This window comes from Symphalangus syndactylus, chromosome 9 (assembly GCF_028878055.3).
Source record: "Symphalangus syndactylus isolate Jambi chromosome 9, NHGRI_mSymSyn1-v2.1_pri, whole genome shotgun sequence".
Taxonomy (NCBI): domain Eukaryota; kingdom Metazoa; phylum Chordata; class Mammalia; order Primates; family Hylobatidae; genus Symphalangus; species Symphalangus syndactylus.
In genome coordinates, this window is record NC_072431.2 from 85,568,932 (window position 1) to 85,639,129 (window position 70,198).

The 70,198-nt window shown below is 50.7% G+C and overlaps 1 protein-coding gene, 1 long non-coding RNA gene and 1 other non-coding gene across 5 annotated transcripts; all 3 read left to right on the top strand.

The window, feature by feature from the left end:
* The first annotated feature begins 3,867 nt into the window (after positions 1-3,867).
* Positions 3,868-10,818, top strand: LOC129489957 (uncharacterized). Of its 2 annotated transcripts, none has more exons than XR_008660132.2 (5): positions 3,868-6,985; positions 7,404-7,480; positions 9,397-9,466; positions 9,781-10,005; positions 10,522-10,818. It is a non-coding gene; the product is annotated as an uncharacterized lncRNA (long non-coding RNA). The 2 variants fall into 2 exon arrangements; XR_008660131.2 differs by having other exon boundaries at positions 6,798-6,985; positions 7,404-7,619.
* On the top strand, positions 7,991-8,123 carry LOC129490900 (small nucleolar RNA SNORA9). Its single transcript, XR_008660371.1, has one exon. It is a non-coding gene; the product is annotated as a small nucleolar RNA SNORA9 (small nucleolar RNA).
* Positions 10,819-13,828: 3,010 nt separating the features above from the next.
* Positions 13,829-31,482, top strand: MYO1G (myosin IG). 2 transcript variants are annotated; one of them, XM_055293213.2, is made up of 22 exons: positions 13,829-15,333; positions 17,132-17,340; positions 17,546-17,639; positions 18,554-18,719; positions 18,976-19,029; positions 21,966-22,076; positions 22,403-22,519; positions 23,125-23,349; positions 23,447-23,592; positions 24,030-24,144; positions 24,310-24,480; positions 24,702-24,772; positions 26,241-26,315; positions 26,462-26,594; positions 27,362-27,528; positions 27,918-28,125; positions 28,338-28,561; positions 29,101-29,245; positions 29,671-29,775; positions 29,971-30,084; positions 31,014-31,168; positions 31,243-31,482. In XM_055293213.2, the coding sequence occupies exons 1-22, from the start codon at positions 15,239-15,241 to the stop codon at positions 31,397-31,399; spliced, it is 3,057 nt and encodes a 1,018-aa protein (XP_055149188.1). In that variant the 5' UTR covers positions 13,829-15,238; the 3' UTR covers positions 31,400-31,482. The 2 variants fall into 2 exon arrangements, with proteins under 2 accessions (XP_055149188.1, XP_063465014.1); XM_063608944.1 differs by lacking the exon at positions 18,976-19,029.
* The last annotated feature ends 38,716 nt before the right edge of the window (positions 31,483-70,198 follow it).

The window sequence follows — 70,198 nt, forward strand, 5'->3', positions numbered from 1 at the left end:
AGTGGCGCGATCTCGGCTCACCGCAACCCCCACCCCCTGGGTTCACGCCATTCTCCTGCCTCAGCCTCCTGAGTAGCTGGGACTACAGGCGCCCGCTAACACGCCCGGCTAATTTTTTGTATTTTTAGTAGAGACGGGGTTTCACCGTGTTAGCCAGGATGGTCTCGATCTCCTGACCTCGTGATCCGCCCGCCTCGGCCTCCCAAAGTGCTGGGATTACAGGCTTGAGCCACCGCGCCCGGCTGCAGCCAATTTTTTTAAGTGAATCTTTTCACTGTTCTCGAAGCTGACTGCAGTTGTTTTCTTATTATGCCTCTCAGCCATCTGTCCCTGAGTCCATCAATTGTCTCCCTCATATGGGAACTGGCTTGCAAATAACTAACTAGATGTCTCTGATTTTTTTGTTTGTTCGTTTGTTTTGAGACAGAGTATCGCTCTGTGGCCCAGGCTGGAGTGCAGTAGCACAATCTCGGCTCACTGCAACCTCTGCCTCCCGGGTTCAAGCGATTCTTCTGCCTCAGCCTCCTGAGTAGCTGGAACTACACACGTGTGCCACCACGCCCCACTAATTTTTGTATTTTTAGTAGAGACAGGGTTTCATCATATTGGCCTGGCTGGTCTCGAACTCCTGACCTCATTCGTGATCCACCCGCCTTGGCATCCCAAAATGTTGGGATTACAGGCATGAACCACGGTGCCTGGCCTTCTCTGAGTTATTCTTTGACGTATGACATGCAACACTTCGACTGTTGTGCACGTGATAAAACCATATAGACTTCATTAGTGAAGGAAAGACACTTTAGAGTTGATTAGAGTAAATTATCAATGAATTTTAATATCCAGTTTCCAGGAGTATAAATCATGAAGGACCAAAGCAACTCTGGATCAGAATGACCCCTCAGAAATACAGCCACACTGTGTGGCCCCCAACGGAAGCAACCTTGCAAGTTCCATTTTGACATCTTATTAGCTAACACTGTTTATTCTTCTAGAGCCAAACTGCTAATTTTCTTTTCAGGCATACATCTGTAGGAGACCAGGATATGCCACCCCAAAATATGCCTCCTTGGCATAAGGATTATTTTGAGCTGATAATTTTGAGAAACAGGAGCTATGAAAACAGCATAAGCTACCCCTTTGAAAGAGAAATTTACAGTCTTAAAAGAAATCGCTCTTTGTAAGGGTGTCTCCCTCTCTGTACCAGAAAGAGAAAGATGACTCTAAATCACCAGAGACCCTTATTAATGGAGAAGGCAGCAACTTGTTTTCTGTGCTTCTCCGGGTCTTTTTCCCAAAACTGGCCTTCCTCACTCCCTTCTTTGTTTTTAACTGAAGATGATACTTAAACCTGAATTCTAAGCCACTCCTTTGAGAATTACTCATTTTCTTGGGCATCTCACATGTATATGCAAAGTATACATGTTAATATAGCTCCATTTGTTTTTCTCTTCTTAATCTTTTAGGCTGGGCATGGTGGCTCCCGCCTATTATCCCAACATTTTGGGAGGCCAAGGCAAGAGGATTGCTTGAACTCAGGAGCTGGAGATCAGCCTGGGCAACATGACCGGACGCCGTCTCTACAAAATAAAAGATTAAAAAATTAGGGCCAGGCACAGTGGCTCAAACTTGTAATCCCAGCACTTTGGGAAGCCGAGACAGGTGGATCACAAGGTCAGGAGTTCAAGACCAGCCTGACCAAGATGGTGAAACCCCACCTCTACTAAAAATACAAAAATTAGCTAGGCATGGTGGCAGGCGCCTGTAATCCCAGCTACTTGGGTGGCTGAGGCAGGAGAATTGCTTGAACCCGGGAGGCAGAGGTTGCAGTGAGCCGAGATCATGCCACTACACTCCAGCCTGGGCAACAGAGCAAGACTCTGTCTCAAAAATAAATAAATAAATAAACAAATAAATAAATAAATAAATAATTAGCCAGGTGTGGTGGCAAGCTCCTATAGTGCCAGCTACTTGGGAGGCTGAGGTGGGAGGATCACTTGAGCCTGGGGGTGTGGAGGTTGCAGTGAGCCATGATAGCACCACTGTGCTCTAGCCTGGGAGACACAGTGAGACCCTGTCTCAAAAAAAAAAATCTATCTTTTGTTACAAGGACTCTAGCTGAGAATTTAGAAGGGTAGCAAGAAAATTCATCTTTCCTCCCCTAAATATGCTACTGATAGAGGCAGGAGACAGCCAAATGCCATCCAGGTCATTATGCACAGGGGGCTTGCCTAAACATGCCTACAGTGAAAAATTCCATCCCTTAACACATGTGCAGTAAGGGAAATAAATCAGTGTGGAGTGGCTCAGATTAGGGGCCCACATGTGCACTGGGGGAATGGGGTGGAGCCACCAGGAATTCATGCTTTATGCAGGGGAGGAGCCGGGCCTCTTCAGCTCCAGTGTGGTGGCCTGGTACTCAGTCTGTGGAGTGGGAGCCTGTTGGCAGGACCGCCTCTTTGCTAAGGGCTTTGTTTACACTTAATACATTCTGACCCTTCAATGTGTCCATGTACCTAATTTTTCCTGATTGGGAGACAAGAGCCCAGATTTTAGCTGAACTAAGAAGAAAAATATCGTGCGTCACTACTTGGCCTGGAAGAACAATGGAATTACTCATTTGAGATGTGGGTTTGAAGAAAGTTATTTTTAGTATTCTGATAAGCAGTTAAAATACTGCTGTCATGTTTCTTTCTTTGTGCCAGTCTCATGTAGTTTCCCAGCATAATCACAATTAAACTGATAATGTGATTTTTATGTTTTGGCATCCTTTCTGATTAATTTTGTTTGTTTTTTTGTTTTGTTTTTGTTTTTGAGACGGGGTCTTGGTGTGTCACCCAAGCTGGAATGCATTGGCACGATCAGAGCTCATTGCAGCCTCAACCTCTGGGGCTCAAGTGATCTTACCACCACCTCAGCCTCCTGAGTAGCTGGGACTATCAGCAGACGCCACCATGACTGGCTAATTTTTTAAACTTTTTGTAGAGACGGGTTTTGTGATGTTGCTCAAGCTGGTCTTGAACCCCAGGGCTAAAGCAATCCTCCTGTCTGAGCCTCCTGAAGTGCTAGGATTACAGGCCACGATGTCTGGCCTCTAATTACTTTGATAATAAGTAAGCATCTCCCCTTTTTTTTTTTTTCTGAGACAGAGTCTCACTCTATTGCCCAGGCTGGAGTGCAATGGCACAAACTCGGCTCACTGCAACCTCTGCCTCCGGGTTCAAGCAATTCTCCTGCCTCAGCCTCCCAAGTAGCTGAGATCACAGGCATGTGCTACCACGCCCGGCTAATTTTTTGTATTTTTAGTAGAGATGGCATTTCACCATGTTGGCCAGCCTGCTCTTGAACTCCTGACCTGCCTTCCAAAGTATTGGGATTACAGGTGTGAGCCACCACACCTGGCTCTTTGTTGTTTGTTTTTGAGCCAGAGTCTCACTCTGTCACCCAGGCTGGAGTACTGTGGCGCCATCTCGGCTCACTGCAACCTCCACCTCCTGAGTTCAAGTGATTCCCCTGCCTCAGCCTCCTGAGTAGCTGGGACCACAGGCATGCACTACCACACCCGGCTAATTTTTGTATTTTTAGTAGAGACGGGGTTTCACCATGTTGGCCACGCTGGTCTTGAACTCCTGACCTCAGGTGATCCGCTCACCTCAGCCTCCCAAAGTGCTGGGAATACAGGTGTGAGCCACCGCGCCTGGCCGCATCCCCCCCTTCTCTAGTGAATTTTTTGGGGTTATCACTGTGTTAAAAAGCTCTTCTCTTTCAGTCCCTTGGGAAAGCCCACTTTCTTCGGTAACACACATTCTCTGGCCCTTCCTATTTACTTTCCCAGTACTCTTTTTTTTTTTTTTTTTTTTTTTTTGAGACAGAGTCTCCCTCTGTCGCCCAGACTGGAGTGCAGTGGCGCAATCTCGGCTCACTGCAAGCTCCGCCTCCCGGGTTCACGCCATTCTCCTGCCTCAACCTCTCCGAGTAGCTGGGACTACAGGCGCCCGCCACCACGCCCAGCTATTTTTTTTGTATTTTTATTAGAGACGGGGTTTCACCGTGGCCTCAATCTCCTGACCTCATGATCCGCCCGCCTCGGCCTCCCAAAGTGCTGGGATTACAAGCGTGAGCCACCGCGCCTGGCCCCAGTACTCTTTCATCCTCTTGAAACCACCATTGCAAAATTATAACTGAGACAGTGACAGAGATCTGACCCAACCAACTCCATCTTGCTTCTAACCTCCAAGCTATCCTTGTTCATTCCTGAGTGTAGGCTGAACTAACTTTGGGAGGAACTTGGTTTATAGTTTAAAAGAAAGACAATAATAGCCCTTTCCCAAAACAAACCTCCATCTTGCCTGGGGACCAGACTGCCTTTGTAGGAGTAACAAATTAGCCAAAAGATTAGAAATTATGGCTTAGGAGTCATGCAGCTGGAGGCTACAGGATTCTGACCCTCCCCAAATTGCTCCTGGGAATAATATCACTAAAGTCTAAGATCAGTGCTTGAGATATTTTGCAGACCTCGCACTGGATGGATCAGCTGGCACCACCCAGATCGATAAACTGGCTCATCAGATCCTATGGCCCCCACCCAGGAACTGACTCAAGCACAAGACAGCTTCAATTCCCTATGATTTCATCTCTGACCGGATCAATCAGCACTCCTGACTCACTGGCTGCCACCCACCCTCCAAATTATCCTTAAAAACTGTGACCTCCAAATGCTTGGGGAGACTGATTTGAGTAATAAAAAAAAGTCCCAGTTTCCCACACAGCTGGCTCTGCATGAATTATTCTTTCTCTATTGCAATTCCCCTGTCTTGATAAATTGGTTCTGCCTATGCAGCAGACAAGGTGAACCTGTTGGGCCATTACAATCTCATAGCAGTGGCAGAATGGACAGACCAGTGAACCCTGTGCTAGGACAACCTGCACCAGGCCCTGGCTGTTGTAGGAGGTCTTTTTTTTTTTTTTTTTTTGAGTTGGAGTTTCACTCTTGTTGCCCAGGCTGGAGTGCAATGGCGCGATCTCGGCTCACTGCAACCTCCGCCCCCTGGGTTCAAGCGATTCTCCTGCCTCAGCCTCCCAAGTAGCTGGGATTACAGGCATGCACCATCACACCCAGCTCATTTTGTAATTTTAGTAGAGACTGGGTTTCTCCATGTCGGTCAGGCTAGTCCCAAACTCCCAACCTCAGGGGATCCACCCGCCTCGGCCTCCCAAAGTGCTGGGATTACAGGCATGAGCCACCGCGCCCGGCCTGTCGTAGGAGGTCTTGAACAAACCACTTAACTTGTTTGGGTGGGCCTTAGTTCCCATGTTAGTAATCTGGAAGTAACAGTTCTGCCTTATCTGTCTGTTCGGGTTTTGACATTTAGTGAAGTATGGGATTTGTATACTGTAAAGTGATTGAATGTATTTACTAGGTGCAATACCTAAAATACGAGTTTCAAGCACTGCTCTGCTTTTACTTATAGAACCACGTTCTCACTTTTCTAGCCTGATCATTCAAGACCCTTGAACACATAGTCCTTATCTCCCGCTCCTCATTGAGACCCTTCCAGAACACTACAAACTTGTAATACTTAGCTGTATCACCAGCAAACCATGTCCTTCCCAATTTCAGGACCTTTCAATGTGCTTTCCTCTGCCTGGGGGTGGGTGAGGGGTGGAGGGTAGTTTCCTCCCAACCTCTCCACAAAGGTAGAAGAGACAGAAAACCATTATTGAATAAGTATTAAACCAGATTGTGATGCCGTACATCACATGCAACCCGCTAAAGGCAACACAAAGACAGAAACTCACTTTTTCTATACAGCTAAGTAGAGATAGCCCATCGCATTATGTAGGTTTTGCAATTTGGAGTCAGGTGCCAAGTTAAGCCTTTGTCCTCCTAAGAAGCTGGACTCTTGGCCCTTTCGTCCCTTAACAATTGCATCTTTCTTTCTTTGTTTTTGAGACGGAGTCTCGCTCTGTCTCCAGGCTGGAGTGCAGTGGCGCTATGTCGGCTCACTGCAACTTCTGCCCCCGGGTTCAAGCGATTCTCCTGTTTCAGCCTCCCGAGTAGCTGGGACTACAGGCACGCTTCACCATGCCCAGCTAATTTTTGTATTTTTAGTAGGGACAGAGTTTCACCATGTTGGCCAGGATGGTCTCGATCTCTTGATCTTGTGATCCGCCCGCCTCAGCCTCCCAAAGTGCTGGGATTGCAGGCGTGAGCCACCGTACTCAGCCAACAATTACACTTCAAGGAGATGGCTCCCAAGAAACATTCCTGAGCCTGGCCATAGAAGAAAAAGACCTGAGTACATTTGGAAAGGAGAGAGGCTGACATTTTGAAAGAAAAAGGGAGGGGGGTGGTTTCTCGTCCCTTATTTTCCGCAGGGAAAATGAAACCCTATGTATAATTTGTATTTGCCCTTCCACCTGCATCACCTTTCCCACATGCTCCCACAGGCAGGCTCCTGTTCATTCCCAAGGCTCCGTGTCCACATCGTGCTTGGATTCCGCCCGGCCCCGCCTGTGTGGCCGCACCAGAAAGGCACTACCCATTAGAGGCTCAGCGCGCCCCTCCAGGCCACACAGTCAGGCCTCCGTCCTTTCAGCTGTAGGGGCAGATTACGTAACTCCAGCCTTCTGGTCACTAAAGGAGGGCAACAAGGGGCGGTCGAGAGACTCCACTGAGATGACACGCGGAGGCAGCCTCAGGACCCTAAACTCTACGCCCCAGCACACCCTACCAAGTGAGCGCCCGCGGCCGCGTGACGTCATCTACCCCAAACGCTGTGGCCCCGGCCACGCACGGTTTCGGGGCGGGACTACGCGGTGGCGTCGAGCTGCGCGGCGTAGCGCGCGGCGTCAGTCTTAGCTGGCAGACTCTGTACTCCGTACTCCGCACTCCGTACTCCGTACTCGCAGCGGCGCCGTCTTCGGCAGCCCAGTCATCCACCGCCATCCTGGGCCCCACGTGTTGCCTGACCATTCCTGAGCCCAGGTAGGGGTCCTGGGGGATTGGGTTCGGTGGCGGGCGGCGTGGGAGGCTGGGCCGCAGTGAGTGGGGGCACCAGTGGTTCTTGGAGCCCAAGCCTTCACTACACGTGCTACTTCCTCGCAAGAGGCGGTTGAGCGCGTTCGGAACATTTTACCCGGAGGAGACTCGGGGGTTAGGTGATGAGTAACCTCGTGCTTCTCTTTCAGCAGAGAAGTGCATGACCTGGGTGGACCCCAGTAGGTGGGATGGGACGTGTGGTCAGGAGGGACCTCACCGGAAGGCATGGGGTGGCGTGTAGACCTGCCGCAAGAGAGGCTGTAGAGTGGGCCAGGCGTTGCAAGGAGCTAGAGCTGGATAATGGTTCAGAGGCACAAGCTGGAGCTAACTGCGTTTGGAACTAACTGCATTTGTTCCCTTCTAGGTGGGAGCCGTGGCTGAGGTGACGGTCTCAAAGTGGAAGAGCTTACTGTCACAGCAACTCTTTTGCAAGATGCCCCGGTAAATCACGTTGCAGAGACCCCAACTCTGCCTTCCTGGAACTAGGCCTGCGTTTTCACTGAACCATTATTTCATGGGGAAAATGAAATCTACTTCATGTGCCTGGCCTACTTACTCCTTCAGAAGTGATTTCTGAGCCGTAAGATACATGAGAAAAAAATGAAGGGGAAAAGGCAGTATTTATATTAACTACATGATGATAAGGATGTTTCTGGTCACAGTGAAAAGGCATGCTAGAATTGTAGTGTCATAGAATAATGTGGAAGTTTAGTTCGTGTTGTCTGATCTATTTAATAATTTAATAAGGTTATCTCTTCCAAGACACCTTCCCTTCTTCCTCAGCCAGAAAGGATCTTTCCCTGAGAGTCATCAGTAGCTCTGGGCTCCTGGAACCAAGCTCAGGTGCCTAATTGAACTCTGGTCTCTTCCTACAGCCTCCAGCAGGGACTGGTGCTTAGTGAGAGTGGACTGCCAGATTTCTTGAGTGTGGGGGATTTGGGTGAATGAGGGTAGCAAGCCTCCAGCGTGCTTGGGTCTGCGGTGACCCTATGCATTCCTTCAGTGCTTGCTAGAATAGTTTTGAAACGGTTTGAGGCCTTGCCCTGCTCCATCCAGAGCAAGGTTATAGAAATTTCAGACAATGACTTCCTCCCTTCTGGATCTAGTGTGCTGGGCCTTGTATAGTTATGTGCCATCTAATGTGGCAGCCACATGGCACGCATGATTAAATTAAATTTGGAGTTCTATTTCATTTTCACACTAGCCACATTTCAGGTGGTCAGTAGCCACAGGTGGCCAGTGGCTACCATATTGGACCGCACAGATTAGAGGGCATTTCTGTCGCTTTGGAAGTTGTTTTGGACAATGCTGGTGTGAAAGGTGAAGGGAATCCTGAGTGTTTGCTATGCTCCAGGCTCAGTACAAATTTTATTTTATTATTTATTATACACTTAAAGCAAAAGCCTTATAAAAGTTGAGGTTGAAGCCAAGAGAGGTGGTAAGGGTAGGAGTTGAAACAGTGAAGAGGAATAACAGGGAAGAGTCCTGCCCTGAGAGACTCATGGAACAGGATATTTACAAGGCAAAGCAAAGAGAACCAAAGTCTCAGTTCTGCAGAGGAGCTAAGTGCCCCAGGAGCTAGTGGAGGGTGAGGTCAATGTGTGCTCATCTTTTTTTTTTTTTTTTTTTGGAGACGGAGTCTCACTCTGTCACCCAGGCTGGAGTGCAGTGGGGCAATCTCGGCTTACTGCAAGCTCCGCCTCCTGGGTTCACGCCATTCTCCTGCCTCAGGCTCTCCAAGTAGCTGGGACTACAGGTGCCCGCCACCACACCCGGCTAATTTTTTTTTTTGTATTTTTTAGTAGAGACGGGGTTTCACCGTGGTCTCGATCTCCTGACCTCGTGATCCGCCCGCCTCGGCCTCCCAAAGTGCTGGGATTACAAGCGTGAGCCACCGCGCCCGGCCAATGTGTGCTCATCTTAAAGGAAAGAACTCATGGAAGAGGAAGGTGCTAATGTTGTTGAACACCTATTTTGCACCAAACCTCTTAATTCTTGTTTTAAATCTTTGAGGTATCACCATGAGGTTGTTTTTAAGTTCAGTACAGATGAGGGGCCCAAAGTTAGAATTATGTGTCCAGGGTTGCCCAGCCACAAACCAGCAGATCACGGTTTGATGCCAGGCCTCGCTAACCCTGCAGCCTGAGTGGAATATAGAAGCCGGTGGGAAGTTTGGATGGGAAGGAGATGGGTGCCTTCAAGTTCTTGTCTTGGTGTTAGGTGTGTTAAAGGATTGGCTAGGATGGGAAGAGTGTTGCTGGCTTTAGCATAGCATGAGCAGCACAGCTCCTGTGTTCCTCTGGGTGGTGGAGTCACCTCTTAAAGGTAGAGGCTTCCAGCTGATTCTGTCTTTTCAGGCCAGGAACAGTTGCTGAACACCCCAGGCCTGCTGCGGTCCCTCCTTGAGTCTCATGTTCAAGCAGTCTTGTGAGTAAAGCACTGGCTACCCCTTTTCAGTTATTATCTTTTCAAGGATGTTCTACCACCTTGGAAGGTAAGGGGTAGTACCTTCTTCCAGAGCAGAGAGCAGGCATTCTTGCTGTGCATTGTGAAAGAGTAGAGTCCTGCGCTCCTTTCCGGTAGTAGTCCAATGGCCTATGCAGGTGCCTCTGACTCCCCAAGGGAACTGGGGCTTGGGAGGGTGGTGGAAAATGTTGATGCTCTGGCTATTGCTATTGCTATTGCTTTGAAAAATCAGTGGTCCCTTGTCCCTAATCGAGGAATTTTGTATTTTCTACCAGTGTCCATGAAACTGGGAGGCGACCTTGTTAGCTGCCAGTTCCTGACAGCCACATCTCACCAGTGGCTTCACTCTGTGTCCCTGACCCAGCACATGGCACAAGAGTGCCTGCCATCCCTCAGTGTTTCTACAGCAGCAATCCTGAGATGCCGGAGCTAGAGGGGACCTGACCTGAGAGAAGATACCTTCAATGGCTGCCAGGCTGTTCCTTGGAACCTGTGCAGGGGTAAGTGTGCAGGAAGGTCTGACCTGGCAAGTCACTTCACTCCTGTTTTATTTAGAGTCACCTGTCTAAGGAAAAGTTCAAAAACCATCGCCTTATTTTGACCTTCCCGTATTGTAAGTCAGGTGACTGAATCCCAGAAAGGTTCATTGTCTTCAAGCTCACAATACTATTTTGGGACAAACAGTTGTCTAGTGTTTGGACTCATGAACCCTGATTCCTGGGGGTGGTATTTTACTGCTTTTGTGATTTGGTTTCAACATATATAGTCTTTTCTCGGGAGTTACCTTAGGTCAGTGGCCAGTGTTTCAGCCCCTGGAAAGGGCATGGGCTGCCACTGAGGTTGGTCACAGGCCTTTCAGCTCATGGTGGGGGTGGGTTCAGGAGTTGGTAAGTAGGGTTCAGTTCTATTGTTGCCACTGATGACAATAGGGGTTTGTAATAATCCCTAGTTGTATCAATTATGTCACTTAATTTTCACAACAGGTCTCTGAAGTGTTTCTCATCTCATTTTTACAGATGAGGCTTGCCTGTGTTAATACACCTGGTGAGGAGTGGAGCTGAATTTGAATGCAAGCCTTGGCACCTTCATTGAGCAAGTTTGAAACCTCACTTGTTGCCCTTCTGGAAGGAGTCAGGAATTTCCAGTTCTGGGCCTGGGCTGTGGGTCTGACAGACAGACCTCTGGCCCTAGGTTTGGGTGCCAGGTTCTCTGCTTCCAGAATGAGAAGCTTTGCTGTGCACCGGGACCTGGGCCCTTCTGGTATCTCCTGAATGAAAAACAAGGGATATTTAATAAATATGGATTTAAATATGTGATTTGGTCTTGCCTCTTCTTTACATATGCCAGATGCAAAGATAGGAAGACCCTGCGTCTTCTTGAAGGAGTTGTCAGCTAAGTCCAAGGGATCCCCAAGTATTTCACCATTCTCAACGCTCATGCTTGTAGATAGCCACTTGGAACTCTGATCATCTTATGTGCATGTGCCACCAGTTTCAACCGACAGTGGCAAGCTGTGGTGAGAGTTCACAAGCCAAGGCCAACTGGCTGAGTTCTGCAGTGAGGTGATGGTGCACAAAGGCACTGTCATCAGGAGCTTTACCTTGAGGTCCTTAGTGGTTTCCAGGAACATTTGATGGTTGGCTCAATAAGACATTCTGTCTCTTCAGATAGTCTTAGGTATTCACCTAAGCATTCAAACAAGTTACAGAAGTAATACCCTTAATATGTGTGATGTGCCCCAGGTTGGTGTTGGGGATGTTGTCAAGGGATGTTGCAGCAGGCCAAGCCAAGGCCTGACAAATAGAGCCATTAAAGTACTAGTGACTTTTTCTTTGAGACGGAGTCTCTGTCGTCCAGGCTGGAGCACAGTGGCATGATCTCAGCTCACTGCAACGTCTGCCTCCCGGGTGAAGTGATTTTCCTGCCTCAGCCTCCCAAGTAGCTAGGATTACAGGCACCCACCACCATGCCCAGCTAATTTTGTATTTTTAATAGAGACGGGGTTTCACCATCTTGGCCAGGCTGGTCTTGGAACTCCTGACCTCGTGATACCCCCACCTCAGCCTCCCAAAGTGCTAGGATTACAGGCGTGAGCCACCAGGCCCAGCATTTTTTTTTTTTTTTTTTTTTTTTTTAGACGAAGTCTTGCTCTGTCGCCCAGGCTAGAGTGCAGTGGCATGATCTCAGCTCACTATAACCTCCACCTCCCGAGTTCAAGCGATTCTCCTGTCCCAGCCTCTCAAGTAGCTCGGATTACAGGCGTATGCCACCATGCCTTAATTTTTGTATTTTTAGTAGAGATGGGGTTTTACCATGTTGGTCAGGCTGGTCTCGAACTCCTGACCTCAGGTGATCCACCTGTCTCAGTCTCCCAAAGTGCTGGGATTACAGGCGTGAGCCACCGTGCCCGGCCTCCAGTGACTTACATTTGATTTACTACTGACAGTGAATGGAAAAGCACCCAAAGGGGCCTGCAGCAGGAGGCACAGCATCTCCCCTCGTTGAGGAGCCAATTCTAGACTGCAGCTGAGCAGATTGTCTAGTCTGCGGCTATACCATGGGGGGAGTGGAGTACGAACCGGAAATCTCACATCCCTGCTTAGAAAAAAATCCCAGGAGACAGCAACTCCTGATAGCCTCCCAGAGGGATGGAGTGGGGAATGGAGCTGGCCTTATGGCAGCACCTCCTAGGCCTCCACTCTCAGTTCCAGGAGGCTCAGTGAGCTGTGTGGCCTGTGGCCTATGAGAGTACACCCGTTGGTAGAGCCATTCCCCTACAATTAGCCCAATGGTACCTCAGATGAGGTAAAAAAAAAAATTTTTTTTTTTTTTTTTTTGAGATGGAGTCTTGCTCTATCACCCAGGCTGGAGTGCAGTGGCACAATCTCGGCTCACTGCAAGCTCCGCCTCCCGGGTTCACCCCATTCTCCTGCCTCAGCCTCCCGAGTTGCTGGGACTACAGGCACCCGCCACCACGCCCGGCTAATTTTTTGTATTTTTAGTAGAGGCGGGGTTTCACCATGTTAGCCAGGATGGTCTCGATCTCCTGACCTCGTGATCCGCCCGCCTCGGCCTCCCAAAATGCTGGGATTACAGGCGTGAGCCACCGCGCCCGGCCAAAATTTTTTAATAGAAATACTAAGTTATGGTACAGTTGTGTAGAGCTGAAAAAGCAACTCCCCTGAAAGGGGTCATTTTTCTGGGGCTGGGGATTTGCTGCAAGGTCAGCACCAACAGAGATTTGGTCAGCAAGGTCAGCACCAACAGAGATTCAGCACCAAGCCTGAGATTTGAAGGTTGCATCGAGGAGGGTGAGGGCAAGGGATCTGCAGGTGCAGCAGTAGGAGCCCTGGTGGAGGGAGGCATTGTGAAACTGATCCAGATGAGATAATGAGAGTGAAACTCACCAGGGCCAGGATGGTTTCCTCAGCCCCTGCCAGGCTTGAGTTGGTGGTGGCCCCTCCTTGCTGTCCTTCCATTAGGAGCCTCTGTCTTTGTTCATCTACCTGTTCTACCAGTCATACCCTGTAAGGAGCATGCCCTGGGGAAGCTGCAGATAGAGCTACCATTTGTCCTGCCTTCTGAGGACCGGGCCGTAACTCTGACTGACCGGCTTTTCCCTGGGGTTTGAGTAGGACCCACTGAATTCAGTGCTAGAAGGGCCCAGAGGTCTGTTGACCCGGGACGGAACTTCCTTTGCAGTGATGTCATCTCGGCCTCGGTTTTAATATATGTAAAATGAAAATAACAGTAACTCCTACATGTGTCATGAGAGTCAAATGAGGCAATGCATGGCAAATTTGTGCAAACTACCAAGGAAGGACGCCCAGGGTCCCAGCAACCAGCAGCGGCTAAAGCAAGGGCGGGCAAACTCCTTCCGCCAGCCAAATCTCTGAGCTAAGAGTGGTCTTAACATTTTTAAGTGGTTAGTGGTGGGGGAAATACCCAAAATAGTATGATAACGTGACATGAAGAGTTTGCAAAGTTCCGATTTCGGTGTCCTTAACATTTTACTGGAACGCAGCCATCTTGGTTCCACTGGTTGGCTTGACTCCCTGGGGGTTGGGGAAGTGAAACTGAAAAGGCAGATGAGCTGGCAAGAGTCTGGGTGAGAATTCCCAGACTTGAGTGTAGGTTTGGGAAACCCTTCAAAAGCACCAGCCCAAGAGCCTGGGGGTGGGGAAGAGGCCACACTTGTCAGAGTTCCGAAGGACTGAATTTGAATTTGCCCAAGAGGAGCCCCAGGTCCGGCCCAGGGTGGAACCAGAGGCCGCCCACTTACAAATTTGGGGATTTTTCAGGCCAGTGGCCCCTTATCACAGATGGTGCATGACTCAGTTTTATTAGGTACTTGGATAAGTACTTTCAGTTTTATCAGGAATACATTTGCTTTAAGGTATTTGAGAGAAAAAAATAACCTTAACTTGCCTATCCACTACTTCAAAGTTTAAAAAATGGGATGACTGAAAGACAATAGTTAAACTAGTGCTTATGAGTACAACAAATCTCAAAGGCAGCACATGAATGACTGAAGTTTGGGAATTCTGGAGTCTGTCCTCTGACCTCCCTGTATGAGAGAAGGGGTGAAAGAGAAATGTCCCCAGTCTATTTGTAGGATGAGAGAGAACTGCATCCATTTGACCTTTGATGAGAGAATTGCCCCAGTGTTCCTACAGGATGGGTGTGACCTGCCCTAGTCTGTCCTGGGATGAGAAAGAACTTTTTCCAGTCTGCCTGGAAGCTAAGAGAACTGCACCCCTCCCACTTCTTCCAGGAGCACCAAGTGTCAGGAAAGCAGTGTTTGGAGATTTTGGCCACTCCCTAAATGCAGCCGCTCCCCAAATGCGCTGCCTCATCTTCAAAGCACAGGGACAGCAGATCTGAGATGAGGCCCCGGGGCTCCAGGCATGTGCCTGGTCCTCACTGCAGTTTATGGGGGATCGGCTGGACGCAAGTACAAGGCAGAGGACAGTTAGGGGCACAGGGGTCCCACTGAAGGCCAGCCCCATGCAGAGGATGCTCTGGGGTCCTCTGTCCCTCCCCCGTGGCTGGGGTGGGGAACTGCAGTGCTAGGACCACTGGCCCTTGGCAGGTCACACAAGAAGCTTTGCTCGTCTACACCCCAGTGTGGCCTTCACACTTCAAAGAAGGCTTTGCCCCCACCCCAAAGGCCTGGGCAGTAGGATCCTTTTTCATTTTTGTATTAATGTACAATGTACATACAGTAAGTTGCATCTAGTGTTCAGTTCTGACTTGAGAGACACGCACAGCCAGGTAACCAAGATCATGTCAAAAAATCTTTCTTTAAAGTCCCACAAGTGACTCTAACGTGCCACCAGGGTTGGAAACCAACCCACAGAGTCTTGTCTCCTGCTTGTGGGTGGAGGGGAGCTTCCGAAGGAGGCCAGCAAAGAACCCTCCAGAGCGGGGAGGACCCAGCATCCGGCCCCTCAGCCCTGGTGTGCAAACGGGTCAGACCGTTAGGCACAGCCTCCTTGTGGGGCGCAGGGACAGGAAGCAGGGTTTAGAGCACCTCGAGGGGGAAGGAGTGGCAAGTGCGGAGGGCAGCCCCTCCCAGGACTAGAACCCACTTCCTACTTTACACCAGCACTGGAGGAGGCTAGTGGGGCAGGGCGGGGGCGGTGGGGCCTCCCCCAGCCTTCCCTCCCCCTCTCCTTCACTGTCCTTCCAGCAGGCACAGGAAGGTGAGGCAAGGTGTTTCCAGCCGGCAGGATGGAGGATGAGGAAGGCCCTGAGTATGGCAAACCTGACTTCGTGCTTTTGGACCAAGTGACCATGGAGGACTTCATGAGGAACCTGCAGCTCAGGTAGGCCCAGGGCAGGAGCAGTGGCTCCCCTCCTCCAGGGTCTCCCATCTTGCGTCCTCGCAGAGACCTGAGGGAAAGAGGAAGGCACGCTGCTGTCCAAGGGAGGGGGCAGTGGCACACACCCACCCAGACCAGATGGGGCTGAAATGAGAGCCTCAAAGCACGGCCCCAGAGGACAGGAACAGACAAGGAAGCAACTGTCCCTGTCAGGGCTGGCAAATCAGCACTGGAGCTGCCCACCACCTCAACCCACCCCTGCCTCCCACACAGTCCAGGCGTCTTCTGCTCCTTCTTTCCTGCCCGAAGGGGCCAGGGCATGACACTTCTTGGACAGATAGGTACCAGGCACTATCTTTCCAGGAGGGACCAGGGGCACCTCCTTCCAGCCACTTCCCAGCCAGTTGTTGATGCTCCCTCAATGCATCTCATCCATGGGGCCTGGCCTGAGCCCTGGGGACACTGAGATGAAGCAGTCAGGCTCCACCCTGGGGTCCAAACATTCCCACCAGATTGAGGTGACATTCTCCTGGGGTACATGGAGTATCACAGGACACAGTTGGTAGAAGTGATATTGGAGCCCAATTTACCATCAAGGAGGGTAGGTGGAGGGCAGGGAGAAGCCCGGGAGGTAGGGGCATGGCACAGTAGGTGGCCATGCAGGCAGCTAGGCTTCCTGCCAGGACTGCCAGGGAGGGGCAGAAGGCCACCTGCTGTGTGCTCCGGAAGCTCCCTGGGGACAGCTTGGGGACCAGGATCCCCACTAAGCACAGAAGTCAAGAGACCACGAGCCTGGCCCGAAGAGAGGAGGGCTAGCCAGGACATGAGCTAAGCACTTTGTGCACATTGTTCTACCTCATTCCTATAAAATGAGCTTATGAAACATTGTTCTCTCCATTTTGATGAGGAGAACACTGAGCCCCGGAGACGTGGGTGACTTGCGCCCTCATCCCCAGCTTGTAGGAGGACAGGAGCTAGGCCCAGGAAAACCCATGTCAGAGGTGGTGGAGAAAGAGGAACCTCAGGACAGGCCCACCCAGGACAGGCTGCCGGGAGACAGGGCCTTCCAGGGAGGGGTGGGTACCACACACCAAGGGGAGATGGGTCTGAGGGGCAGGCCTGCCAGTCCTCCTCCCAGGGGCAGAAAGGCCAAGAGAAGGGCAGACATCCACCCCCACTGGTGACCAAGTTTGTGAAGGAAAGGGTCAAGAAGTCTGAGGCTGTGCCATGGAAGAGGCAGCAGCCACTGGCCACAGGCTGGGGGGTGGGGAGTGCAAAGACAACGACAACCCCCTCCCTGTCATCTGGGTGGGGCTGGGTGGGGTCCCCTTTTGTCTCTGGGTTCCCTCCCAGGCTTGAGACAGGAAACAGCCGAGGAGGCCCCTCCTTCCCCTCCCAGCCCAGTCACTTCTTCTCAACCCCATCTCCCCATCTGCCCTGCAGGGTTCACCCCAGGAGCCAGCCCTGACTCACTGCACCCAGTGCAGTCTTGGGCAAGTCTGTTTCCTTTGCAAAACGGGTGGTCATGTTTCCAGTGACCTTGGGACCCCTGGGGAGACCACTGTGGACCCCAAACTCTATGCTGAAATGGGGACGGTCTCTGAGTGGCTCAGCTCACCCAGGATGGTACCAGGGAGACACAAGGTCAACACCTGCCCCCTTCTTCCTTCTCCACTCTCAGCCCCTCAGGGTGGGAGCGCTGGCCTACTGTGGCCAGGCCCTGACATGGGCTCTGGCGAGAGGCCTATGGGTGGGTGCCTGTAAGCCTGTGAGTGCTGAGGCCTGCCCCTGCTGTGTCCAGGTTCGAGAAGGGCCGCATCTACACCTACATCGGTGAGGTGCTGGTGTCCGTGAACCCCTACCAGGAGCTGCCCCTGTATGGGCCTGAGGCCATCGCCAGGTACCAGGGCCGCGAGCTCTATGAGCGGCCACCCCATCTCTATGCTGTGGCCAACGCCGCCTACAGGGCAATGAAGCACCGGTCCAGGGACACCTGCATCGTCATCTCAGGTACCTGTCCCTGCAGCCGGGCCCCCACCCTCGGCATCTTCATTTGTGAACATTTGGGAGGGCCATTAGAGCATCTCCTATGCCCTATGTCCTGATGGGGGCCCTAGGACCCCATCTTGCCAGTCTTGGGGGTGTGAGTGTGCACAGGGAGCTGGGCTAAGAGAGCAAACCTGGCTGATTCTGTCAACTCTGGTCTTTCCGGCAGGGGAGAGTGGGGCAGGGAAGACAGAAGCCAGTAAGCACATCATGCAGTACATCGCTGCTGTCACCAATCCAAGCCAGAGGGCTGAGGTGGAGAGGTGAGCAGCAATGGGCAGCCCTGGGCCTCAGCATGGCAGGCCAGGGACCTCAGTGTGGCAGGAAGGGCTGGCTCTGGGGAGCGAGAGACGGCAACTGGAGTCTAGCTCAGGTCAAGTTCAGTGGGAACTTGGGAAGTTTCCAGATAACGCCAACACACCCAGAGGTGAGACAGGGTGACCCATGCCAAGGACCTCTCCTTGGGTGGGTGAGACCTAGCCAAGGGACTGGGCCTACCAGCTGGGAGGAGGCAGCAGCCACAGGTAGGATGAGGAGAAGTGCAGCAGGGCCCAGAGATGCTTGAAATGGCTCATGGACAGGGCAGCAGGCGGATTCCATGGAGACCTGGAGAAGCTGGCAGGCCCTGGCCAAGATGGCCAAGCATGCCAGGTGGCTGTGTGGGTGATGGCCAGGAGCCTTGAAACCAGGAAACCTGTCCCTTATGGAAGCAGCTTCCTCTGTCAGCGCCTGTCTCTTCCTGTCAAGAGACAGTGAGATGAGATTCAGGGAGGACAAGCAATGTCAGTTCCTGAGCACATATGGCCAGCACCACTGCCCACCCCTGCAGCTGGAGATCTAAGGCCCAGTGGTCAGAACAGCCCCTCCTCCCCAGGCTGCAGCTGAGGCCTGGGAGGGGAAGAGGTGGCTGTGAGAAACAAGGACCTCAATGCTACACAGACCGTGCTGAGCACAGCCAGCCTGGCAAGTGCATTTCCCAGCCTCTCAGAGGTGAAGTGACTGTCACACAACCTCAGAGGCAACACTGGGTGAGGCCAGGCCATTGGTTCCCTCTCAGCAAGTTCAGAGGAACCTATCCTGAGATGCTGTGATTTCTGTTGGGAAGACTCAGGGGCAGGGACAGCATTCCCCAGATGGGAAGTCTTTGCCTTGAGCCCCAGCCCCTCTGCCCTGACAGGGTCAAGGACGTGCTGCTCAAGTCCACCTGTGTGCTGGAGGCCTTTGGTAATGCCCGCACCAACCGCAATCACAACTCCAGCCGCTTTGGCAAGTACATGGACATCAACTTCGACTTCAAGGGGGACCCGATCGGGGGACACATCCACAGCTACCTACTGGAGAAGGTGGGCAGGTGGGCTGAGGAGACTTCCATGGGGAGCCCTGGCTGAGATCCATCCCAGGCCTGGGAAGGTACCCATCCCGACGGTGCAGCTTAGGAGGGCTGGGCTCTCTCTCCCTGTGGCCCTTCTCTGGGCCTCAGTGTCCTCATAGTCAGGACTCTCTGACCCCCAGCCTGCCTTGCACCTGGGAATGCTCAGATGGGGTCCCCAGGGACAGACTCCTTCCCAGGCCTGAGTCCATCTGCCCCTCTCTCCTCAGTCTCGGGTCCTCAAGCAGCACGTGGGTGAAAGAAACTTCCACACCTTCTACCAAGTAAGCCATGAGGACAAGGAGAGGTGGAAAAATGGGGTGGGGAAAGGGAGGGCAGCAAGCTGGGCCAGCTCGTGACCCTTCCGTCACTACCCCAATTCCCCCTCTCTGCCCACTCAACCCCACCTAGCCCATCGTCCTCACTCCCCACCACACTTACCCCAACCAGTACCCCACAAACAAAAGCGTGTGAGCTTGCAGGGAACAAAAGCGGGATGTCCCCTTTATCTGAGACACTTCCAGATGAGGGCTCTCTGGGACCCATAAAGTGTCTCTGTGAACAATAAGCTCCCCACGAGGTGGGCGTCCCCTGGGATTACAGGCAGTGTCTCTAGTGGTATCAGAGCTCAACACTGAAGTGGTGCTCCTGGGGACACGGGCATTGACTCTGAGCACCTCTCTGAGATAGGCGCGCCCAGGGACCGTCTCCACAAGCTTTGACACCCCACTGAGGTGGGAGCTCCCTGGAAACAAACAGTGTCTCTGCAGTCTCAGAGCTTGACACTGAAGTGGAGCTCCCTGGCACACCAGCGGTGTGTTTGCAAACTGTGGGCTGCCCACTGTGTCCTCTGGGACACAGGCAGTGTTTCCACGGACTCCAAACTCCCCCACTGAACTGGGAGCACCCTGAGACTGGAGCAGTGTCTCTACGGACTTGGAGCTCCCCACTGAGTTAGGAGTTCCCTGCAGCACAGACGTGGTCCCCACCAACTCTCAGCTCCCCAGTGCAGTGGGAGCTCCCTGGAACACAGCAGTTTCTCCCTGGTACATAGGCGGTGTTTCCATGGATTCTGAGCTCCTTACTGAGGTGGGAGCTCCCTGAGACAAGCACAATGTCTCACAGACTCTGTGCTCCCCATGAAACAGGAGCTCCCTGGGTAGCGGCAGGGTCTCCAGGGTCTACGAACTGCCCGCTGAGGTGGGAGCCTCCTGGGATGCAAGAAGTGCCTTTAAGGACTGAGCTTCCATTGTGTGGTGCTCCCAGGGACACAGCAGTGTCTTCACGACTCTGACTTCCCACTGAAGTCACACTCTCTGGGACACAGCAGTGTCTGTAAGGAGTCTGAGCTCCACTGAGGTAGGAGCCCCCTGGGCTGTCTTCCCAGTGAGTCTGCGCTGAGGTGGGAGCTCACTGGGAAACCAGTAGTGTCTCTGTGGACTCTGAGCTTTATTTGAGGTAAAAGCTCCGTGAGACACTGGCAGTGTCTCCACAGACTCTGAGCATCCCCCTGGTGGGAGCCCCTGGGAACACAGAGGGCGTCTCCACAGACTCTGAGCTCTCACTGAAATGAAGCTCCCTGGGACTCTGGCAGGATCTCCACAGACTCTTACCTCCCCACTGAAGTGGGAGATTTTGGGACATGGGCAGGGTCTCCATGGACTCAGAGTTCCCCCATTGAAGGGGGAGTTCGGTGGGACATGGGCAGTGTCTCTAATGACTCTGAGCTCCCGGCTGAGGGGATTGCTCCCTGGGACGTTGCCAGGGTCTCCACAGACTCCGAGCTCCTCATGAGATGGGAGCGCCATAGGATTTGGGCAGGGTCTCCATGAACTATAAACTCTCCACTGAGGTGGGAGCTCCCTGGGACACAGAGAGTTTTTTCAGACTCTGAACTCCCATGAAATGGAGCTCTTTGGAGCATGGACAGTGTCTTTAAGGACTCTGAGCTATCCACTGAGGTGGGAGCTCAGTGGGACATGTGAAGCAGTGTCTCCACAGACTCTGGGCTGCCCACTCAGTTGGGCCGTGTCTTGGACACAGGCCGTGTCTCTACCAACTTTGGGCTCTGCTCTGAGGTAAGAGCCCCCTGGGACAGGGGCAATATCTCCTTGGACTTTGAACTCCCACCAAAGTGGAGCTCACTGGGACAGTGGCAGTGTCTCCACAGATTCTGAGCTCCCACTGAAGTGGAGCTCCCTGGGAATCAGTCAGTGTCCAATAACTCTGAGCTTCCCTGAGGTGGGAGCCCTCTGGAACACAAGGAGTGTCCACGCAGACTCTGAGCTTCCGTGAAGTAGGGCTGTCTGGGACACTGGCAGTGTCTCTATGGTCTCTGAGCTCCTCACGGAGCTGGGAGCTCCCTGGGACATGGGCGGTGTCTCCACAAACTCTCCATTCCCCTCTGAAGTGGAAGCTCTCTGCGACATGACCATCGTCTCCGTAGAATCTGAGCTTCCCACTAGTGGGAGCCCCTTGGAACACAGGGCAGGGTCTCCACAGACTCTGAGCTCCCACTGAAGTGGAGCACTCTGGAATAACAGCAGGATCTCCACAGACTCTTACTGTCTCCAGTGAAGTGGGAACTTTTGGGACACAGGCAGTGTCTCCATGGACTCTGAGCTCCCTGCTGAGGTGGGAGTTCATGTGGCACCAGTCGTGTCTCCACAGACGCTGAGCTCCCTAGGACTTGGGCTCTCCCTGGGTGGAGAGCAATGTCTCCACGGAACCTGTGCTCCCTACTGAGGTGGAGCTTCCTGGGACAGGGGCAGGGTCTCCAGTAACTCTGAGCTCCCACTGAAGTGGAGCTCCCTAGGATTCTGCGGTTTCTCCACAAACTCTTACCTCCTCACTCAGTGGGAGGTTTTGGGACCCGAGTAGTGTCTCCACATACTCTGAGCTACCCACTGAGGTGGGATCCCCCTGGGTCGAGGGCAATGTCTCCACAGGGTCTGAGCTCCCCACCAAGATGAGGTCTGGCACAAGAACAGTGTCTTCATGGTGGAGTCATAGCTCCCACTGAAATGGAGCTCCCTGACCTACTGAACAGCTAAATGGGGAGCTCGCTGGCACACAGAGTGTTCACACTGTCTGACCTTCCCCCATGTTTGTTGGTTCAATGCTGGAAGGAAGCACAAGTCTGTTTGTTCTCCTGCCTCTGTGTGTGTACAGGGGGACATCCTGGGAGCTTATTTGTCTAAAGGATGTCTGTGTCCTCTAGTTGCTGAGAGGCAGTGAGGACAAGCAGCTGCATGAACTGCACTTGGAGAGAAACGCTGCTGTATACAATTTCACACGTCAGGGAGCAGGACTCAACATGACTGTGCACAGTGTGAGTGTGAGGGGCACCAAGGGCTCAAATTGGGCTCAGTGTCAGGGCCTGAGTGTGGTGGTAGGGAATGGGCAGCACTCAGCACAGGCCAGGGTGAAGTGAACTGCTTGGGTGAGTGGGGAGGGTGCTTGGGGTGGAGGGAAAATGGCTGATGGAGGGGACAGAGTACAGGGGTGAGCAGGTGCTTAGGCTGGAGGAATCAGGGTTCAGGAAGGGGACAGGGGACAGGGGTGAGCAGGTGCCTAGGATGGAGGAATCAAGCCTCAAGGGGGACAGATGTCCTGGGCCCAGTGTGGCTTTGGAGTGATGAATCCCTTCTACCCTAGGCCTTGGACAGTGATGAGCAGAGCCACCAGGCAGTGACTGAGGCCATGAGGGTCATCGGCTTCAGTCCTGAAGAGGTGGAGTCTGTGCATCGCATCCTAGCTGCCATATTGCACCTGGTAAGCCTGGCTCGGAAGCCTGCGAGGGCTACCTCCCCACAGGGGTTTCCTGGCTGGGAAGCACCCAGGGAGGAGGAGGAGACTGGCTGTAGATTCCCCAGCAATGTGCTAGGCTGACTGCCTCTCCTGCAGAAGCTCAGCTGCTTGAGTGATGAGCTCAGTTGGTACGTGGTCCAGACCCCATTCTTAGGGCGAGGGCAGCCAGGCACAGTAGAAGCTGAGCATCATGCAGACTGCCTCTTAGTGCAGTCATGAGCTGTGTGCTTTGGGTGCATTTACTCACTGCCTCTTGGCCTCAGTTCTCTCTAAGCAGCATGAGGAGTAAGCTGTGCAGGGCTCCTCTGGCTGCTGGGAGGATGCGATGGGGTCATTCACATATCATTTGGACTCGAGGCCTTGGCAGAGACTCTGGTGTGCCCATGCCCCCTTCCCCTAATCTCTGGCTGTGTCTGTGCCCATGGTGAGCAGCTGACCACGCTAGTCTGAGAAGGAGCTGTACTCTACCGCATCCATGTCCCCTGCTTTCCTTCCTCCTTCCTGTCCAAAGTTGTCCAGGCTCCTTTGGAACATGGAGCCTGGACTGTTCATGATTTTCCCATCACCAGGGAAACATCGAGTTTGTGGAGACAGAGGAGGGTGGGCTGCAGAAGGAGGGCCTGGCAGTGGCCGAGGAGGTGCTGGTGGACCACGTGGCTGAGCTGACGGCCACACCCCGGGACCTCGTGCTCCGCTCCCTGCTGGCTCGCACAGTTGCCTCCGGAGGCAGGGAACTCATAGAGAAGGGCCACACTGCAGCTGAGGCCAGCTATGCCCGGGATGCCTGTGCCAAGGTACTTTGGGGGCAGGCACAGTGAGGGAAGCCCAGGACGCCTTCATGGGGGAGGCCAGGCCAGAGGCAGCAGGAAGCAGGGTGTTCCTATTCGCCAGGCGGTGTACCAGCGGCTGTTTGAGTGGGTGGTGAACAGGATCAACAGTGTCATGGAACCCCGGGGCCGGGACCCTCGGCGTGATGGCAAGGACACAGTCATTGGCGTGCTGGACATCTATGGCTTCGAGGTGTTTCCCGTCAACAGGTGGGCGGCTGGCCAGCCACATCTCCACCTCTGATGCCCAGCAGCTTTGCCCACTTAGTCCTGGAAAGCTCAGCTGGGGCTGGGCAGCAGGAATGTCTGGGTTTCTCCTGGCTGGTCCCCGAGCCCAAGGCTCATGCCTCCCAAACCTGCCTCACCTGCACCCTCTGGCCATTGGTGTCCTGATGGTAGGCAGAATTACAGGGCATGAGTAATTCCTGGTCGTGACTCCCAAATCTGCTCCAGAACGCGCATGCAGGAGGTGTGGGTGGGGTAAAGGAGTCCAGGGCAGGGATACATAAGCCACAGGGAAGCCACACAGGGTGCTGGCACCAGAACCCTCAATGAACATTAGCAGAGATGTTCAGGAGAGCAGTCATCCATTACCATGCACGCCACAAGCAGCAACCTCCCCTCTGAAAGGCCCACCCCACCCCCAGTTTCGAGCAGTTCTGCATCAACTACTGCAACGAGAAGCTGCAGCAGCTATTCATCCGGCTCATCCTGAAGCAGGAGCAGGAGGAGTACGAGCGCGAGGGCATCGCCTGGCAGAGCGTGAGCACTGTGTCCTGGAGGGAGGGCAGGCGGTGGGGTGTAGAGGGGCCTCAGCCCATGGGGAGGGGCCCGGGCTGGCCTGGCAGGTGGCTGAGTGTGGGGTGGAGAAAGGTTGGGGGCCTGAAAGCCCATGGGAGCCTTCCCTGCTGGTTGCCTTCGCCCCAGGTGGAGTACTTCAACAATGCCACCATTGTGGATCTGGTGGAGCGGCCCCACCGTGGCATCCTGGCCGTGCTGGACGAGGCCTGCAGCTCTGCCGGCACCATCACTGACCGAATCTTCCTGCAGACCCTGGACACACACCACCGCCATCACCTACACTACACCAGCCGCCAGGTGCCCCCGGCTGTCCCAGCGCCGCCACAGTGGGCTGGTGGGACCTGCCCCACAGGCACCACACTGCCCATGCCTCGTGGGGCCTGGTTGGGGACCCAGCTTTGGTGCCATTGTCGTCACTGTGGCCACCTTCTCTGCCCTGGAGGTGGGGAGGAAGGGCTATCCCTTCATACAGACCCCCCATATACCTTTTGTGCCTTGACCTCAGCCTGTCCCCATAGCTCTGCCCCACAGACAAGACCATGGAGTTTGGCCGAGACTTCCGGATCAAGCACTATGCAGGGGACGTCACGTAAGGGCCCCCTCCCACCCACATCCCTGGCCTTCCCACAGGCACCATGGCATGTGTCATGGGGCAGGAGTGCTTCAGGGGAGTGGCTGGGAGACAGGTGTTAGGGCCCCTTCTGCCACCCCCACTCCTTTAAGACACTGAAAACATGCGGGACAGCAGATTCACAAGTGAAAAGCAGGAAACAGGGTTTGAGGATAGTGGTTAACCATGGCTGCATTCTTCTGGGAGCCTTTAAAAAATATCCACGTCTCATGTCTGGGCCCAACCCTATACCAGCATCTGTGGGGTGGAGGACTGCAGGCTGGTGAGGTGGGGGTGGGGAGGGAGCAGAAGGTGCAGAGGGGGCCAAGATTCTGCATTTCTAACAAGCTCCCAGGTGAGGCCTCACTACCATACTTAGACTACACTCCCAGTGCCAAAGCCCAGGTGTCCTTCAGAGGTTGTCATGGTGGCTATTAATTTATGTGTTGCTTGCCACATCCCCAAATAATTTAAGGTTACTCACAGCGAGGTACAAGTGTTTCATGAGAACTTCTCAAGGAGAGGAAATAGAATAGATGATGACGACAAAGCAGCCCAATATCATCTACCTGTATCTGTTCGCAAAATCTATGCCTGCCTGCTTGAGGTGGCTCATGCCTGTAACCCCAGCACGTTGGGAGGCCGAAGTGGGTGGATCACCTGAGGCCAAGAGTTCGAGACCAGCCTGGCCAACATGGCAAAACCTCATCTGTACTAAAAATATAAAAATTATCCGGGCATGGTGGCGCGTGCCTGTAATCCCAGTTGCTTGGGAGGCTGAGGCACGAGAATTGCTTGAACCTAGGAGGCGGAGGTTGTGGTGAACTGAGATCGCACCACTGCACTCCAGCCTGGGCAACAGAGTGAAACTATTTCTCAAAAAAAAAAAAAAAAAAAAAAAAATCCATTCCCTGAGCCTTCACAGGTGCTGCAGTTGGAGCCAAGATTTGGCTGACCTTTCTAGCAGTCCAAGAACTAGACAGTGATTCTGAGGCTCTCAGTGCCCACTGATCAAAATAGGCCAAGGACTCAGGAGTTCCTAGTCATAGTTGTAGTCGCTGATGTTTATCAAAACTCAGTAGGCACTGTTCTGAGCAATTGATGTACACTGAGGCACAGAGAGGTTGAGTGGCTTACACAAGGTCACACAGCAGGCATGTGGTAGATGCAGGACTCAGTGCTAGGACATTTGGCTTCAGAGCTGGGGGCTTAACCACTCAATTCATCTTCCAGGAGAGAAATGTCTCCTGAGGGAGGGAGTCTTAGGTGATGAAAGACAAAGCAGGTGTGAGGGGGAAGGAGGAGAGGAGCCAAGGCAGAGGGAGGAAGAGAGACTGACCCATGGGAACAGAGGCAGATGGGAAGAGAGTGGGGGCTGCTGGGGTCATTAGCACTCTGGCCTGGCAGCCCCCACCCCTGCTCCCTCACCAGCCCTGGCTTCTGGCAGGTACTCCGTGGAAGGCTTCATCGACAAGAACAGAGATTTCCTCTTCCAGGACTTCAAGCGGCTGCTGTACAACAGGTGAGCACGGCTTGCTGGGCACCATAGGGAGGGCCAGGGCCCTGGGGCCCCAGAGACTCTGGGGTCAGGCATTGACTAGCGTCAGGACAGGGGTGGGCGGGGCTGCTGTCCCTGAGGATGGCTGGAAATTCGGCCTGTGTCTGCAGTACGGACCCCACTCTACGGGCCATGTGGCCGGACGGGCAGCAGGACATCACAGAGGTGACCAAGCGCCCCCTCACGGCTGGCACACTCTTCAAAAACTCCATGGTGGCCCTGGTGGAGAACCTTGCCTCCAAGGTATGTTCCACCCCTCTCCCACTCTGGCTGTTCTGGATCCTTCTCTCTGTGCCCTCGGTGCCAAGTAGGGTCCCAACCACCTCTGTACATCATAATGGTGGGGAGAGGGTTCTTGTCCTGTCTGTATGAGCCACATCTGCTCCAGCAGTGGACCCCACCCACTGCACAGGTGAGATGTGGGGCCTCAGGGGCTGGGCTGAGTCTTGATCAATCATGGGGAACCCAGGCTTCTCCTCGCCCCATTGTCTCTTGAACAGGAATGGGTTTGGGGAGACCCTGCTGAGAGGCTGGCTTGGCCCAGCCCAGCTCTTGGCAAAAATCCAGGATTCTTCTGGCAGGTGGGGCCAGAGAGACAGGAAACTGGCACAAGCTTTCTTGGGGAGCTTTGGGTCAAAAGTCAGAGGGGGAACGGGTGAAGGGTTCGGGAGAGGATATGTTAGGGTGAGCTTAACAACAGAACATCCAGAGATGTCAGCCCCTTTTGGAAGGAGAGAAGGAAGGCAGATGGGGCGAGGCCTGCTCCTGCCCCTGCCATGCCCACCCCCCTGCCCCTCCAACCAGGGGCTGGAACCTGGCTCTGAACCTGGCGTTGCTGGCCTCTGCCCAGCCCTTAGGGCTTCCAGGGCCCTTGTTCTGCTGATTTCCCTTCTTTGTTTCCGACTCTCCTCCTGGCCTGGGACCTTGAGGGGTTGGGAAGCCCCTGGTGTGGGGCAGGGTGCACAGTGCTGCTGGCGCAGACCCTCCCCAAGTCCCCTCTGTCCCCGCAGGAGCCCTTCTACGTCCGCTGCATCAAGCCCAATGAGGACAAGGTAGCTGGGAAGCTGGACGAGAACCACTGTCGCCACCAGGTCGCATACCTGGGGCTGCTGGAGAACGTGAGGGTCCGCAGGGCTGGCTTCGCTTCCCGCCAGCCCTACTCTCGATTCCTGCTCAGGTACTGGCACCTGACACCGATCACTCCATGGGCCGTAGTCCCTGTGTGGAGTCCAAGGGGTAGGAGCAGAGGGTCCCCAAACAGCACGCCGCAAACATCGATACAAGCAGGAACCAGCACGCTGCTGGCCTCAAGACACCAAAATATCTGGGAGGACATGTGTGTGAGCACATGCATGTGGGGACATACAGGTGGGAACATGGGTATGAGGGCTGTGTGAGGACATATATGTGAGGACATGTGTATAGGAAGACACATGTGCACAGGTGTCAAAAGTGCTCCAGGAACACACTCCGTATCCCTGCCATCTCCCCAGGTGTGGGGTGGGCAGGGTGGGCTCTCATCTCTCCCCGAGGCCTGGGCCACACTGCCCTGTCCTGTGGTAACAGGTACAAGATGACCTGTGAATACACATGGCCCAACCACCTGCTGGGCTCCAACAAGGCAGCCGTGAGCGCTCTCCTGGAGCAGCACGGGCTGCAGGGGGATGTGGCCTTTGGCCACAGCAAGCTGTTCATCCGCTCACCCCGGACACTGGTCACACTGGAGCAGAGCCGAGCCCGCCTCATCCCCATCATTGTGCTGCTATTGCAGAAGGTGAGGTGGGCGGGGCAGGAAGACATCCACTATGGAGGTGGGGAAAGCTTGTGTCCCAGGGGCCAAAAACACACTTGTAAGTTTCACAGGAGTCTCTGCTTGCTGGAGACAGGCCAGGGAGTGCTCAATAAATGCTTAGGGCCAGGTTTGGGGCTAAGGGTTAGGGCCTGACTGAATTTGACTACGTATCCCATCCCGCCTGGCCCACCCAGGCATGGCGGGGCACCTTGGCGAGGTGGCGCTGCCGGAGGCTGAGGGCTATCTACACCATCATGCGCTGGTTCCGGAGACACAAGGTGCGGGCTCACCTGGCTGAGCTGCAGCGGCGATTCCAGGCTGCAAGGCAGCCGCCGCTCTACGGGCGTGACCTTGTGTGGCCGCTGCCCCCTGCTGTGTTGCAGCCCTTCCAGGACACCTGCCACGCACTCTTCTGCAGGTACTACTCTCAGCCCACCACACTTTTCATTCAGCTGGCATCCACTTAACCCATCATCCCGGGCCTGCAGTGCCTGGATGGGAGACACATCAGCCCCCTTGATAGGTGGTAAGGTGGATGCTATGCCACATTAGCTGACTGCTCATGTCCCACAGTTGGTGCAGAGCCCTGACCATCTTGGGTACTGTGGTGGGCATTCAAGGTCCAGGGCTGCAGCCTGCAGGGGGAGGCCCATCAGGGCTGGGAAGTAAGGGGATTCTGCATCTGAGCGGGGTCTTGAGGGCTGAGTAGGAATTCTCCAGAAGGAGGGGCACAGAGCATGCTCAGAACGGGAGGGTGCTGGGCGACTGCTGGTCCCTGGGTCACCTTCCAGGAATGAGCGTTAGGCACAAGGGGCCAAGACCAGAGAGGCCAGCAGAGGTTGGGACATGAAAGGCAGGCAGCACCAGGCTGAGGGCTCAGCTTCCTCCGTGGAGAGGGGGCTCAGGGAGTACATGAACACATGGCCTGCATCTGTCTGACTGCATGCCCTCTCCCAGGTGGCGGGCCCGGCAGCTGGTGAAGAACATCCCCCCTTCAGACATGGCCCAGATCAAGGCCAAGGTGGCTGCCATGGGGGCCCTGCAAGGGCTTCGTCAGGACTGGGGCTGCCAGCGGGCCTGGGCCCGAGACTACCTGTCCTCTGTAAGTGCCAGGCGAGTCCAGGGCTGCCAGGGGGAAGTGGGCTGCCAAAGAGGGCTCTCAGCTAATGCTGTGACCAGGTCCCCTCAGATGTCCTCTCCCAGGCCTGGGATTGTCTGTCCTGGTGGCCCTGCACCTCAGCCCCCACCAGAGCTCTGCAAGGTCTCAACCTGGGCTTCAGGAGCAGTGGCCTTCAGGGATGGGTGTGGATGACAGGCGGGCCAGGCTCAGATGCAGCCTAGAAGTCAACACAAGAGGGCTCTGTGCCCTCAGGAAATCCAGGACTGCTCAGCTGATGCACATGTCTGTGTGACTCAGTTTCCCGAGATGAAGGATAGCTATGCTGATTCACAGAGAGCTGCTATCATTTGAGTCTGGTCCCATGACTCAATCCCAAGAAGCGCCCCCTCCCCTCCATCTGTCCTCAGGCCACTGACAATCCCACAGCATCAAGCCTGTTTGCTCAGCGACTAAAGACACTTCGGGACAAAGATGGCTTCGGGGCTGTGCTCTTTTCAAGCCACGTCCGCAAGGTTAGAAGCTGGTGCAGAGTTTTGGTGGGGGGGCACTTGGGAGAAAATGGAGGCAACCCCAGCCCAGGCCCAGCTGCTCCTGACACTCCCGAAACTGTCGTCAGCGGGGAGGGTAGGCAGTAGGTACTGCCGAGGCCTGGGGCCCTGGTGGGTGACAGGTCAGCACCAGCCTGGGTCCGGCCACCTCTCCCACAGGTGAACCGCTTCCACAAGATTCGGAACCGGGCCCTCCTGCTCACAGACCGGCACCTCTACAAGCTGGACCCTGACCGGCAGTACCGAGTGATGCGGGCCGTGCCCCTTGAGGCGGTGAGCAACGTGGGTTGGGGGTAGCGTGCAGCATCTGTGAGGGGCACTGCTGGGCTGCTCAGAGTCCTACCTCATGCTTCTCCCCGCTGTCTACCTGTGATGGCCCAGACCATCCTAAAACTCAGCGATGTTGGCACCCGTGCTGAAAATCCTGCAGTGGCTTCCCACACCCACAGAGAGAAAGGTCCCATCCTGTGATCCCTACCAGCCCAGTCACCTCCCCCACACTCTCACACTCTAGCCAAGCCAAATGGTCCCCTCTTCCAACTTGTGCCCAACTAGGGGTTCTCCCACCTGAGCATTCTGGGACTGAGTCCCCGCCACAATGTTCAGGGCCTCCTGTGGGATACCGTCCCGGCCACTCTGGAACCTTTTGCCAAGCTCTGTGGCCTACTTGCTCCCTTCATTAGCAGCTGCTGTTCCCATAAATTCTCTTTCCAACAAGACAGGGGCAGGGATCAAGGCCAAGCTACAGGCTACCTCTGGGTCTCCCACAGTTTCAGGGGTCCCATGACTGTCCCAATAGAAAGGGCAGTGAGTGCCTCGCTGTCTAATGCCACAGCCCAGAGCCGGCCTGGTTGTTTAAATGTAGTGAAAGTGACCTAGAACTAAAAACGGCTCTTCCAGGCAGTAGCACACGCAAGGGCTCAGCATCCACAGGTGGGCAGTGGCGGCCCTGTTGGACAGCAAGGATCTGGAACCATCCGTCCTGGAGAAAATCCTATTGTGCAGCGTTCCGCCCAAGCTCCCCTCTGTCCGCAGGGCCCCGAGAGGGAGGAGGGGTCGGTGGGGGGCTGGTGGCCCTGGCGAGGGCGGCGCTCCCCAGGTGCGTTTGGGGGTTCGGGAGAGGCTTCCTGGGGAGTGGGTGAGTCCGGCTAGGCTGGGGTGCGGGTTGATGCGGCTGCACCCTGACCCTGCGCTCCGCACAGGTGACGGGGCTGAGCGTGACCAGCGGAGGAGACCAGCTGGTGGTGCTGCACGCCCGCGGCCAGGACGACCTCGTGGTGTGCCTGCACCGCTCCCGGCCGCCACTGGACAACCGCATTGGGGAGCTGGTGGGCGTGCTGGCCGCACACTGCCAGGGGTGAGTGCGGGTTGGGCGGTGGCGGGCACTAAGCCCGGGCCGCGCGGCCGCCCTGACCCCTCCTCCTGCCGCAGGGAGGGCCGCACCCTGGAGGTTCGCGTCTCCGACTGCATCCCACTGAGCCAGCGCGGGGTTCGGCGCCTCATCTCCGTGGAGCCCAGGCCGGAGCAGCCAGAGCCCGATTTCCGCTGCGCCCGCGGCTCCTTCACCCTGCTCTGGCCCAGCCGCTGAGCGCCCGCACCCGCCGCACCCCGAGGCCGCCGATTGTCCGCCCCGCCCGCGCCGCAAATAAACCCTCTGAGTCAGCCCTCCTACTCGCCGCTCCCGCCTCACCCGCAGGGGCGCCGGCCGCCTCCTCGGTCAGGGCCACCTGCGTCCCGCTCACCCGCTGGGGCCCCGACTGCAGGAGGCCAGCCGCCCTGGCTGGGGATAGGAGCCCGAGCTCTCCGAGTTAGCGCTATCCAGAGGAAGCAGTGCCCTTTGTGCCCCAGCCTGCCTTGTCCACGCAGTGGTCCCCTGTTCCTCTCCACAGGGCTCCCGGCCTTGTTCCTACCGGGCCACTGGGGAAGGCTTGGGGTTCATCTTCAGGAAGGGCTGGGGAGCACGCCTGGAGACAGAGCAGCCCCGAGAGCTGTCACGGGATGTGCTGCTGAGCGGCCGTGGCCCAGGGCTGACGCTATCCCAGCGGGGAGTTGTCCCTGTCCCTGCTGGATGTGGGTGTCTGAGGCGCTGGGACCGACCTCTAGAGCCTGGTAACTGAAGGACAGGCCCTGTGGCCAGAACTCCCAGCCTCCGGGAGCAGGGCTTGTGCCCTCGAAAGACCCACAGGGAGGCCTCGGGAGACCCCTGCAGCCCTCGGGCTGACCACCCGTTCTCCAGGCCTACCCCAGCCTCGGCCTCTAGCAGCTCCGCCAGCCCCTCAGGTGCCCTCATGGCATCAGGCCCTCAGGCCCTCAGCCCTCTGCCTCCCTCAGCCCCTCTACCTCCCCCAGCCCCCTCAGCCCTCAGATCTCTCAGGCCCTCAGCACCCTCAACCCTCCTCAGCCCCTCAGCCCTCAGCCTCCTTCAGCCCCTCAGCCCCTTCAGCTCCTCAACCACTTCAGCCCCTCAGCCCCTCAGCCCCTCAGCCCCCTCAACCCCTCAGCCCTCAGACTCCTCAACCCCTCAGCCCTCAGACTCCTCAACCCCTCAGCCCTCAGACCCCTCAACCCCTCAGCCCTCAGACCCCTCAACCCCCTCAACCCCTCAGCCCTCAGACTCCTCAACCCCTCAGCCCTCAGACCCCTCAACCCTCAGCCCCTCAGCCCCCTCAACCCCTCAGCCCTCAGACCCCTCAACCCCTCAGCCCTCAGAACCCTCAACCCCTCAGCCCTCAGACCTCTCAGCCCTCAACCCCTCAGCCCCTCACCCTCAGCTCCCTGAACCCCTCAGCTCCTCAGCCCCCTCAGCGCCCTCAGCCCCTCAGCCCCTCAGGCTCCTCAGCCCCCTCAGCCCCTCAGCCCCTCAGCCCCTCAGCCCCTCAGCCTCCTCAGCCCCTCAGCCCCTCAGCCTCCTCAGCCCCTCAGCCCCTCAGCCTCCTCAGCCCCTCAGCCTCCTCAGCCCCTCAGCCCCTCAGCCCTCAGCCCCCTCAGCCCCTCAGCCCTCAGCCCCTCAGCCCCTCAGCCCCTCAGCCCCCTCAGCCCCTCAGCCTCCTCAGCCCCTCAGCCTCCTCAGCCCCTCAGCCCCTCAGCCCTCAGCCCCCTCAGCCCCTCAGCCCTCAGCCCCTCAGCCCCTCAGCCCTCAACCCCTCAGCCTCCTCAGCCCCCTCAGCCCCTCAACCCCTCAGCCTCCTCAGCCCCTCAACCCCTCAGCCTCCTCAGCCCCTCAGCCCTCAACCCCTCAGCCTCCTCAGCCCCCTCAGCCCCTCAACCCCTCAGCCCCTCAGCCCTCAGCCCCTCAGCCCTCAGCCTCCTCAGTCCCTCAGCCCCTCAGCCCTCAGCCCCCTCAGCCCCCTCAACCCCCTCAGCCCTCAGCCTCCCTGAACCCCTCTGCCTCCTCAGCCCCTCAGCCCCTCAGCCCTCAGCCCCTCAGCCCTCAGCCCCCTCAGCCCTCAGCCCTCAGCCCCCTCAGCCCCTCAGCCCTCAGCCCCTCAGCCCCCTAAGCCCCCTCAGCCCCCTCAGCCCCCTCAGCCCCCTCAACCCCCTCAGCCCTCAGCCTCCCTGAACCCCTCTGCCTCCTCAGCCCCTCAGCCCCTCAGCCCTCAGCCCCTCAGCCCTCAGCCCCCTCAGCCCTCAGCCCCCTCAGCCCCTCAGCCCTCAGCCCCTCAGCCCCTCAGCCCTCAGCCCCTCAGCCCCCTAAGCCCCCTCAGCCCCCTCAGCTCCCTCAATCCCCTCAGCCCTCAGCCCTTTAGCTCCTTCCTCTTTTCCATCATTTGGTGTTCTCTGTGCCCCCAGAGCTGCGCTCTCCTCCTTCTTATGGGGCAACCTAAATTCAGAGAGCACCCTGGCTTGGTTTGCCACTTTGTTGTGTGGGCAGGTTCGCGTCTTCCACCAGGGCCTTTGGGTGACATATGACAGTTTGGGATTGTCCAGTCTCTGTACTTTCTGGGGCCTCTCCTGTTGAATGGCCAGGCATCTGCAGGTGTGGGGGCTCAGGGTCACCTGGAGCCTGCAGGTCAATGTCTTGCTGCTCCTGTCCTGGGGAGGGCAGCTGTCTCCTAGGCCAACCCCAAAGCCCCCAGAAGCCTCCACACAGCCAGCTCCTGAGTCTGTCCATGGCTTGGGTGGCTTCAGGACTGGGCCAGGCACCTCCCTCACAGAGCAATCAGACATGAAGGGCACCTTTCAGTCATACAATCCTACACAGTCCTAGACATTAGGTGGGTCCTCTGCCCTCTGCAGGTGACCTCATCAGAGAGCCCGGCAGCATCTGCCCACTTCCTGTCTACATTCTCCTCCCTAGTACGCTGGGAGTGGGAGGAGAGCCCAAAGCTCTCCTAGATCTTTAGGAAGCCCCACTGTCAGGCTGAGTGGAGGGCCTTAGTGACAAGTGATAACTTCAGGGAAGTCCAGAGTGGGAGACACATCTGGGGTCCAGCTTGCTGGTGGGCACTCCCTGCTCATGCCCACAGCCTCGAGGGGAAAAGGTCATAATTGACAGGTGGTTCCTGGGGTCCTGAGATCCAGCCCAAGGGATAGGATGACATGCTAGGAAGGGGAAGGTGACAGAAGGTTCACATGCGTCACACACCACTTTGACAAACCCATACATAGCATTCACTATAGTGAATAGAAAAACTCACAAAGCACCGTAGTTCTAGCACTTTGCAAATATCCCCCACCCAATACCTTAAAGGTGAGAGTTACCATCATCGCCTAGTTACTGGTAAGAAAACAGAGGTTCCATGACTTGCCTGAGGCACTAAGGGGGATGATGTCGGGACTTGTGGCAGCACGTGCAGGCACACGCCCTCCATGTCACACCAACGCACTCACTTTGCAGATGGGGAGTGATGCCTGAGCACTGGGATGGCATCATTGGCTTGTGTTGGACAGCGCCTATATAGGAGTCCAGCTTCTGAGTAGAAACTCACTTGTTCCAGTCTATCCACATTTCCCACCAACAGAACGAGTTTACTAGAACCCTCCCCTCAAATTGGTATGAGGACTACCTGACATGGCGTGCGATGACACGCACACAGAGGAGACCCTTTTTCTGGGATGAGGGAAGAGGAGATCCCATACATGGGCTTGGGGGTGGCTTCCCTCACTGCAGTGTCCAGTCCCCCAGCAGCTCTGGGAGCAGGAGTGACTATCTCCGTTTTGCAGATGAGGAAACAGAACCATAAAGGTGACCTTTTTTCTTTTTCTTTTTTTACATTTAAAGTTAAATTGGTCTCCCCTCAAAAAATGCTTAGACTTAATTATTTTAATTATCCTCACATACACTCCTCTGGCTTCTTTATTGAAGTGTAATCTACACACCATAAAACTTACCATTTGAAAACGTGCAATTCGGTAGTCTTTAGTATATTCATAAGGTCGTGCAATCAACCAACACTGTTATCTAATTTTATAACATTTTCATCACCCCAAAACGAAACCCATACCCATCAGCAGTCACTCTTCATTACCTGGTAGTAATTACCTACCCATACCCTCAGCCCTTGGAAACCACTAATGTACTTTCTGTTTCTTCAGTTATGCCTATTTTGGATATTTAGTATAAATGAGATCATACAATACATGGCCTCATCTGGCTTCTTTCACTGAACATAATGTCTTCAAGGCTCAACCATATTGTAGTATCTGTCAGTACTTCACTCTTCTATGTACAAATAATATTGCACTGTATGGAGCCACCACATTTTGTTTATCCATTCATCAGGTGATGGACATCTGGGTTGGCTATTATGAACAGTGGTGCTAGGAACATTTGTGTAAAAGTTTTTGTGTGGACACATGTTTCCAATTCTCTTGGTATGTATCTAGGAGTGGAATCTCTGGGTCAAATGGTAGTTCTTTTTTTGTTTGTTTTTTGTTTTGTTTTGTTTTGTTTTGAGATGGAGTTTTACTCTTGTTGCCCAGGCTGCAGTGCAATGGTGTGATCTCGGCTCACTGCAACCTCTGCCTCCTGGGTTCAAGCGATTCTCCTGCCTCAGCCTCCCAAGTAGCTAGGATTACAGGGATGCACCACCACGCCTGGCTAATTTTGTATTTTTAGCAGAGATGGGGTTTCTCCATGTTGGTCAGGCTGGTCTCAAACTCCCAACCTCAGGTGATCTGCCCACTTTGGCCTCCCAAAGTGCTGGGATTACAGGCGTGAGCCACTGGGCCCAGCCATCAAATGGTAAATCTATGTTTGACTTTCTGGGGAACCACCAGATGGCTTTTCAAAGTGGCTGCACCATTTTACATTCCCACAACTAATATATGGTGTTCCAGCTTCTCTACATCTATGCCAATATGTTATTTTCTGAAGTTTTGGTGTGTGTGTGTGTGTTTTTTTTTTTTTTTTTTTGAGACGGAGCCTTGCTCTGTCGCCCAGGCTGGAGTGCAGTGGCGCAATCTCTGCTCACTGCAAGCTCTGCCTCCCGGGTTCATGCCATTCTCCTGCCTCAGCCTCCCGAATAGCTGGGACTACAGGCGCCCGCCATCACACCTGGCTAATTTTTTTGTATTTTTATTAGAGACGGGGTTTCACCGTGTTAACCAGGATGGTCTCGATCTCCTGACCTCGTGATCTGCCCGTCTTAGCCTCCCAAAGTGCTGGGATTACAGGCGTGAGCCACTGCGTCCAGCCAAGTTTTGGTGTTTTTGTTTTGTTTTGTTTTTCTTTTTTTCCTTTTTTTGTCGGAGTCTCGCTCTGTTGCCCAGGCTGAAGGGCAGTGGCGCGATCTCGGCTCACTGTAAGCTCCACCTCCCGGGTTCACGCCACTCTCCTGCCTCAGCCTCCTGAGTAGCTGGGACTACAGGTGCCGGCCACCACGCCTGGCTTTTTTTTTTTTTTTTTTCTTGTATCTTTTAATAGAGACAGGGTTTCACCATATTAGCCAGAATGGTCTCGATCTCCTGACCTCGTGATCCGCCCGCCTTGGCCTCCCAAAGTTCTGGGATTATAGGCGTGAGCCACCGTGCCCAGCCTTGTGTTGTTTTTCTGAGATGGAATTTTGCTCTGTTGCCCAGGCTGGAGTGCAATGGCGTGGTCTCAGCTCACTGCAATTTCTGCCTCCTGGGTTCAAGCGATCCTCCTGCCTCAGCCTCCCGAGTAGCTGGGGTTACAGGTGCCCGCCACCATGCCTGGCTAATTTTTTTATTTTTAGTACAGACAGGGTTTCACCATGTTGGCCAGGCTGGTCTCGAACTCCTGACCTCGGGTGATCTGCCCGCCTCAGGCTCCCAAAGTGGTTTTTCTGTTTTTAACAGCCTTCCTAAAGGATGTGAAGTCTTACCTAATTGCAGTTTTGATGTGCATTTCCCTAATAATGAATGATGTTGGACAACTTTTCATGTGCTTATTGGCCATTCATATATCGTCTTTGAAGGAATGTTTATTCTTTTTTTTTTTTTTTTTTTTTGAGACGGAGTCTCGCTGTGTCGCCCAGGCTGGAGTGCAGTGGCGTGATCTCAGCTCACTGCAAGCTCCGCCTCCGGGGTTCACGCCATTCTCCTGGCTCAGCTGGGACTACAGGCGCCCGCCATCACGCCCGACTAATTTTTTGTACTTTTATTAGAGACGGGGTTTCACCGTGTTAGCCAGGATGGTCTTGATCTCCTGACCTCGTTATCCACCTGCCTCGGCCTCCCAAAGTGCTGGGATTACAGGCGTGAGCCACCGCACCCAGCCAGTTTATTCAAAATTCTTTGCCCCTGCCCCACTTTTTATTTTCTTTTTTTTAGACAGAACCTTACTCTGTCACCCAGGCTGGAGTGCAGTGGTGCGATCTTGGCTCACTGCAATCTGTAACTCCCTGCAACCTCCGCCTCCCAGGTTCAAGCAATTCTCATGCCTCAGCCTCCCGAGTGTCTGAGTCTACTGGCGTGTGCCACCACGTCCAGCTAAGTTATATATTTTTTTTGCGGAGAAGGGGTTTCACCATGTTGGCCGGGCTAGTCTTGAACTCCTGGCCTCAAGAAATCCACCTGCCTCGGCCTCCCAAAGTGCTGAGGTTACAGGCATGAGCCACCATGCCCGGCCTCCCCCAACAACTCCCCGCTTTTTTTTTTAATTCACGGACTGTAGGCCATTCTCCAGTGGTCTCCAGGGTGCTCCTTTTCCATGCAGGGAAAAGCTGGCTCTGGCCTCTGTCTGCTGTGACCCCCCACCTGCTTGGTGGGAGAGGAGGGGCAAGTGCCCTGGCCAGACAGCAGGTCCTACAGCCATGTGGGTGCATAGGCACCACAGGTGGCATTGACAAACTCATCCTCTCCAAAAACTGCTTCTGAGCCCCAGAAGGGTCAGAGCTTTGCCCACAATGCTCCCCGCCTCCCCTAGAATGCAGCCATGTCTTCTGGAAGCTCTGTCCTGGCCTAAAGTGATGCTCAGCCCCCGGAGCTCCTGAAGAACAGATGGAGCAGTAACCCCTGGCTTGCTGTCACTCTGCTGCAGGCTCACAAGATACTTGAGCTGGAGGCCACAGAGAGCACTGTGACACACTGTCCCTCCCAGGAGCCCAGACCCCACCTTGATGTGTGAGATGGATCTAGGGAAGATGCTGGGAGGGGCTGGAGAGAGGCGCTGCAGGCCAGGGTAGTCAGAAACAAAACTGTCATAGAATCTGTTCTCTGTCTGTGTAGGTAGAAAAAAAAAGATGGAATATAACATTGAGAGTGCTTGTGTCCAGCTGGTGGGATTGCAGGGGGTTTCTATCCTGTTTTTGCAGATATTTTCCTATTTTCCCCAAAATTGCTACAATGAATGCTGCCAAGTCATGCCAGTTTATAGGTGGCAGGGTAGAGTGGCTGTAGGCCAGGGGTTGTCTGTGCTCCCATGGTTCCCCTATGTGCTGAGATCTCAGCAGGAGAGCAGTATTTCATCAGGGGTTGAGGCCAGCTCCATCTTGGACTAAAATAAGCAGCCTTGGACCAAGGCCACCCAGGACCAAGATAAGCAGCAGGATGGGGGTAGGCAGCTTTCTGTTGACCCCTACCTGCCCCTTAAACTAGCCAAAACAGTTGCCTCCATCCCTGTCAGTTGGGAGATGGTACTTTTTGAGGCTGGACCTGGGAAATTCAACCTGGCTGTGGTCAACATGCATATAATGGGGTGGGAATAGGCCTCATCTGTGGTGCCTCCACCTCCAGCACCTGGTAGAGAAGTTCAAGGGTACTGGCTCCCATAGAGCAGGGGCTGGGAGAAGTCCTGAGACTCAGAGACCTGCACAAATCACTTTAGTAACACCCAATGCAACCAAGATATGCTCTTGCTTTTACTTTTGCTTGGAGAAAAAAATCCTTACAGGCTACAAAAGGTCAGAATATTCTAGAAAGCAAATCTAAAGGAACATGACCATCGGTTCAGTTTAAATCTTAACTGAGCTGAGCAAACAGAATAATAATCCTGCAGATGGAGAAATGCTGCATATCACAAGGTCTGTATCATAGCAGTGTGGGGTTAGCTTCCCCAGGTCCGGTTCCCATACACCATCCATTACTCTGCCCTGTTTATCAGAAAAATGTGCCACCAAGCAATCAATACATTTTCCAAGTGAACAAAACAGGACAGAAACCTCCCAGCTCTTCCTTAGCAATAAGCCATGCTGAGTGTTCCTCCCCACACAGGGCTGACCCCACCACACTGCTGTGACCCCAGCCTGAGCAGAGGGAGACAGAGCAGAAAAGAATTGACCACAGCTGCTGCAAGGACAGGCTGGGTGTGGAGGTGACAGCGCAGAGCCAGCAAGCAGCCTCTGAGTGTGAAAACCCATTCTCTCATGAATGAGGCTAGTGACAAGCCACATGGGTGGATGGGACAGGAGCAAGTGTGAAGTAAGAGGCTGAGCACCAGAGAATGGCACAGAGGCTTGGGAAGGCCAGGCCAGTCTAGGTGATTGTGACCACCCAGTTGTTCCGGGCTTGTCTGGAAAAAATGTGTTCTTAGGAAAGTGATAGTGCCATGGTTTGACTATATCCCTTCCGAAATTCAGGTGTTGCCAATGTGCTGGTACTAAGAGGTGAGGCGTTTAAGAGGTTGGCCGGGCGCAGTGGATCTGTAATCCCAGCACTTTGGGAGGCCAAGGCAGGGGGATTACTTGAGGCAAGGAGTTCGAGACCAGCCTGGCCAACATGGTGAAAATCTCTACTAAAAATACAAAAAATTAGCTGGGTGTGGTGGTGGGTACCTGTAATCCCAGCTACTCAGGAGGCTGAGGCAGGAGAATCACTTGAACCCAGGAGGCAGAGGCTACAGTGAGCCAAGATCACACCATCGCACTCTAGCCTGGGCAACAAGAGCAAAACTCTGTCTCAAAAAAAAAAAGAGAGATGATTATGCCATGAGGACTTCTTGGGTAGTAATGGGATTAAGGCCCTTACAAAAGAGGCTTCATGTAGCATTTAGCTGGTTTGCTTTCTTGACCTTCTACCTTTTGCCATGAGATGGCACAGAAAGATAGCCCTTACCACGTGCTGGTAACTTGATCTTGGACTTCCTAGCTTCCAGAACCGTGAGAAGTAAATTTCTTTTCATTATTAGTTACCCAGCCTGTGGTATTCTGTCATAGCAACACAAATGGACTAAAGCAGAAATTGATACCAGGAGTAGGGTGGTACCAAGAGCGGGAGGCTGAGGCAGGTGGATCACTTGTGGTCAGGAGTTTGAGACCACCTGGCCAACATGGCAAAACCATGTCTCTACTAAAAATACAAAAATTAGTCAGGTGTGGTGGTGTGCACCTGTAGTCCCAGCTACTCGGGAGGCTGAGGCAGGAGAATTGCTTGAACCCAGGAGGCGGAGGCTGCAGTGAGCTGAGAACGCCCCACTGCACCCCAGCCTGGGTGACAGAGCGAGACTCCATCTCAAAAAAAATTTTTTTAATAAAAAAAAGTTTTAAAAATTAGAGGAAAGGCCATCCTTGTTATACAATTGCTAAGAACTTTACAGAACTGTGTTTGTGTCCTAGGACTTAATGTATGGAAAGCAGGACTTGAGAGCTATGAACTAGGGTATTTGGCAGAATAAATCTCTAGGCAACAAAATGTTTAGGATGGTGCATGGCTTCTCTTACCTGCTTATGGTAAAGTGTGAGATGCGAGAAAGACAGAGAAAGATGAAAGACAGAGTTTTTAATTAAAAGGGAAGTAGAATGTAAAGATTTGGAAAATTCCCAGACTGGTCAGAATAGAAAGAATAAAAAAGTGTGTTTAAGAAAGAAAACTAAGGGTGTGGCCAAACAACCATTTAATCGGGAGATTATGGCTAGAAGGAAGCCAGGTACTATTCATCCAGACAATGGGAGAGTGACTTTGAAGGCATTCCAGATATCTTCAGGGCTGCCATACCCATCACAGGCTTAGAGTGATAAGGCCTTGAGGACAGAACGGTTTCAAGGGAGGGGTCCAAGATGCCCAAGGGACCTTGGGGCTTGCTGTCCAGGGCCACCTCAGGTCTCTGTTCTGCACTCTCACACAGCAGTCCTTGGCCACCCCAGCTGTGGCTCAAGTGGGCTCAGGTGTGGCTGAGTTGTCATACCACAAGTGGGCTGCCCACTCAAGAGGACACAAGCAGTGAGCCTTGGTGGTATCAACACAGTGCTAACTCTGCAGGTGCACAGAGTGCACAAGCTGTAGAAGCATAGCTACCTCCACCTACATTCCAAAAGATGCCTCAAACAGCCTCAGGGTCCAGGTAGTGACTTGCTGCAGGGGGAGAGCCACAAATGAGAGCATCCACTAGGGCAATGCTTAATGGAGCCATGGGAGTGGGGCTGCCCCCAAGACCTCAGACCTGTAAAGTCACCAGCGGGCATGAAAATTCAATGCATGAAACGAGCGTGGTCTGTGGCCAGCAAAGCCATGGAGTCAGGGCTGCCCAAAGCCTTGGGAGCCCAACCCCTGCCCCACTCTGTTCAGATGGCAGGACATGAAGTCAAAGAAGATTATTCTTCTTTTTTAATTTAAAAAAATATTTTTTAATTCTACATTTATTTTTTACTTAAAATTTATGTATTTATTTATTTAAAAAAAATTTTTTTGAAACTGCTCTTTCACCCAGGCTGGAGTGCAGTGGTGCCATCTCGGCTCACTGCAACCTCCACCTCCCCGGGCTCAAGCGATTCTCCTGCCTCAGCCTCCCGAGTAGCTGGGATTGCAGGCACCTGCCACTATGGCTGGATAATTTTGTTTTGTTTCGTTTTGTTTTGTTTTAAGACAGAGTTTTGCTCTTGTTGCCCAGGCTGGGATGCAATGTGCGATCTCAGCTCACCCCAACCTCCGCCTCCTGGGTTCAAGCGATTCTCCTGCCTCAGCCTCCTAAGTAGCTGGGATTACAGGCATGCACCACCATGCCCTGCTAATTTTGTATTTTTAGTAGAGACGGGGTTTCTCCATGTTGGTCAGGCTGGGCTCAAACTCCCAACCTCAGGTGACTGCCCACCTTGGCCTCCCAAAGTGCTAGGATTACAGATGTGAGCCACTGCGCCCGACCTATTTATTTTTTTTATTTTTTTTTCTTTTTCTTTTTTTTTTTTTTTACTTTTTTTTATTAATTTTTTTGCATACAAAAACAATAAACATTTTCTAAAAATACATACAAACAAAAAGATGCGTATCAAACATATTAGGAAGGTTGCACATGGGAAGTCGGGGAATAGAAATGGGGGTGGGAGTTAAAATAAATGAGAGAGGGACTTTATATGGATCAGTGATAATAACTCAATCCTCTATTTGACAAAGAAGAGGGAGAAGGAAGAGGAAGAAAAAGAAAGTGGGATAAAGGATCAGAAAGGGAGGAAAATAGAAAAAATTAGAGTATGACTCCAGGGTAGACCTGTTTTGTTGTCACTGAGTTGGTTGGTTGGTTTGTCTGTTGTATTCTTCATGTTTCGCCAAGTTGGCCAGACTGGTCTCGAACTCCTAGCCCGAAGTGATCAACCCGCCTCACCCCCCAGAGTGCCGGGACCACAGGCGTGAGCCACCACGTCCAGCCCCCACATTGCTTCTGGCCTCCGTGGTAGACCTCCCAGACGGAGCGGCCAGGCAGAGGAGCTCCTCACTTCTACCCAGACACGGGGCGGCCGGGCAGAGGAGCTCCTCACTTCCCAGACGGGGCGGCCAGGCAGAGACGCTCCTCACTTCTTCCCAGACGATAGGTGGCCGGGCAGAGGCGCTCCTCACTTCCCAGACGATGGGTGGCCGGGCAGAGGCGCTCCTCACCTCCCAGACGATGGGTGGCCGGGCAGAGGCGCTCCTCACCTCCCAGACGATAGGTGGCCGGGCAGAGGCGCTCCTCACCTCCCAGACGATGGGTGGCCGGGCAGAGGCGCTCCTCACCTCCCAGACGATGGGTGGCCGGGCAGAGGCACTCCTCACTTCCCAGATGGGGCGGCCGGGCAGAGGCGCTCCTCACCTCCCAGACGATGGGTGGCCGGGCAGAGGCGCTCTTCACCTCCCAGACGATGGGTGGCCGGGCAGAGGCACTCCTCACCTCCCAGACGATGGGTGGCCGGGTAGAGGCGCTCCTCACCTCCCAGACGATGGGTGGCCGGGCAGAGGCGCTCCTCACCTCCCAGACGAGGCGGCCGGGCAGAGGCGCTCCTCACTTCCTCCCGGACGGGGTGGCCGGGCAGAGGCGCTCCTCACCTCCCAGACGATGGGAGGCTGGGCAGAGGCGCTCCTCACTTCTTCCCAGACGGGGCGCCCGGGCAGAGGCGCTCCTCATTTCTTCCCGGACGGGGCGGCCGGGCAGAGGCGCTCCTCACTTCTTCCCGGACGGGGCGGCCGGGCAGAGGCGCTCCTCACTTCCTCCCGGGCGGGGTGGCCGGGCAGAGGCGCTCCTCACCTCCCAGACGATGGGAGGCCGGGCAGAGGCGCTCCTCACTTCTTCCCAGACGGGGCGGCCGGGCAGAGGCGCTCCTCACTTCCTCCCGGACGGGGCGGCCGGGCAGAGGCGCTCTTCACCTCCCAGACGATGGGTGGCCGGGCAGAGGCACTCCTCACCTCCCAGACGATGGGTGGCCGGGTAGAGGCGCTCCTCACCTCCCAGACGATGGGTGGCCGGGCAGAGGCGCTCCTCACCTCCCAGACGAGGCGGCCGGGCAGAGGCGCTCCTCACTTCCTCCCGGACGGGGTGGCCGGGCAGAGGCGCTCCTCACCTCCCAGACGATGGGAGGCTGGGCAGAGGCGCTCCTCACTTCTTCCCAGACGGGGCGCCCGGGCAGAGGCGCTCCTCATTTCTTCCCGGACGGGGCGGCCGGGCAGAGGCGCTCCTCACTTCTTCCCGGACGGGGCGGCCGGGCAGAGGCGCTCCTCACTTCCTCCCGGGCGGGGTGGCCGGGCAGAGGCGCTCCTCACCTCCCAGACGATGGGAGGCCGGGCAGAGGCGCTCCTCACTTCTTCCCAGACAGGGCGGCCGGGCAGAGGTGCTCCTCACTTCCTCCCGGACGGGGTGGCCGGGCAGAGGCGCTCCTCACCTCCCAGACGATGGGTGGCCGGGCAGAGGCGCTCCTCACTTCCCAGACGGGACGGCCGGGCAGAGGCGCTCCTCACTTCCCAGACGGGGTGGCCGGGCAGAGGCGCTCCTCAGTTCCCAGACGGTGGGTGGCCGGGCAGAGGCGCTCCTCACTTCCCAGACGGTGGGTAGCCGGGCAGAGGCGCTCCTCACTTCCCAGACGGTGGGTGGCCGGGCAGAGGCGCTCCTCACTTCCCAGATGGGGCGGCCGGGCAGAGGCGCTCCTCACTTCCCAGACGATGGGTGGCCAGAGGCGCTCCTCACTTCTTCCCGGACGGGGCGGCCGGGCAGAGGCGCTCCTCACTTCTTCCCAGACGGGGCGGCCGGGCAGAGGCGCTCCTCACTTCCCAGACGGGACGGCCGGGCAGAGGCGCTCCTCACTTCCCAGACGGGGTGGCCGGGCAGAGGCGCTCCTCAGTTCCCAGACGGTGGGTGGCCGGGCAGAGGCGCTCCTCACTTCCCAGACGGTGGGTGGCCGGGCAGAGGCGCTCCTCACTTCCCAGACGGTGGGTGGCCGGGCAGAGGCGCTCCTCACTTCTTCCCGGCCGGGGCGGCCGGGCAGAGGCGCTCCTCACTTCTTCCCGGACGGGGCGGCCAGGCAGAGGCGCTCCTCACCTCCCAGACGATGGGTGGCCGGGCAGTGGCACTCCTCACTTCCCAGACAGGGCAGCCGGGCAGAGGCGCTCCTCACTTCCCAGACGATGGGTGGCCGGGCAGAGGCGCTCCTCATCTCCCAGATGGGGCGGCCGGGAAGAGGCGCTCCTCACTTCTTCCCGGATGGGGCGGCCGGGCAGAGGCGCTCCTCACTTCTTCCTGGACGGGGCGCCCGGGCAGAGGCGCTCCTCATTTCTTCCCGGACGGGGCGGCCGGGCAGAAGCGCTCCTCACTTCTTCCCGGACGGGGTGGCCGGGCAGAGGCGCTCCTCACCTCCCAGACGATGGGAGGCCGGGCAGAGGCGCTCCTCACTTCTTCCCAGACGGGGCGCCCAAGCAGAGGCGCTCCTCACTTCTTCCCGGACGGGGCGGCCGGGCAGAGGCGCTCCTCACTTCTTCCCGGACGGGGCGGCCGGGCAGAGGCGCTCCTCACTTCTTCCCGGACGGGGCGCCCAAGCAGAGGCGCTCCTCACTTCCCAGACGGTGGGTGGCCGGGCAGAGGCGCTCCTCACTTCCTCCCGGACGGGGCGGCCGGGCAGAGGCGCTCCTCACTTCCCAGACGGTGGGTGGCCGGGCAGAGGCGCTCCTCACTTCCTCCCGGACGGGGCGGCCGGGCAGAGGCGCTCCTCACTTCCCAGACGGTGGGTGGCCGGGCAGAGGCGCTCCTCACTTCCCAGACGGTGGGTGGCCGGGCAGAGGCGCTCCTCACCTCCCAGATGGGGCGGCCGGGCAGAGGCGCTTCCCACCTCCCAGATGGGGCGGCGGCCGGGCAGGGGCTGCAATCCCAGCACCCTGGTAGGCCAAGGTAGGCGGCTGGGGGGCGGGGGCTGCCGCGAGGCCAGACCACGCCACCGCGCTCCAGCCCCGGGCAACACCGAGCACTGGGTGAGCGAGACTCCGTCTGCAGTCCCAGTACCTCTGGAGGCTGAGGCGGGCAGAGCAGTCGGCGTCAGGACCTGGCGACCAGCGTGGCCAAGATGGCGAACGCGTGCCTGCAGCGAAAAGGCAGGCGGTGGCGCGTGCCGGCAGTACCAGGCAGTCCGCGGCGTGGGCAGCAGCAAGCCGAGTAGATTGCAGCCTGGGCCAGAAAGGGAAAAGAAGAAAGAAAAAAAGAAAGAAAGAAAGAAAGAAAGGAAAGAAGGAAGGAAGGAAGGAAGGAAGGAAGGAAGGAAGGAAGGAAGGAAGGAAGGAAGGAAGGAAGGAAGGGAGGGAGGGAGGGAGGGAGGGAGGGAAGCTATTTATTTTTAAAGTAGAGGTGGGTTCTCGCTATGTTGTCCAGGCTGGTCTTGAACTCGTGGACTCAAGCAATCCTCCCACCTTGGCCTCAAGTGCTGGGATTACAGGGGTGAGCTGTCACACCTAGCCAAATATTACTAAGTCTTAAGATTTAATGTTATTTATTCTGTTGGGTTTTGGACTTACTTGGGACCTGTTACTCCTTCCTTCTTTCCTATTGCACCCTTTTGGAATGAGAATGTTTGTGCTATGTCTGTTCCTCTATTGTATTTTGGAAACATGTACTTGTTTGATTCCACAGATTCACAGCTGGAGAACAATTTGCCTCAGGAAGAATCACACCTTGAGTCTCACTCATATTTGATTTACATGAGACTTTTGATTTTAGACTTTTGAGTTGATTCTGGAAAGAGTTAAGACTTTTGGGGCTATTGGAATGAAATGAATGCATTTTGTATGTGAGAAGGACATAAGTTTTGGGGAGGGTATGGAGCAGAATGCTATGGTTTGGATGTATCTCCAAAATTCAGATGTTGCCAATGTGCTGACATTAAGAGATGGGACCTTTAAGAGGTGATTACACCATGAGGGCTCCTTCCTAATAAGGAATGAATACATAAATGGGATAAATAAGTGAATGAGATTAAGGCTCTTATAAAAGAGGCTTCATGCAGCACTTGGCTAGCTTGCTGTCTTGCCTTTCTGCCTTCTGCCATGAGATGACACAGCAGAGGGCCCTCACCTGATGGTGGCAACTTGATCTTGGACTTCCCAGTCTTCAGAACTGTGACAAATAAATTTCTTTTCTTTGTAAATTATTTAGTTTGTGGTATTCTTTTTTAAATTGATATATCATAGTTGTACATATTTGGAGGGTACGTATGACATTTCGATACATGTATATAATTTTTTTTTTTTGAGATGGAGTCTCACTCTGTCACCCAAGCTGGAATGCAGTGGTGCTATCTTGGCTCACTGCATCTTCCGCTCCCCTGGCTCAGGCGATTCTCCTGCCCCAGCCTCCTGAGTAGCTGGGATCACAGGCGCCCGCCACCATGCTTGGCTAATTTTTGTATTTTCAGTAGAGATGGGATTTCACCATGTTGGCCAGGCTAGTCTTGAACTCCTGACTTCAAGTGATCCACCTGCCTCTGCCTCCCAAAGTGCTGAGATTACAGGCGTAAGCCACCACATCCAGGCAAGTATACAATATTAATCATCAAATCAGGGCAATTGGGATATTCTTCACCTCAAACATTTATCTTTTCTTCGTGTTTGGAAGTCTGTGATACTCTTTTATAGCAGCACAAATGGACTAAGACAGAAGCTCTTCACAGATCTTAAAAAGAGGAGTTAAAAATAAAAATTTGGCAGTAGCCTCTATAGAATACAGTATGTCAGTTCCTCAAAAAAATTTTAAAAAATTCTCATATGATCCAGCAATCCCAATTCTGGGTATATGTATAAAAGAGTTGAAAGGGATCTTGAGGAGACATTTGTACATCCATACATATAGCAGCATTATTCACAATAGTTAAAAAGTGGAAGCAAGCCAAGTGTCCATTGATGGATGAATGGACCAACAAAATGTGGTATATACACGCAGTGGAATATTATTCAGCCTTAAAAAGGATGAAAATTCTGACACATGCTACAATATGGTTGAACCCTGAGGACATTATGCTAAGTGAAATAAGCCAGTCACAAAAATAAATCCTGTCTGATTCCACTTATATGAGGAACCTAGAGTCATCAAATTAATACAGACAGAAAGTAGAATGGTGGCTGCCAGGGGCTGGGGGAAGGGAAATGGGGAGTTAGTGTTTAATGGGGACAGAAATTCAGTTTGGGAAGATGAAAAAGTTCTGGAGATGGATGTAGTGATTGCACGTCAATGTGAATGTACTTAACACCACTTGAAAATTGAACTGTGCACTTGAAAATTGTTAAGATGCTAATTTTTTTTTGAGACAGGGCTTGTCCTATTGCCCAGGCTGGAGTGCAGTGACACAATCATAGCTTACTGTAACCTTGAATTTCCAGGCTCATGTAATCCTCCTGCCTCAGCCGTCTCAGTAGCTGGGAGTACAGATGAGCACCACCACACCTGGCTAATTTTTAAATTTTTTGTGGAGATGGGGTCTCGCTATGTTGCCCAGGCTGGCCTTGAACTCCTGGTCTCAAGAGATCCTCCACCTCAGTCTCCCAAAGTGCTGGGATTACAGGTGTGAGCCACCGTGCCAATTACTAGCTTCCTAGATTGTCACTAGAGATAGCACCTGGCTTCCTGCAAGTTTGACTTATAGCAGGCTGGCACCCCAGGCTGGTTACTGTAGATAAAAGAGGTTGTAGCTGGGCTCGGTGCCTTGCGCCTGCAATACCAGCACTTTGGGAGGTCGAGGCAGACAGATCACTTAAGCCCAGGAGTTCAAGACCAGTCTGGCCAACATGGTAAAACCCCATCTCTACTAAAAATACAATAATTAGCCGGGCATGGTGGCGGACGCCTGTAATCCCAGCTACTCAGGAGGCTGAGGCAAGAGAATCGATTGAACCCAGGAGGCGGAGGTTGCAGTGAGTCGAGATCATGCCACTGAACTCCAGCCTGGGCAACAGAGTAAGACTCTGTCTCAAAAAAAAAAAGAAGGTTGTTTTCCTGGGTAGGTGGCTGCAGGCTGTGCTTCAGAGTTCTAGTTGTACAAATGGGCTGGTTGTCCATTTTGTATACAACTCCACACTCACAATAAATTGGTGATTTGCATTATACATTTGTCTGATAGGTTTGGGTTAGTATGAGTTACTCCCCCAAAGTCTGACTAACTGTGCAAATACTCAGGAGAAGTTCTAGAAATGACAAGAAACAGCCTAGGATCTGGTAATGAGATCCAGATGTCAGAGAAGGGGCCTTCCTGGAATAGACACTAATCTCTCTGAAAACCATCACATGATTTCTCTTTAGAATTTTAACATTCATAGCAAATTAGGGGGAAATGTGCCTGTCAGATGACACAGTTCTTTGAATCTGATTAGACAGTAAAATATAAAAACAGTGGCTGTGTGCGGTGACTCACGCCTGTAATCCCAGCTCTTTGGGAGGCCAAGGAGGGCGGATCACGAGGTCAGCTGTTCAAGACCATCCTGGCCAACATGGTGAAACCTGTCTCTACTAAAAATACAAAAAATAGCTGGGTGTGGTGCCGGGCACCTGTAATCCCAGCTAGTCGGGAGGCTGAGGCAGGAGAATCATTTGAACCCGGGAGATAGATCTTGCAGTGAGCCGAGATCACACCATTGCCCTCCAGCCTGGGTGACAGGGCGAGACTCTGTCTCAAAAAAAGAAAAAAAAACAGTGACAGATTTCGAGTTGGATTATTTATTCAAATTAGAGCTCTGTTTCTTGTTGGGGTTAGTATTAGGTTTCAGGATAAATTTAGTGCTAGAGTTGGCACTGGGCTTAGGGTTATTAAAATGAGCATTAGGACTATAGTTTTTAGTTGTAGAGTTGGGGTTAGAATTAGAATTAGAGTAAGGGTTTACATAGGAGTTTTGTTATTCCAGGGCTTGCTTAATGATAGAGTTAACATGAGGGTAAAGATTAGTGCCGAGGTTTAGTGGTATTATTAACAGTTAAATTGAAGGTTAACGATAGTCTTGGAGTTAGGGTTAGAGTTGGCAATTTGGTGAAGTTCATGACTATAGTAAGGTAATATTTGGGGTTAGTTCAAATATTAGAGTTAGAATTAGTATTGGGTTAGGGCTAAATTTGGTGTTAGAGTTAAATCTGAATTAGTTTTGGCAATACTATTAGATTTATGATTATGGTTAGGCTTAATATTTGGTTGGTGTGAGGATTACATTTAGAGTTGGGGTAGAGTTAAGGATATCTTTAGTGTTTAGGTTAATGGGGTAGAGTTGAGGTAACGTTGATTCTCAGAGCTGGAGTTAGAGTTAGGGTTACAGTTAGTTTAGGGTTAGATTTAAGGTTAGAGTTAGTTTTAAGTTTGAAGTTCAGGTCAGGATTAAATTACATTTGGGTTAGGCTTAGTGTTAGGGTTTAGAATTAATGCTAATTTGGGGATTGGGTGTGGTTGGAGTATTGTTAGTGACAGATTATATTAAATTCAGAATTAGGATTAGAGTGTGGATGTGGGTAATTGTTATAATTAGGATAAAGTTTATTAGCAGAGCTATTTGTTGTTAGGGTCAGGAGTTAGGCTTAGAGAGAGCTCTTGGATTAAGATTTGTATTCTGTTTTGGTAAGGTTATGTTTTATTTAATATAGGTGATAACTTTGGGGTTTGACTAGGGTTAGGTTTAAGGTAAAAGTTAGATTAGGCTTGATTCAGGCTTAATGTTATGGTTAGATTTATGATTAGGGATAGAAATAGGGTTAGGATTAAAATTAATGATAGACTTAGCTTTGGGGTTGATGCTAGTTAGGGTCTTGTTAGGCTAGAATTATGGTGAAAGTTAGGTTTAGGATTAAAATTGTGTTTGGAGAGTCAATGATAAAGTTACTGAGACAAAAGAATTCACGAATATAACTGGGATATAAAATTAACACACAGTTCAGTACCATAAAACGGAGTGGAAAACATTAAAAATAAATAAATAAAATTGACACACAGGAATCAATAATGCCCTACATATACACAAATCTCAACCAGTCAGAGTATACAGTGGTAGCAAACACTCTATATGTAACAGCACAAAAAAAGGTCAAATACTTAGGAATAAACCTAAAATGTGCCAAACCTGGCTGGGTGCTGTGGCTCACGCCTGTAATCCCAGCACTTTGGGAGGTTGAGGCTGGCAGATCACTTGAGGTCAGGAGTTTGAGACCAGCCTGGCCAACATGGTGAAACTCTTGTCTCTACTAAAAATATAAAGATTAGCTGGGTGTGGTGGCGCACACCTATGGTCCCAGCTACTCAGGAGGCTGAGACAGGAGAATCACTTGAACCCAGGAGGCAGAGGTTGTAGTGAGCAGAGGTTGCACCACTGCACTCCAGCCTGGGTGACAGAGTGAGACTCAGTCTTAAAAAAGAAAAAGAAAGAAAGAAAGAAAGTACAGGAACAGACTCAAGTTTACATGAAAATTTAGTACCTGATCATGATGGCGTCTCAAACCGCTGGATCAAAAACTTTTTCCTCCATCATCTTATTATGAACATTCTCAAACACACAGAAAAGTTGAAAAGACTTATATTTTATATTCTACTTGCTTTATCACATATGTATCCATTTATCCTTTCTACTATACATCTTGCTTTTGTTTTCTGGGCATTTCAAATTAAGTTGCAAGCAACACTATACTTCCCCTATTCAAATACTTCTGTTTGCACATTATTAACTGAAGTTCGTTATTTGTTTGTGGCTCTTGTTTTTCTTTTGAGGTACAATTTACATATAACATAATACACAAATTTTAAGTGTACCATTTGATTATGTTTTTTTCCCACTTTTTATCTGATGACAAATGTGTATACTTTTGTAACCTAACCCCTAACAAGGGGGTTAGAGAACGTTCCCAAACCAAATGTGCCTGCCTCTTCACCAGGCAACCACTGTTCTATTTTTTTCCACCATAGATTGATTATTTTTGGACATTCTAGATGCCACACATATGGAATCACACATTAAGTACTCTTTTCTGAGGTTTCTTTCATTCAGTATATTTCTGAGGTTAAGCATGTTTATAAGTTGTTTATTCATATTTCTTGCTGAGTGATATTTCACTATAGGGATAAGCCACAGAGTGTTTATCTATTCTCTGGCTACATGAACTCCTTCCAGTGTTTGGTGATTATGAATAAAGCTGCTATGAAAATTCTCATTTTAATTAAACTTTTTATTTTGAGATAAAAGGAGATTCCCAATCAGTTGTAAGAAATAATACAGCAATCTCTTGTACACTTTGCCCAGTTTCCCCCAAAGGTAACATTTGCAAAAATATAATCTAACATCATGACCAGTGTATCCATATGGATAGAATCCATTGATCATATTCAGATTTTCCTCACTTTACTTCTACATTGTGTGCGTGTGTCTGTGTGTGTGTTAAGTTCTACACAATGTTATCACCTGTATAAGTCCATGTATTCATCATCATGGTCAAGATACTGAAAAGTTCCATCACCATAAAGATCCCTCGTGTTGCCCGTTTATACATCCACCTCCCTCCCACCCCCATTCCTCCTCCCAGTCCCTATTCACTGGAAATCACTAATCTGTATCCCATATCCTGTAGGGGCTATGATTGCCTGGAGAGAGCAACAGGAGCTGTTCTTGTGGAAATGGACATTCTGTACCTTGACTGCGTCATTGTAGTGTCCTGGTGTGATGCTGTACTCTCACTCTGCAAGATATTACCATTGGGCTGGGCATGGTGGCTTACGCCCCAGCACTTTGGGATGCCAAAGTGGGTGGATCACTTGAGGTCAGGAATTCTAGACCAGCCTGGCCAACATAGTGAAACCCCGTCTCTACTAAAAATACAAAAATTAGCTGGGTGTGTTGACATGCACCTGTAATCCCAGGGACTCGGGAGGATGAGGCACGAGAGTCGCTTGAACCCAGGAGATGGAGGTTGCAGTGAGCCAAGATCATGCCACTGCACTCCAGCATGGGTGACAGAGTGAGACTCTATCTCAATAAATAAAAAGTTACCATTGCCAGAAATAGAGTAAAGGGGACATAGGATCTCTCTGTGTTATTTCTTACAATTACATGTGAATCTACAATTATTTCAAAATAAAAAGTTTAATTTAAAAAATTCTTTTTGAGACAGGGTCTTGCTCTGTCACCGAGGCTAGAGTACAGTGGCATGATGGGCTCAAGCAATCCTTCCACCTCTGCCTCTCAAGTAGCTGGGAGTGGGACCACAGGCGCGCGTCACCATGCCTGGCTAATTTTTAAATATTTTTGTAGAGGTCGGGTCTCCCTGTGTTGCCCAGGCTGGTCTCAACCTTCTAGGGTCAAACAATTCTCCCACCTTGGCCTCCCAAATTGCTGGGATTACAGACATGAGCCACTATGCCCACCCTTAACTTAAAAATTTAAAAAGAGGGCTAGGCATGGTGGCTCAGGCCTGTAATCCCAGTACTTTGGGAAGCCAAGGCATGAGGATAACTTGATCCCAGGAGTTCAAGACCAGCTTGGGCAACACAGGGAGATCCTGCCTCTACAAAAAATTTAAAAATTAGCCAGGTGTGGTGGTGCATGCCTGTGGTCCCAGCTACTCAGGAGGCTGAGGTGGGAGGATTGTTTGAGCCCAGGAGGTTGAGGCTGCAGTAAGTTGTGATCGCACCACTGCACTCCAGCCTGGGCAACAGAGTGAGACCCTGTCTCAAAAAAAAAAAAAATTAGGCGAAAATAAGAACAACAATCTGATAGAAAAATGGGCAAAAGCTATAAACAGACAATTCACACATACATAAAAAGCCATAAATATGTGAAAAGATGTTCAATGTCACTCAAAATTAAATAACTGCAAATGAAAACTACATTCACACATCAGATTAAAAATTGTAAAAATATGACAGCGCACTCTGTTGGTGAGGCTGTTGGGAAAGAAGCACTCTCATATGTTGGTGGTGAGAATACAATTTTTTTTTTTTTTTTTTAAGCAAGATCTTGCTCTGTTACCCAGGCTGGAGTGTAGTGGTGGGACCATAGCTCATGGCAGCCTCAAACACCTGGACTAAAGCAACCTTCCAGCCTCAGCCTTGGAAAGTACTGAGACTACAGGAATGAGCCACAGTGGCAAGCTGATATTTTGTTAATAGATTTTCTGTTTTAGGTTTATAGAAAAATTGAACAGGTAGTACGGATTTCCCATGTATTCCCTCTCCCTACTACACATATGACTTCCTATTGTTAACGTCTTGCATTAGTGTGCTACATTTGTTACAACTGATAAACCAATATTGATACATTATTGACTAAAGTTCACGATTTACCTTAAGGTTCACCCTTTGTGTTGTATGGTTCTATGGGTTTTAACAAATACATAATGTCATGTACATAATGTCATGTATGACATTACAGTGTCATACAGAATAGTTTGACTTCCCTAAAAATCCCTTTTACTCCACCTATTCATCCCTCCCCTCTTCTTTCCAAACCCCTAGCAACCACTGACTGATCTTTTTACTATGTCCATAATTTTACCTTTTCCAGAATGTCATATTGTTGGAATAATACAGTATGTAGCCTTTTCAGACTGGTTTCTTTCAATTACCAAAATGCATTTAAGTTTCCTCCACGTCTTTTCATGGCTTTGTGTTATTTCTTATAATTACATGTGAATCTACAATTATTTCAAAATAAAAAGTTAGCTGGGCATGGTGGCTCACGCCTGTAATCCCAGCACTTTGGGAGGCCAAGGCGGGTGGATCACGAGGTCAGGAGATTGAGACCATCCTGGCTAACACGGTGAAACCCCGTCTCTACTAAAAATACAAAAAATTAGCTGGGCATGGTGGCAGGTGCCTGTAGTCCCAGCTACTCAGGAGGCTAAAGCAGGAGAATGGCGTGAACCCGGGAGGCAGAGCTTGCAGTGAGCCAAGATCGCACCACTGCACTCCAGCCTGGGCAACGGAGCAAGACTCTGTCTCAGAAAAAACAAAAACAAAAACAAAAATAAATAAAAATAAAAAATAAAAAGTTAAAAAAATTTTTTGAGACAGGGTATTGCTCTGTCACCCAGGCTAGAGTGTAGTGGTGTGATCACCCAGGTTCTTGGGTGATCAAGAGCTTGATCATGGATCTTGATTAAGAGCCATGGCTTGGTGGCTCTTTTTTTTCTTTAATTGTTGAATAATGTTTCATTTTATGGCTGTATCGCAGTTTGTTTATTCATTCACCTACTGAAGAATAACTTGGTTACTTGCAGGCTTTGGCAACTATGAATAAAGCTTCCATAAACATTTGTGTGCAGGTTTTTTGTGTCTGGACATAGTTTTCAATTCATTTGGGTAAATACCGAGGAACACAATTGCTGGAACATATGGTAAGAATATGTTTAGATTTTAAAGAAACTGCCAAACTGTCTTCCATGTGGCTGTCCCCATTTCACATTCCCACTAGCAATGAATGAGAGTTATTGATGCTACACATCCTCGCCATCATTTGGTATTGTCAGTGTTTTGGATTTTGCCCATTTTAACAGGGGTATAGTGGTATATCATTGCTGTTTCAATTTGCATCTCCCTAATGGTATATGATGTTAAGCATCTTTTCATATGCTTACTTGACATCTATGTATCTTCTTGGTGAGGTGCCCAGATCTTTTGCCTTTTTTTTTTTTTTTTTTTTTTGAGACAGAGTTTCGCTCTTGTTGCTCAGGCTGGAGTGCAATGGTGGGATCTCAGCTCACCGCAACCTCCGCCTCCCAGGTTCAAGTGATTCTCCTGCCTTGGCCTCCAGAGTAGCTGGGATTACAGGCATGCACCACCATACCCGGCTAATTTTGTATTTTTAGTAGAGATAGATTTTCTCTATGTTGGTCAGACTGGTCTCGAACTCCCAACCTCAGGTGATCCGCCGGCCTCGGCCTCCCAAAGTGCTGGGATTACAGGCGTGAGCCAGGCGCCCAGCCTATTATGTTATATTTCTATATTATATTTTATTTCTATAGAAGTTCTTTCTGTATTTTGGATACAAGCCTTCTATCAAATATGTGTTTTGCAAATATTTTCTCCTAGTGTGTTGCTTGTCTTTTCATCCTCTTAATAATGTCTTTCACAGAGCAAATATTTTTAGTTTTAATGAAGTCCAGCTTATTAATTATTTCTTCCATGGTTCATACTTTTGGTGTTGCATCTAAAGAATCATTACCATACCCAGAGTCATATGGGTTTTCTCCCATGTTATCATCTAGGAGTTTTATAGTTCTGTGTTTTATATTTAGGTCTATGATTCATTTTGAGTTAATTTTTGTGAAAAGTATAAGATATCTATCTGTCTAGATTCTTTTTTTTTTTTTATGGCATATGGATGTCCAATTGTTCTAACACCATTTGTTTTTGTTTGTTTCTTTGTTTTTTGAAACAGAGTCTCACTCTGTCGCCCAGGCTGGAGTGCAGTGGCACAATCTTGGCTCACTGCAACCTCTGCCTCCCAGGTTCAAGTGGTTCTCCTACCTTAGCCTCTTGCTGGGATTACAAGCGCTTGCCACCACGCCCAGCTAATTTTTGTATTTTTAGTAGAGACAGGGTTTTGCTATGTTGGCCAGTCTGGTCTCAAACTCCTGACCTCAAGTGACCCCCTGCCTTGGCCTCCCAAAGTGCTGGGATTACAGGGGTGAGCCTCCATGCCCCAACACCAATTGTTTAAAAGGATATCTTTGCTCCATTATATTGTCTTTGCTCCTGTGTCAAAGATCAGTTGACTATATTTGTGTGGGTCTATTTCTGCGCTCTATATTCTGTTTCATTGATCTATTGTCTATTCTTTCACCAATACTGTAGCTTTATAGTAAGTCTTTTTTTTTTTTTTTTGAGACAGTCTTGCTCTGTCACCCAGGCTGGAGTACGGTGGCACGATCTTGGCTCACTGCAACCTCTGCCTCCCAGGTTCAAGCGATTCACCTGCCTCAGCCTCCAGAGTAACTGAGATTACAGGCACCTGCCACCATGCCCAGCTAATTTTTTGTATTTTTAGTAGATACAGAGTTTTGCCATGTTGGCCAGGCTGGTCTCGACCTCCTGACCTCAGGTGATCCACCTGCCTTGGCCTCCCAAAGTGCCACCACACTTTACAGGCATGAGCACAGGATTACAGGATTACAGGCATGAGCCACTGCGCCCCACCCGGCTTTATAGTAAGTCTTGAAGTCAGGTAGTATCGGTTTTCTGACTGTGTTCTTCTTTTGCAATACTGTGTTGGCTATCCTGGGTCTTTTGCCTTTCTGCATAAACTTATAATTAGTTTGTTTATATCTAAAAAGCAACTTGCTGGGATTTTGATTTGGATTTCATTAAATATATAGATCTAATTGGGAAGGACTGACATCCTGACAATAGTGACTCTTTCTGTCCATGAACATGGGGTATCTCTCCATTTATCTAGTTCTTTGATTTCTTTCATCAGAGTTACATGGTTTTTCTCATATAGAACTTGTACATGTTTCTTAGATTTACACCTATTTCCTCTTCCCCCCCCCCCCTTTTTTTTTTTTTTTTGGTGCTAATATGAATGCTGTCTTTTTAATTTAAAATTTCAGGCCAAGTGCAGTGGCTCACACCTGTAATCCCAGTGCTTCGGAAGGCCTAGTTGGGAGGCTTGTTTGAGGCCAGGAGTTCAAGATCTGCCTGGGCAAATAGCGAGACGCTGTCTCTACAGAAAAAATTAAAACTTAGTTGGGCATGGTGGCATCCACCTGTAGTCCTAGCTACTTGGGAGACCGAGGGGAGGATTGGTTGAGCCAGGGAGTTTGAGGTTACAGTGAGCTGTGATCACACCACTGCATTCCAGCCTGGGCGACAACAAAGTAAGACCCTTTCTCTTAAAAAATTCAATTGTTCATTACTGGTATATAAGAAAGCAATTTGACTTTTATACATTAACCTGGTATCCTACAACCTTGCTATAATTGTTTATTAGCTTGAGGAGGTTTTGTTTTTGTTTTTGTTGTTCACTACATAGACAATCATGCCATCTTTAAAAAGTTTTATTTCTTTTTTAGTTTTTATTATTTATTTATTTTGAGATGGCGTCTTGCTCTGTTGCCCAGGCTGGAGGGCAGTGGCACGATCTCAGCTCACTGCAACCTCCACCTGCCAGGTTTAAGCGATCCTCCCACCTCAGCCTCTGGAGTAGCTGAGATTACAGGCGCCCGCCGCCACGCCTAGCTCATTTTTGTGGTTTTTTTTGTTTGTTTTTGTTTTTTGAGACGGAGTCTCGCTCTGTCGCCCAGGCTGGAGTGCAGTGGCACGATCTCGGCTCACTGCAAGCTCCGCCTCCCCAGTTCATGCCATTCTCCTGCCTCAGCCTCCCGAGTAGCTGGGACTACAGGTGCCCGCCACCATGCCCGGCTAATTTTTCGTATTTTTAGTAGAGACAGGGTTTCACCTTGTTGGCCAGGATGGTCTCGATTTCCTGACCTCGTGATCTACTCACCTCAGCCTCCCAAAGTGCTGGGATTACAGGCGTGAGACACCGCGCCCGGCCCATTTTTGTGTTTTTAACAGAGATGGGGTTTCACCATGTTGGCCAGGCTGGTCTCGAACTCCTCACCTCAGGTGATCCACTCACCTTGGCCTCCCAAATTGCTGGGATTATAGGCGTGAGCCATTGTACCCGGCCTTATTTCTTTTTTAAAAAGTCATCCTGGCTGGGCACAGTGGCTCATGCCTGTAATTCCCAGCACTTTGAGAGGCTGAGGTGGATGGATCACGAGATCAGGAGTTCAAGACCAGCCTGGCCAACATAGTGAAACCCCATCTGTACTAAAAATACAAAAAAAAAAAAAAAAAATTAGCCAGGCGTGGTTGTGAGCACGTCTGGTCCCAGCTACTTGGGAGACTTAGGCAGGAGAATCGCCCAAAGCCGCGAGCCAGAGGTTGTGGTGAGCTGGGTTCATGCCACTGCACTCCAGCCTGAGTGACACAGCAAGACTGTCTCAAAAAAAAAAGTCATCCTGTATACCTTTTGTTTTCTTTCCTTGTCTTATTGTGTTAGCCAGGTTGTCCAGTACAATGTTGAAAAAGAGTGGTGAGAGGGAACATCCTTGCTTTGTTCCTGATCTTAGTGGGAAAGCTTCAAGTCCCTCATCATTAAATATGGACAATATTCATTTCTATTTCTGCCATTCATTGGGTCTACAGATATCATTAACTTTAAAACACGACACAAACCACAGCTTGTGTTTATTAGTTCCCCTGAACATTACACATTTCTTATATACTAGATTATTTTCAACAAATGCATTGTATTTTTAAAGTTTGTGTCTTCAAAAGGTCAAATTGATCTATTTCTTTTGTCACATGGATATACATGCACAAATATATACGTGCAACATGTATATATGATCATATAGACATATATAGCAACATAGATATAGATGTTACATGCATATAACCATTTTAGCTGAAGAGCTCTAGCTCATTGGCCCCTAATGCAGAGTTTCCGGCAAGTAACCAAGTATGTCTATTCCAGACATGTATGAAGAATTTGGAAAATAAGAAGGCGTGTTTGCAGAACACTGGGCCCACTACAGCACCACCTACCTCAACCTCCACCTGCTCGTCTATGATTTGTGGTCCACAGAGGTTTCTCTGGGTCTTTGCTCATTCCGCTTTCCCCAGAACACAGCCGTCTTGCAAGCACCTCTGGAAACACCTAGGAGAGAGAGTCACAGCCCATTTCTGTGGACATGCCCCAGGGTCACCTTTCTTCAAGGGGTCCCACTTAGTGATGTGGCTCAGATTCAGGAGTGGAGAAAGAAGTCTCCAGTTTCCCTTTTAGTAACTCAGAACAGGGTAAGAGGTTTTGTTTTTACAGTGTAGATAAGACCCTGGTAGGCTGCCCAACTCACTCAGTCCTAGGATTGATATTATAATTATTTTAGTCATTGTTCTAATGGCTTCTAATAATGCTTTTATTGGTACAATACCTGCTAAGAAATGTATAGCAGATGGTATCATTAGGTAACGGGAACACACATATCTCTAAGTCATGGCCATTGCTTTTTGGTCATTTTCACTAATCCAGACAATTAAGAAAATCCATTTTTATACTTATTCAGAGGTCCCCACTTCTGCTCCCACTGCCGTTCAGCTCAGACTTGTGTCTTGGAGAAGAGTTAATGTGCATGTGTCTGTGAGAGTGATATGCCATCTCATCCCCTCTATCTTTTTTCCAATGTCTTACCCCCTCAGGGTCTCTCATCCACCTGGGGCCCAGCAATGTTGTGGCTGAAGAGGGGATGATTCAGGTTCCTGCCTGGTTATGCCCCATAACCAGTTACTGGTTAAAGGGTGGGAGATGCAGCAGTCTCAGCTGGCGGGGGGCTTGCTATGTGACCATGCATAGTTTTATTTGGGGGGCTGACCTCTCTCATGTGGAGGACCCCCTTCACCAGAATAGAGCAGCCACGGCCCATGGGCCCCTTGAGACATGTGTGCCTCCAGCTCTTTTCTGTTTGGGGAACCCTTTCCTCAGCCTGGAGGCCCTCCATGGGGCAGCAGGTCCTCTGCTCCACTGACTACACCCTATGCTCCATCATTTTAGGCCAGAGGAGCACCAGGGCCTCACCTGTGCCCAGTGAGAAATACAAGACTCAAATCGGAGTGAGTCCTTGTCTCTAGGGAACAGTACTTCCCATTCTCTTTGCACTCTGCCTCGATTCTTACCCTGCTCCTGCCTTCAGAAGTCTCCAGATGATCAAGGCCTGTAAGTCTCACCCTCCTGACTTCATGGGACAGGTGTGCAGGGGAGGGCTGGGAGAAGGGCATTATTCTCAAGCTTCTAGAAAGTCTTTTCTTTGACTCTACTCTCACAGGAGCCTTCTTACAGAATGTAGTTACAAATCTCAAATCGATTTTGGAATTTCTAAAATATGGAGACAGCCTGCAGCACTGACATGGCATTCATGAATGTGCTGGGGAGACTGCCAAGCACCAGCCCAGAGAAAACAGCCTTCAGAATTTCAACTTATTTTGTCACATGTAATTTTATAACACAACCACAAAGTTTCCTTGGCTATTCAAAGAATCAATCCAGTAATTTTTTTTACATTTATTTATTTTTCTATTTGCAAGACAGTTGTCTATTAAGAGATGACACTCATAAGACTTTTAAACTATGATAGATTTCAGTAAAATCACTGAATACTAAAATATAATAAAACATTAGGGCCAGGCACAGTGGCTTACACCTGTAATCCCAGTTACTCAGGAGGCTGAGGCAGGAGAATCACTTGAACCCAGAAGGCAGAGGTTGCAGTGAGCTGAGATTGCACCATTGCACTCCAGCCTGGGGGACAAGAGCGAGTCCTCATCTCAAAAAAAAAAAAAAAAATTAGACTACAAAAAGCAATCAAACTGGATGCACCCAGATAGCCTGCTCTCTGACAGTGAGTGAAGGAGCCCAGAATGTCTCCTCTGAGCTGCAGACCGCACAGTTTACTCTTTCCATGCAATGAGCTTATTGGAGCTTATTTGAAATAAAAGACTGCTGCATGTTCCTGTGGTCACCCACAATTCTCAGAATGACTGCCAGGCCATGGAGCAGCCATGACAGTGCTGTGACCCTGACTCTGTTCTGTGAGGTTGCATGGGGGACACCAGGCCAGTCACAGGCTGCCAGACCCAAGGACAGGGGACAAGCAGTCCTGGGCTGTCTCTCTGCAAGGGCTGCTGTGACAATGTCAAACCTGAGAATTCCTAAAGCTGCAAAGAGGGCTACGAAGCACAGATGCCAGCCCCAGGACTTACAAGAAAGTATAACCTCTTTTCTAAAATGGTTCCCCCCAAATAAACAGGGAAGAAGCCAATCCAACAAAAGCATCCATTTCTAAAGACTCACCTTAGGAGAACGATATCATGGGAGTAAAAGCAGTTATCACCATTCCTTAATTCACGCCCCTGTTTCTACACACATCACGTTTGAGATCACAGTCATTGATAATTGTCATCTTATCAATGAAACCATAACACAATTAACAACTATTTCATGTAACAGTTACTGGCTTGACACTAGGCCCAGGTGTAGACAGAGAGATATCTATTTGCATGTACCTGTGATCACCTCCATCAGAGACAGTTCACTGTCATGGGCAGCAGCCTTCTTGGTGTCATGAATTTCTTGGCGAATTGGCTGAGTTCAAATGTGGATCTTATGTTTCCCTCTCTCTGTGCCCTGCCAGAACTCTGTGGGAGGGGTCTGTGGTCAGTATCCTCTTTGCTTCCTTCCTTCCCTGCCCCTTAGGGAGTTGATGGCAGGGTTTCTTACTCAATCAGCCCACTGCCATCAACCAGTTTAGCTCACCACCTGCAGACTCAGAGGGGCAGTGGAGGCTGCAATGTTGCTGCAACCAAAGGATCTGTGCCAAGGATACCCCACAGCAGCAGTGGGATCCCCACTTACTGGAGCATCTCCCGTGAAGGCACACAGACCCCAGCATCAACCCCTCAGCACCAGCCCGGGGTGGGTGAGCACTGGTGGGTCCATCTTCCTAGCTCCTTGGGGACAGGGGTCTCCAGGGAGTGTCCCTGCCACTCGACATCCCTGTCCACTCTCCTCAGCCCCCTCCATGCCCCAGACCCTTTCGTCTCACGTTAAGACCCCCTCCCAGGGAAAGATACGTCAGTTTCGCTCCTCACAGGTACCCCAATTTTAGGAGTGGTTTTCCTGGTGGTTCCCTGCTCCCTTCCCCTCAGAGAATGCCCATTTCCTAACCACTAGGCTTCTTCCATGGTCAGCCTGTCTCAAGCCCCTTGCCTATCATTATAGAGAGGAGGATGGCTCTTTCTTGGCTCTGGTTGGCTGCAATGGTGGCTCCCAGTAGGTCCTGGAGGGAGGTGGCTGATCCCAGGGGTAGTTTTAAACCTGGAATGTGTTTTTTCCTTTGGGCTTTGATTGGGAACCAGGGAGTGCCCACTGGGGAACTTCAAAGCATTCTCTTTAGCCAGTGCCTCCCAGGGTGTCCCTCAACCTTATCTCTCCTCCATCATCTCCTCATTTCTCCCTCCCCTTCTCCCTGAGCGCTGACCTTCCCCAGCAGACCCTGTGCCCATGGCACCCTCCCCAGGGAGGTGCAGCTCAAAAAACATCCTCCTCGGTGATTATTTCCTCCAGCACTTTATTATGAAAATGTTCACAGGCTGAGCATGTGGCTCCCATCTGTAATCCCAGCACTGTGGGAGGCCGAGGCGGGCAGATCAACTGAGGTCAGGAGTTTGAGACCAGCCTGGCCAACATGGTGAAACCCCATCTCTACTAAAAATACAAAAAGTAGCCGGATATGGTAGCACGTGCCTGTAATCCAGCTACTCGAGAAGGCTGAGATAGGAGAATTACTTGAACCTGGGAGGCAGAGGTTGCAGTGAGCCGAGATCGCGCCACTGCACTCCAGCCTGGGAGACAGAGCAAGACTCCCTCTCAAAACAAAACAAAACAAACAAAAAACAAAAAAAAATGTTCAAACCTACAGAAAAGCTGATAGAATTTTGCAGTGAATGCCCTTAGACCTCCCACTTCAAGTCCACCAACAACACTATCTATCCATCATTCTCTCCAGTCACAAATTCATCATTTTTTCTCTTGGTGTATGTTAAAGTAAATGTAGATTACAGTGCACTTTCCCCCAAATACCTCAGCACTTATATCATTAACTAGAGTTTAGTGTTTACAGATTTTTATTTCAATAAAAAATGTGCAGGGCCGGAGGCGGTGGCTCTCGCCTGTAATTCCAGCACTTTGGGAGGCTGAGGCAGGAGGATTGCTTGATGCCAGGAATTTAAGACCAGCCTGGGCAACCCCATCTCTATAAAAATAAAAAGAAATTAGCCGGGTATGGTGGTGAACACGTGTAGTTCCAGATACTCAGAAGGCTGAGGCAGGAGGATTGCTTGAGGCTAGGCGTTCGAGGCTGCAGTGAGCTATGATGGTGCCACTGCACTCCAACCTGGGCAACAGAGTGAAACTTCGTCTCAAAAAAATAAATAAATAAACAAAAGGCTGGGCATGGTGGCTTATGCCTGTAATCCCAGCACTTTGGGAGGCCGAGGTGGACAGCCTTGGATTGGAAAGGGCTCACTGCAGCCTTGACTTCCCAAAGTGCTGGGATTACAGGCATAAGCCACCATGGCAAATGTTTCCTGCCATTTTTTTTAATATTCATCAATGTTGCGGTCTCGAACTCCTGACCTCAGGTGATCCGCCCACCTCGGCCTCCCAAAGTGCGAGATCACAGGCTCGAGCCACCGTGGGAAATGTTTTCTGTATCAGTGTTTCTTCCTTTTCATTGTCCACAACTAGTTCATTGTATGGATGGATCACAATTCACCTGCTGATGGAAATTTGAGTTGTTACCTGTTTTTGGCTACAGTGAATAAAGCTGTGATGCATTCTCAGTACACCAGTTTGTGTAGATGAGTTTTCGTTTTTCTCAGGAGAGGAACTGCAGACCCACGGGGTAAGTCTGTATTGTTTGATAAGAAGCTGCCGGACATCTTCCCACAGTGGTCTCCACTGGTCTCACAACTAGAGAGTCGGTGGGCCCACTCCCTTGCCACTTTTGGTCTCTTGGTTATCCATGATTTTTGTTGTTATTTTTCTAATGGGCTTGATCAAATCTTGCTCATTTTTCAGTAGGTCTGCTTGGCTTTTTATTATTTAAATGTGGGATTATTTGTATACCCTGGATACCAGTCCTTTGTCAGACACATATTCTGCATATATTTTCCTTTAAGCTATGGTTCAGCGAGGAGAGGTTTTAATTTATTATTATTTCGGCAGTGCTGGAGTCAGCCTCATGAAGTGGGGGTTTCTTCTGGGCATCCAAGAGCTTTTAATTTTTAATAGGCTCTAATTCACCACTTTTTCTTTTTTTTTTTCTTTTTTTGAGACAGTCTCACTCTGTTGCCAGGCTGGAGTGCAGTGCCATGATCTCGGCTCACTGCAATCTTCACCTCCCAGGTTCAAGCAATTCTCCTGCCTCAGCCCCCCAAGTAGCTGGGATCACAGACATGTACCATCGCACCCAGCTAATTTTTGTATTTTTGGTACAGACAGGGTTTTACCATGTTGGCCAGGCTGGTCTTGCATTCCTGACCTCAGGTGACCCACCCACCTCAACCTCCTAAAGTGCTAGGATTAGAGGCGTGAACCACCATGCCTGGCCTAATTCATCACTTTTTTTTGTTTCACGGGTATTGCTTTCTGTGACCTAACTAGGAAAATTTTGCTACCCTCATCTCATAAAAATACTCACCTCTGTTATCTTCTAAAAGCATTACGGTTTTAGAGTTTCTATTTAGGTCTATGATCCATCTCAAATTAGTTTTTGTAAATGGTGTGAGGTGAGTATAAATGTTCAATTTTTCCCAGGTAGACCTCTAATTATTTCAGTATGATTTGTTTAAAACATCTTCTTTCCTTGCCGGGTGTGGTGGCTCACGCCTGTAATCCCAGCACTTTGGGAGACCCTGGCGGGTAGATCAGGAGGTCAGGAGATCGAGACCATCCTGGCTAACACGGTGGAACCCCGTCTCTACTAAAAATACAAAAAATTAGTCAGGCGTGAAGGCGGGCGCCTGTAGTCCCAGCTACTCGGGAGGCTGAGGCAGGAGAATGGCGTGAACCCGTGAGGCTGAGGTTGCAGTGAGCCAAGATTGCACCACTGCACTCCAGCCTGGGCAGCAGAGCGAGACTCTGTCTCAAAAAAATAAAATAAATAAATAAATAAAAATCTTCTTTCCTCTATAAATTGCATTCAATTTTTTTTTTTTTTTTTTTTTTTTTTTGAGACAGCCTCTCCGTCTCCCAAGCTGGAGTGCAGTGGCACGATCTTGGCTCACTGCAACCTCCACCTCCTGTGTTCAAGTGATTCTCCTGCCTCAGCCTCCCGAGTAGCTGGGATTACAGGCGCATGACACCATGCCTGGCTAATTTTTGTATTTTTAGTAGAGATGGGGTTTCACCTTGTTGGTCAAGCTGGTCTCGAACTTCTGACCTCATAATCCGCCCACCTCAGCCTCCCCAAGTGCTGGTATTACAGGCTTGAGCCACCGCCCCCATCCTATCCTATTTTTATCTATAGTGTTTTAAGTGTAACTGTATCTGTATATCTATAGATATATGTTTCTTTGTTGCTCTGTATATTATAATATACATATATAACTTACCACTGTTTACTTTTTACAACACTTTGAGTAAGATAATAGTGAACTTTTGGTTATTTCTCTTAGGTTTTTCTGGTATAAAGCCTTATCCGTTGTAAATAGTACTATATTTATCTTCTTCATGATTTTAATACCTCTCCTTTATTTCTCTCCTGTGTTTTTACTCTCAAGATTTTTAGAATACTTCCAGTAGGAAAAAGCGTAATAACCTGGCCAATGAGAACCATTATCTCCTTCTTGAATTTAAGGGGATTAACATATAATAGTATTCTAAAATCGTTGGGAAGAAATGAACATCTAGTAATAGCCAGGGAACTACAAAGTCAAAAGATAAATTAGGGGACAAACCCTATTGATGTTAACACATTGCTGTAATTTTGAGGTATCTTGATACTGAATATGAAGAATAAATCCAAATATGAAGAGCAGATTAATGAAACATATCAGGAAGCCGACAGGCAGAATTCCATTATAACATCTGACATATGATAAATATGGCTACAAATAATTGCTGCTTTCTCAATAAATGTTATTGAGCCAAATTGCTAGGCATCTGAGAAAATGTTTCTACTTCACACCACAAACCAAAATTAATCTAGGTTGATTAAAATTTTTAATGTAAAAGAAAACAGTTGGCAGGGCACGGTGGCTCATCTCTACTAAAAATACAAAAATTAGCCGGGCTTGGTGGCGATGCCTGTAATCCCAGCTACTCAAGAGGCTGAGTCAGGAGAATTGCTTGAAGCCAGGAGGCGGAAGCTGTGTTTAGCCAAGATCGGCTCATTGCACTCCAGCCTGGGCAACAAGAGCGAAACTCCATCTCAAAAAAAAAAAAAGAAAAAGAAAACAGTTAAATAATAGATATCTAAAACATCTTTATAAATGGAAGTTTTTTTAAGCATAAGAGCAGGGCATAAAATAGGAAAATGCATGTGTGTGTGTGTATGTGTGCATTGTGTGTATATGCGTAAACTATGTGTATGTATATGTATATATGCACACAACTACATAAAAAGTAAAATTCTCCCTGACTGCAGTGGCTCACACCTGTAATCCCAGCAATTTGGGAGGCCAAGGTGGGTGGATCACCTGAGGTCAGGAGTTCGAGATCAGCCTGGCCAGCGTGGTGAAACCCCATCTCTACTAAAAATACAAAATTTAGTTAGGTGTGGTGGTGCACGCCTGTAATCCCAGCTACTCGGGAGACTGAGGCAGGAGAATCACTTGAACCTAGAAGGTGGAGGTTGCAGTGAGCCAGGATTGTGCTACTGTACTCCAGGCTGGGTGACAGAGCAAGACTCTGTCTCAAAAAAAAAAAAAAAAAAGTAAAATTCTCTCATCCAAAAAAAGAGAAAAAAAAACCATAAGTGAAATTATACAGCAAATGACAAAATGAAACATTGTAACATATACAGGAAGTTTTTTATATTTATATATAGTGTTCTTAAAAATTATTATCACTGGCAGACATCTGGAAAACTGAATAAAGAACACATGTAGTACATTCACAAAGAAGAAATATGAATGATCAATAAATTCATGAAAAAATAGCAAATATGGAATGTAATAAGACATGAAAATGAAAATGTGAAACACCACTTTAACATAACTTATAATAAGCACTGACAGTTCCTAGGAAAATTAAAAATAGCACATTTCAGCCAAGTGCAGTGGCTCACACCTGTAATCCCAGTACTTTGGGATGACGAGGTAACAGGATCTCCTGAGGCCAGGAGTTCAAGACCGGCCTGAGCAACATAACAAGACCCCATCTCTACAAAAATATAATTAAAAACATGAGCCAGGGCGTGATGGCACGCATCTTCAGTCCCAGCCACTCGGGAGGCTGAGGTGGAAGGATCACTTGGGCCCAGGAGGTCGAGGCTTCAGTGACCTATGATCCTACCACTGCACTCCAGCCTGGGTGACAAAGTGAGACCTTGTCTTGAAGGAAGGAAGGAAGGAAAGGAAGGAAGGGAAGGAAGGGAAGGAAAGGAAGGAAGGGAAGGAAGGGAAGGAAGGGAAGGAAAGGAAGGAAAGGAAGGAAAGGAAGGAAGGAAGGAAGGAAGGAAGAAAGAAAGAAGAAAGAAAGAAAGAAAGAAAGAAAGAAAGAAAGAAAGAAAGGAAGGAAGGAAGGAAGGAAGGAAGAAAGAAAGAAAGAAAGAAAGAAAGAAAGAAAGAAAGAAAGAAAGAAAGAAAGAAAGAAAGGAAGGAAGAAAAAAGAAAGAAAGAAAGAAAGAAAATAACAACATATTTATAGCAATATTGACCTAGCAGAAATATCAAGTGTTGTGGTCTGAATGTTCATGTTCTCCTAAACTTTGTATATTGAAATCTTTGCTGGCTAGTGTGATAGTATTAGGAGGTGGGCTCTTTGGGAAGTGATTAGGTCATGAGGGTGGAGCCTTCATAAATCGGATTAGTGCCCTTATATGAGAGACCCCAGTGAGACTCCTCATCCCTTCCGCCATGTGAGGACACAGCGAGATGCCATCTGTGAAGCAAAGAGCAAGCTCTTGCCAGACACCAAATCTGCCAGTGCTTTGATTATGATCTTTCAGCCTCCAGAACTGTGAGAGATAAATTTCTATTGTTTGTATGCCACCCAGTTTATGGTCTTTTGTTATAGCAGACCAAGTAGACCAAGACATCAAGACACTATTGTACAGATGGTCCCTGACTTCTGATGGTTTGACTTAATGATTTTTCAACTTTACAATGGTACAACCACAAGGTTTCAGATTTTAAGCACTAGTGATTCTCTGACCAAAGACTCTCTGGGCTACTTTTCTTTCTTCTTCTTCTTCTTCTACTTCTTCTCCTTCTCCTTCTTCTTCTTCTTCTTTTTTAATTTAAGAGATGGGGGTCTCACTCTGTCACCCATAATCATTCCAGGCTGGAATGCGGTGGGGTGATCATAGCTCACTGCAGCCTCAAACTCTTGGGCTCAAGCGATCTTCCCCGTCAGCCTCCCAAGTAGCTGGGACTACAGCGCAGACCATCACGCCTTGCTGGGCTGCATTTTCAATTTAATGATATTTTCAACTTAAGATGGGTTTCTTGGGACATAACCCCCATTGTAAGTCGAGGAGCATCTGTATTTAAATGTAAGACCTTGGAAAATTTCAAAATGTTTAAAAATGAATTCAATAAATTATGGTTGATCATACAAAGGAACATAGGCTATCATTAAGATTGTTGAAATAATATTTAATGACAGAAATATGTTCACTCAAGCAAAATGAAATAAGTAATTATTTTTAAATTATAGCTTAGTAACAGTCTTGAAAAGTAAATGCAGATATGTGTATGAGAGGGGAAAGAACAGGGTAGAAGTGCTTTCAACTGCGAATAGTGGCTGTCATTTTGGGTGATGTCATTTGTGTTTATTTCTTTTTCCTCACCTCTATCTTCTGAAGTTTCTACTCTGGAACACATTGTATGTTGCAAGAAGAAAAAATTATTTTGCGCTCACATGATATCCTTGCTAAGAACTGCTTGATTGAGCCCGAGGGTCTCTGTATGGAAAGGCAGTCTTCCCTATCTCATGTCTCTGTCTCTAAGGAGAGTAGACTGTGTGCTGCAGAGAGTAGGGGCAATGTTGGGGTTCCACAGCCCCAGCCAGAATCTGCTCCTTCTGCTGGGGATCCCCCTGTCCAAGTCTCTGTTCTGTTTTGCACAGTGGGGCTAGCACTTGCTCACTTACTCTTAGGGGCAACTCTAAGGTTGGTGTGACATCCATAGACAAGGATCAGCCATGTGTCTTTTACTATTATGCATACAGTGACTATTTTATTATTGTTGTTCCTTTAGTTTCTCAGTGTCTTTTCCTCATGGTATCTTCAAAAAGCTACTCTCTGTGTCAAGCCTCTCTTTGCTCTCTGGGAAACTCTTACACTGTAGAGAAGCTTCAAATATTATGAGAAAGGAGGAGCACTTGGCCCTCCGTGGTCTATCTGGTTTGATGCCCCTCATGGGGAAGCTCGTTTTTCTGCCTTTTCCCAGCCCGTGGCCCAAACAGCAGTCCAGCCTGTCTCAATCTCCCCAGCCCATTTTTCTTTTTCTTTTTTAATGTTAGGATTAACAAATACAAAGAATATAGAATTCTTTTTTTTGTAAACAGCTTCATCCTTCCAAAAAAAACCCAA

Excerpts from the sequence above, each read along its gene's own strand:
- MYO1G (XM_055293213.2), top strand. The coding sequence starts at position 15,239 with ATGGAGGATGAGGAAGGCCCTGAGTATGGCAAACCTGACTTCGTGCTT. Across the intron at positions 28,126-28,337 it reads TTGTGCTGCTATTGCAGAAG|GCATGGCGGGGCACCTTGGC; the intron begins GTGAGGTGGGCG and ends TGGCCCACCCAG. Across the intron at positions 29,246-29,670 it reads CCCGAGACTACCTGTCCTCT|GCCACTGACAATCCCACAGC; the intron begins GTAAGTGCCAGG and ends ATCTGTCCTCAG.